Source organism: Oryza brachyantha, chromosome 1 (genome assembly GCF_000231095.2).
Source record: "Oryza brachyantha chromosome 1, ObraRS2, whole genome shotgun sequence".
Lineage (NCBI taxonomy): Eukaryota > Viridiplantae > Streptophyta > Magnoliopsida > Poales > Poaceae > Oryza > Oryza brachyantha.
The window spans coordinates 25,781,091-25,842,038 of record NC_023163.2 but is presented as its reverse complement, the minus strand read 5'-3'; the positions used below and the strand labels follow the sequence as shown (position 1 = coordinate 25,842,038).

Below are 60,948 nucleotides of genomic sequence, written 5' to 3'. Positions count from 1 at the left end.
TTTCGGGTGCCACGGCCCACGAGAAGGTTAGGCAGGAGTCTGCGACTAGGAACATGTAGGCAAAAAAGTAGCAACTCATTTGAGAACTTTCCCCTTTTTAATGCTATAATGGTCATCTTATTTTTAGGGTCAATTAAGTTTCGAAATTTTTTTAATAAAAACATTTGTATCAAATCTTTAGATATCTAAATAGAGCACTAAATATAGATAAAGAACTAAAATGGATAGTTAGGAAGGAAATCGTGAGATGGATCCTTTGAGCCTAATTAGTACATAATTAGCCATAAATGCTACCGTAGCCAATATATGCTAATGGTGGATTAATTAGACTCAAAAGATTTGTCTCGCGGTTTTCAGACGGAGTCTGAAACTTGTTTTGTAATTAGACTAGGTTTAATACTTCAAATGTGTAACCTCATTGTTTTTTCATAGAAAATGACCATTTGGTGACTTTAATGTGTTGGTAGTTTGAGCACTAGAATTATGAAAAATGTTACGCATACGACCTTTTCTTCTGATCTCAATACTATCAAATGTAATGGCGTGGAGGATATGCGAGAAACATGACAACATTTATGAGTTCTAAAGCTAAACATTTTATTATACAATTATCATACAAAAATTGTCGTACGTATAGCAGTGCTATAGAATTACTCTGTACTTCGTACATAACATCTCATTTGTCTTTATAAATTGTTGCAAGGACATTATAGACATTATGCAAGAATGAGGGTATTATGTAATATATTTCATGTGTCGAGCCTAGGCCATGCCGTGCTTAAATCGGGCCTCGGGCCATAGGCCAACTATATATACCTACGTAAGCCTAACATAGTTCATAGATTTATAATATACGGTAGGCTCAATTAAGCTACCATTTATACGCGGTAAAGTCGTGCTTGCTTTCTAGTAGTGCCGAAAACAGACACAGCTGACAAATGCCGCTTCCAGGCTGATGGTCTTTTTCTCTTTTTTGAAGATGACACAGGCTGATCGTTGAAACACAGGTGAAACAGCCACAGGCAACCAGCCATGCAACATGTCCCAGCTTAATTAACCTCACAACGTTTCGCTTTTATCCTTATAAGTCAAAATTTAAAATTTTAATTTTAAATTTGAAGTTGATTCGATGATTTTTCATTGTAGTTTATTTTTCAGTATATTTTTATATTGTTAAGAACATATGTGTATATATATATAATATTTATTTATAAATTTTTTTTCATTTATAAATATGTTGTTTGACTTTTTTTCCATAAAAAACGAAAATGTTGTTATGTAAAACTTTTCTGATAGTGATAGTGTACTCTATTCGTGTGTACTCTACAGTACTCTGCTGAGTCTGCTCGTGGTTAATTAGGCTGGCCATGCAGGGAAAAAAATGCTGCCGGACCGACCAAAATAACTAACCGATAGAAATTGCCATGCGGCCTGGTTCCCTCCTGCTTAATAGTCAGCCAAGATACGGAGTACTATACCTTAATGCACAGGGTATACAGGAGTATATGGTCAAGGAAATGCAGACAAACCAGCCAAAAATCACCAGTTGATTAGTACTACGTTGATCAGACGTTTCATCCACGTAGGAACAAAAACGAAGCCTCATGCACGTACAGTAGACACGCACGATTAGTATCTTTCACCGAGCTCTCTGACAGTCCCAATGATAGTCCGTACGCCGTTCACGCGCCCGTGGGGGGGGAAGGCGTACGTGTACGGTGTATGTACCGCGCGGGCGATCGATCGAGAAACCCGACAAATTAAGAAAACGATCAATCAGGCTAGCTAGAGCCTCTGTATTCACGAGCCACTTGGAGCTTGCAGGGAAGTATCGTAGCTACATTCCCTCCACTACTCGCTGGCCATCCCTCGTCGCCATGCCGTGCCTCGTGCGCATGATTGAGCCGGTAGCGCGCGCGCGTAGCCTGTAATCCTTGTAATGTATCGGTCGATCGTCCGGTCCGACAAGAGGGGCGAAGCCTCGCGCACACGCCTGGCTGTTTGGATGGGTTTTGGGTGGGGGAGAGGAAAAGGACGGCAAGCGAGCCCGGCCGACCCGCCCCACGTTCTCTCGCGCTCTTTCGAGCTGGCACGGAATCTCGTGCCTCTTTTCCATTCCCCCTCGCAATGATCCCGATCCTTCTCTCCTTTCCGGTTCCAGTCGAGCTGCTGCTGCGGCTGCTGCTGCTGCTAGTGCGTGTATGTTGGTTAATGCGCGGTTCCCTTCGCCGCGTCGGGGGGGGGGGGGGGGGGGGGGGGGGGGGGGGGGGAGGGAATTAATTGGAGGCGTAGCCGTTGCTCTCCGTGTTGCGGCTGGCTGCTGCAGTTGTACTGGTCGCAATCACTGCAGCTGTGATGGCGACGAATCGTTCAACCGATCGAGTCGAGCCGAGCATATATACATACGTGCCGATTAATAGTTACTAAAAACTTTCTCGACGAAAATTTTAAGTCTAATTAGTACGTGATTACTCATAAGTGTTACAGTCTACATGTGCTAATGATAGATTAATTAGGTTTAAAAGATCGGTCTCATAATTTTTTAACGGAATTTATAATTTATTCTATAATTAGACTACGTTTAATTCTTAAAATGTTTGTCCCTATATCCTACGCGATGCTTTTGCTGAACAAGCGAAAGGTTGGGGGCGATCGCGCAAGTGCACAACCGACGTATCATTTCGGAATCCGCGTCGCTGCTCGCTTTTCTTCAGCGAGGCGATCGCCGAGTTTGTCATGAACCTATGATACGGCGAGCACATGCGTCGGTTAGGCCGGGTAATGCCCGTGTCGCTCGTCGCGCTCGTGTTAAGGGGCATTTCTACGGCTAAAAATACATCTTGGTCGGTTCGATCGCGAGGAAGTTTGTCTGATGCACCAAATCTGGTGGTTGCATTGCAACTATGCATGCGATTCCTTGTTTCAACTATCCTGCCAATCTGCAATAGGATATCTACTGTTGAATCGTGCGATTCGGTTATATGAATGATACTCTACCACAAATGTTGAGTTGATTAAAAAAACATGTTGCCTGCACAAGTGGTGGTGGCATGTGTGGGCGGTGGTTTGCATCGCCACTGTTCTGGGCTGTCGGACATGGAGGATATCCAATCGAGCAGCAGACTACATAAAAACTGCCACAATTTTTTAGATGGAAAACTCAATTGTAATGTAATTGCGGCTGTACTATAACTATATTATAAACTTGTACATAAGTATTTGAAAATGTTGAAGATCTAGTCCTTTTTCAATATAATTCAATCCAGAAATTAACAAGGAAATACAATATCATGAACAACCTAATTATAATTGATCATTGAGTGCTACTTCTTAACAAGAGCATTTTCCCTATCCTTAAGAAAGGTACCATGAGATACCACTGTTTTCTATGTCAAATTTAATATCTTCTGGTATGTAAAGTACCAAGAGGTAGAAAACAGTGGCACATTCCTAAGTATGATAAATTTGCTCTCTTAACGAAGATAAGATATCTAGAATATACCATGACAAAGTATATTAAATGTTTGTAAGATCGGAATCACGTACCCCAAACCAGATGAGGTTGCTCCGGTGAGGCCATTATTCCCATCTCGCCGCTAGTGCCGTCATGTACTCCAGCTATGTCGTTTGTGCCATCGTTACCATTCATCGCCATCATGGAAGTAGTCGATGTTGACAAGAGCAGTCATACGAAGAACACACTCCTCCAAAACTTAATCACTCGTCTACCCATGCAATACTTGTGATGGGTGTAGTTTCGAAATTCTGCTCGCCTAGAGAACTTATGCACGCCAGTGCTTGGGACCGGAAATGAAACGTATGCAGTACAACGGCAAAAAACCACCTACAGCCTAAAAAGTTCACACCAAAAGGATCTCTCACCAGGTAGTAAATTTGGAAGAGGAAAGTTAATTCAATTAACTTAGTCATAACTTCTCTGCCTCAGGCCTAGCCATGGCCTCAGGCTCGGCCTCGGGCAAGGCCTCGGACGCGACCATGGCCTCGGGCTTGGCAATGCCTACAGCCTTAGGCTCGGGCACTCAAAATCCACCCCGTTTAAGAGCAAGTATAATAGCGTACTATGGACATTCCCAGCCCAATAACTAGGATGGTGTCTATAATATTAATTAAATTACCATCTAGGATAAAAAATGATATGGCAAGTGAATAAATGAGGAAAGAGAATAAAACCATGTCTTGCATGAAATATGGTTTTTACACAACATTCAAGATATCATGTGATATAAGTAGCATTAAATTGAAGTATGAAATAGTGGTGTCTAGTACTAGTTTCTTGATGATGTGGAGTTTATAGAAACTACATCTAGTGTTATGGATTGGAAATGCCCTAAGCCAGCTAAATGTTGACGTAGAGGAGAGAGAGGAGAAGCGGACTATTAACTTATAGACAGCTCAGGCACAATAACCAAGAACTCTATGAGAAAGACATATGAGTCTTACATTAATAATGAAGAGCTAACTACTATATGAGTAGACTGTAGAAAGACTACAGAGAGTCTTATAGCTAGCTTATTGACTATATTATTAGTCTTGCTAGTTGCCTTCTCCGTTGTTTTTTTTTTCATTTCGTATTGTTTAGCACTATTGTAAGCGTTCGGAATTTAATAGATTAAATGAGTCTATCCAAAATAAAAATCTGACAAAAAAACGCCATGCTTGATTTTCCCTCTCCCCATATAATTCTCATATGATGTGATTTGATGAAATAGAAATTGAAAGTTATCGTTATAATTATAGTACAGTTACATTATAATTATACTTGTATTTGAATGTTTTCCAACCATAGAACTTACGATAGTTCCCAATCGAGCAAGGGGTGCATGAACCTTATGGCACGCCATGCGCTTCATGTCCTACCACAATAAGAGCCAGAGCTATCTGATGCTACTTCTGCCATTAGCCCTCACTCTGACCCTCTTTGCATGAACCTGGTCTGACTGAATGCAAGCATGCATGCATCATCTCCACTGATCTCACAAGCCCGGGCCTACGCGTCCATGTCGAGTTATCAGCCATTGATGTTCATATATAGTAGCAGCAATTGGCGTTTTGGGTCTCTTCGTTTTATTTTGCTCCCTCAAATTGAATGGCAGATACACTAACAGCAACATTAAAATGGCAGGGCTTTGGCCCTCTCGAGAAGAAAACAAAACAGTAATCGCTAAATGTATTTCTTAGCAGTCAAGTAGTCGAATAATTAACTAACATCTTGGGTTTGTTCCAAACATCCCTTCTACGACGAACTTGATCAGTAAACTCCGGCAAGGAGGCAATTAATCATGGGCCTACGAAGTTAAGGTTTTGGGTTCAGTGGGTCTCTGGAGTGGCGAGGCAGTGGGTTTGCGAGGTTAAGGAAATACTACTGCTACACAGGCACACAGCTACGGGCCGGTTGGCCTTTACTAATCATTTAATCAGTACAACCAAAGCCCCAGAGGTAGCCCCAAGATAATGGCCGGCATTAAGCAGGGGCTTTGTCCCGCTACCGTGACGTGTTTTGGCCCGTCCCCTCGCATCCATGAGATCTGAACGGGACGAACGGGACTACGCGGACAGGGCGAGGGCGGTGATCCGACGCACTAAGGCACTGGACCGTCATTAACTCCTCCTCGACCGCACTAAACCCCGCTGGGATTCATCGCCCGATCTGATCCACGATCCGGTGAAAGCCGCGGGGACGAAACGCCGGCGCGAATCGAACGATCACGTACAAATTCCCCCCCACACAACTAACTTTGGCGGAGCGCGGTGGTGGCCTGCACAGGCATGGTGGGCGACGATCTATACCCGGTGGGCAGGCGGGGGCGACATGTCCATGTGCGGCTAGCCCCAGCGGCACGTCCATTATTTCGATGCCAATCTTGTAGGAAAGCACCGGGAGGCGGGCGCGGGAGCCCACGGCCGCGCCCCACCTGTCGTGTGCCTGCCCTGCGACTTGGCGAGAGAGAGGAAAGGTAGAGAGGGGCACATCAAAGCTAGCGGAGAGAAGAGTTGCGCGCGCGGCAGCGGGGCTGGTCGCGTGCTGGCTTGGCTCGGTGTTGGGTTGGGAAGCGTGGGGTGCGGGCCGATGCGGCGTCAATTCGTATTGCAGGGGGGTTGGGATAGATCGTCCGTGCGTGGGCGTGCATGCCGTCCTGCGCGGCCGCGCCTCAGGCCAAGGTTGGTGGATTGCACAGTTCCTTGAATAGCCAATGCAGGGCTCCGGGGTAGCACGGTACTATAGCTAGGATGGTCCGTGTCGGGTGTTCCGGCCGTGGTAGATGCGCACCGTGATTTTGCACTTACACGTACGCATAGCATAGCAAAATGTCTAAGTTGATGTTCCAACTGCTAACGTACGAGACGAAATCATAACCTTTTTCTCGCGGCCATGGTTTCAACATATAGTATATTTTACGGAGTAGCACCGTTACCAAAAGAAATCGAACTTTTTTTTCTCAGCCATGGTTTTACCATCCATGTCAAGGTTTCATCCTTTCTGGTGCCATGTCACCGGTGATTTTGTCATATTAGCTCTTATAAACAATGGATATATGTAAATAATAGTAGTCCCTAACTAGGACTATTTAATTAAACTATAGACCGGACCTGAAAAAAGCCCGACCAAAAAATTCAAGTCCAAGCCTAGCTCGAGTTTAATGATGCACGGAAAATAAAGCCTAGTTCTAGCTCATCCCTTGGGTTTTTCATAAATTTAAGTTATTTTTTGAACTTTTGGACATGACTAGGGGCTGCGTTCGGTGGTATGATATGTTATCCGACGCAAAAAAATATAGTATTATATTAGTACATAATAAATTAAATAATTATTAAATAGAAAAATAGAAAAAATGATTTTTAAAGCAACTTTCCTAAAGAAAATTATGGTAAAAAACACGCTGCTTATCAATTCGAAAAACATGCATACGAAAAACGAAAAAATCTAGGCTAGTAGGAGGGTGTTGCCAAAGACGGCCTAGGTTAGAGAGACTAGGCTAGGTTTAACTTGAACATGCATATCCCTGACCTATAGGCTGTAGCCTTCAAAATGTGGCCAAAACAAGGGCATTGCCGGACATCATAAGTTTTATGTTCTTGACCGCTTGTTTGCTCGGCAAATATGGCATTGGGTGTGGTTATTTGGCGCGAGTGCACGCTATAGAACTAACTAGCGAACACTGAAATACTTAAAAGAGCGACATACGTTCATACAGGGCGCACGTGCAACATTTTCTAGATTGGGCGATTTTGATTATGTGTATTATTAATTTCCACGCAGGACGCTCTTTTCTTTTTGGTGTTTGTTAGCCCGTTGAGCCAAATGTATAGCCCATTTTGTGTTTGTCAGCCCATTAATTGGAAAGTCTATTCATCTGTGATAGTGACAAAAATTTGAGTGGGGTACTCATCAAATTTGGAGTTGTAAGTTTCCAATTTAAGATGGATGTTTGGAAATCTGAGTTGAGACTTTTGGAATTTGATTGAAAGTTTTCAATTCATGGTTGAAAGTTCAGAATCTAAATTGATAGTTTCAAATTTAGAGTTGATTTTTTTTTTAGTTTTGAGTTCAAAGATTTAGAGTTTCTCTACAATGTTATTTTGATTCTTCAAATTAGAGTGAAACTTTCCTTTATAAAAAAACTAATGGGATGGCCTGCATAATTACACGGCTAGCACATTACATTATGACGCAAATATCTATATTTTTATACATATGGTGTAGGTACCGTGTGTAACAGACCACATTTGTAATAAGATGGAAAAGAAAATAAATAATGAACAAAATGTGCTCTCTAGTATAATTGCTTGCTTGTTGTAATGTGTGGAGAGATTTTGGGTTTCTTGTTATTATAACCATAGGTCGCGCTCCAATCTTAGACCAATTATGTTCTTGCTCTGCATTCCGAGAAAGTGGCAAAACCAACACCATTAACGAGCCCAGACGATTAATAGTGTTTTTTCTAATATTTTATTTGACCTGATTTCATACGCTTTATATGGTAAGCGGTGTTACATCATCTACGTTAATTTCGGATATACTGTTATATGATTATCTCTTTTCAAAAAAAAATCAGGTTTTTATTACTAGTATAGTATCATGCAGGCTCGCGTTGAGATTCGTGTTTTGCCATCGCCGTTGCTGAACTGATCAATTGATTATCCAAACGGGAGTGCTACCGAAAGTCTGAGATTAAAACACAGAACACGTCGACAGAAACTCACGCTTAAAGTGCAAATCTCATGACGTTTATGGGCCGGAGAGGAGGAGCTCTGCTCCGTCACGGTCTCATCTCATGACGCTATGGGCTCCGTGCCTCCGTGCATCCACCCCGTCCTCCTACCCCCGCGCTAGCTTTGGCGTGCTCCTGCCAGACGACGTGGACGCCGGCGACGACGGGAAGGAGAACGGGCCCAACGCTGCGCCGTGTGGCGTGACACGACGATGTACCTGGGACCGGCTCCAGTGCGAGAACGAGAACGAGGCCGACGCCTCGCGGAGCTGCGACGCGGACGTCCCTCCCGCCGCACCGGCGGAGACAGCGCGGGGAAGTGACGACGGCCACCGGGACGGGACACGGGGAGCGCTCTCCTTCGCCTTCTGCTGCGCGCCTTTGGGCCCGGCGCTCATGGTGGCCGGCCGCAGCACAGCTGGCCGCTTCTTCTTCAAGAGTCGCGGCAGGTACAGGCACAGGGAGGTGCACTTGACGCCATCGCGGGCCTCGCCACCGTTGCCTGCTCTTCGAAGATCAGGCGGCGAGGACGGTGCTCTCCTGGGCTTCTCAGGCGATAGCCGGAGCGACGACATAGGAGAGCAGAGAGCCGCCGTTTGCGGAAGTTATTTGGTCGGGGTTTTGCTATGCCCGGTGAGATCAACCACCACAAGGAAGGCTGGGCTTTTGGTGCAGTGTTTGGGTAGGAAATAATGCTTCTTTTAAAGAAAGTTCTTTAGGTTGTGTGCTGTTTCAAATTTATATATTGAAACATAAAATGGGGTACTGTCTACAACTACAAGTCACCAAATCGAATATAACCATTTTTTTTATTTCCCCCTTGCGTTTTTATCAGTTTTTTTTGTTGATCGGCCGTATTTGACGATTTAATCCTAATCTGCCGTTAGAACATAAACATCCAATATATCCATTCAGGAATAAAAAAGAAAAAGAAAACCATTTGTGTGGCTGTAGCCGCAAAATGATCCTACCACCGAATCAAACAATGAAGCGACGCAAGTAAGTTTTTTTAAGACTATAGTTTCGTTTTCTTATCCGGACATATATACATTCACTTGGTAATCTGTTGTTTATCGCTTCTTCTAGAAGCTATCTAGCAAATCTCGCAGTCCGGTTTATATTGTTCGGTGGAAAATCCATCTTCATTGAGTAAGGGCCGCGTTCGTTTGGAAATGGACTGGGGTAAGTTATATAGCATGGAAAACATAGCACATGGTATTTTAAAGTAACTTTTCTATAAATTTACTTTTGTAAAAAATATACCGTTTAGTATTTCAGTAAGCATGTGCGTAAAAAATAAGATAGCTTGGCAGCCGAACACGGCCTAAGGGCAGCACGGTATAATACCTTTCAAATTATAATTCATTATAACTATAATTTTGAACAGAACTGGTCCGAAGTTTAATTGAGCAAGAAAATAGCACATCGGTTTCATTTTTTTTTGAAAAAACATACAAAACATAGTAATGCTTAGAACACTTATAAAAATAAAAAAAATCATAAAAAATAAATAATAATTAAAAAAATAATGAATAAGACGAATGATTGTGTATATATACATATATATATATATATATATATTATATACATATATATATATATATTATATACATATATATATACATATATTGAGAGAGTCTAGCTACAGTGAGTTGCAACTCACGGGCTGCTTTGTGAGTCGGGGCCTAAAAACATATTAAATCACCTCTAAATTTTGATTTATATGGCTCACTAGATTCTTTGTATCAAAATATTTTAGCACACAATTTTTTTTATTTTTGGAGATTTTTAAGTATTTGTTTGAGATTTTTAAAAGTGATACATAACACATTGATTATTTTATTAATATAGTACAATCAGTTTTAATATATATATATATGTGTATGTATGTATGTATGTATGTATGTATGATCATAACAAAATAAATAATAATTACAAAACAATAATGAATAAGACGAATGATTGTGTATATATATACGTGTGTGTATATATAAGTCTTGCATTGATGGTAAAAACCGAAATGGGTATTCCCTAAGAGCAACTATAATAGCAGGTTACAAGTTTATAGCCGACTCTGGCAGAAGAATCAAAAAATCGTGTGAGAGATAGGTGTATCTTGTATTAATTATAAAGAGCTAATTACTATATATGTAGACTGAGAGAATGCTACAATGACTCTTTTAGCCGATTTGCTGGTTATATTATTAGTCTTGCTCTAATCACATCTCCTCTAACCCATTTGCCAAACAAGACCTACATACTCGAAGTTACTATACTCAAATCACATGCTGCACTAAGGGGTTGTTTGTTTCTCTCCAATTTTTTAAGTTCTTGTCACATCGAATATTTGGACATTAATTAAAAGTATTAAATATAGACTATTAATAAAACTCACCCCATACTCTGAACTATTTTGCGAGACAAATCTATTAAGCCTAATTAGTCCATGATTAGTGAATATGATGCTACAGTAAATATTTGCTGATCGTTGATTAATTATGCTTAAAATTTTATCTCATGAAATAGCCTTTTTATGCAATTAATTTATATTTAATACTCCTAGTTAATGTCTAAACATCTGATGTGACAAGAACGAAAAAAGTCGATCCAAACAGCCTCTAACAGTATTAGGCTGTTAGCCCGTTTGAACCTGTAATGTGTACACATTTCAACTATCAAACGCAGTATAACAAAAGAAAAAATGGAATTCCAATACCAAAGATGAACAACGGTATGAATGTCAAACACATCGTGTGTAGGCAAGCGAGAAACGTGCCTACTTCAACTCAAAACAAGCTATTGACGACACGTGGGCATGGGGTAGGAGACGGGACAACATTCCGTTATGTCCTTGGTGATGACAGGTCCGACAGCTCAGGCGGTGCCGGGAAACTAAAATCAAGCTCCGGCAGCTCGGGCATCACGATCTTCTTCGGGCCGAGGCCGCGTCTGCCGTCGAAGAGGAACGCCGCCGTGACTGGCGACTCCGTGTCGACATTGCTGCTCCTGAGCAGCTCCAGCGGCAGGTCGAAGTACGCGGACGGCTCCTGCTCCTCCTCCTCTTCGCCGCCGGCGCGCTCGAACACGACGCCGGAGGACGACGAGCTGTACTTGAACCTCTCCATGGAGGCCCCCTTAATGGACGCCCCGCTGGGCCGCGTCTCGGCCGTGCTCGCCCGGGCTCCCGGCTCGCTCAGGGTCATGGACTGCTGCTGCTGCATCGGCCGCCTCCTCGTCAGCCCGGGCAGCGGCAGGCAGAGGGCGCCGCACCAGAAGCCGTCGCCGGCGAACCGGTCCTGCCGTGTCCTCCGGTAGTTGATAGACGAGTTGCTCGAGACGTCGGTGACCGACGAGCCAACACGGGATCTCCGGCCAGTGGCATGGGACCTACCGTCTTGGTCATCCTCTTCATCGTCAACCGCTACACCTCCAGCTTCTTCTTCTTTCTTGAAAGACGCATGCTTCTCTCGAAACGAAGAGCCCCCTTCAGAAAAACTCATAGCGTCACCTTACTACAGAGGCGAACTGCACGAGATGGTTCCGCCGCTTGCTGACAACCAAAACTGGATGATGGAATCGGCTACCATGTTATGATGAAGGTCTTCCCTTGTTATGCCGTGCTGTGTCGGTGAACTGATTGACCTTCCGCTTCATCAAATCTTCCTACTTGGACTTTTGCATCCGATGTCCTTTCTCTACACAGCTGTGGTCAGCTGCTGCCTTCATCTCGCAGTTCGTGCTTGCTACTAAGTGGCATACGTGGCAAGATTGTTTAAAAAAAACGAAATGATGACTACACATCAACAAAATGATGTCAACCACTGTCAACAAACTACTGGCATTTTCTAGTTTGACCAAATGTAACAGCTCGAGGGTTGATGCAGGCTATGACACACAAAACAAGGTTGAAATGGGAAGGGAAGGCCAAGATAACCAAAATCGCTCAGCGAAAAATCCAATTTTCAAGGTTTCTCTGTTGGTAATATGCAATTTCATAGCTTTACAATCTTGTCATATCACCACATAAACTATTTTACATCTTCAGTTACTCACAACAATGTCTGCCTCGAATTTACAAAAGGAAATGGCCTCAGGAAGCAAAGATGAGCAGGGTTGCACTACTGTAGAGAATTGTAGAAAAGAATCAGTACAACTGAGATCCCAATAATGACAGGAAAGGCAGTCAATAGATATAGAGCAGAATATCCCTGCAAGAAAATTTAAAAAGTGATTAAAATGGCTAGAAAATAACGTACAACCATACAAGCGATCAGTTCGATTCTATCTAGCCCTGTCCACCTAAAAACAATTTTGTTGGTATATAGAGAACATCTTACCACCGCTGAAGGCACTTCAGCTTCATCATCTCCCTCCTCTTCGTCGTCCAAATCAGCCGCAGAATCCCAGTCAATGTTAAGCCTTTTAGCAGCTGCCTCAGGATCAATGCCTGTATCTGTAGCCTTTGCATAGACAGATTTCCCAGGCTTGCTCTTCTTTTTCGGAGCCTCAATCTGTACATAGAATTATAAAATGAAAATGAATTTAAACACAGGTCGAGTAAACAGGTCTATTATGAAAAGATAACAAAAATGGATGCATAGCATAGCAATGAAGATTGCACAATAGGCCAAACAATTCAAAATGCTGATACACAAGAATGCAATTATGGTGGGTGATAGTGAGTAAAAACATGTACACATTTAGAAGTTGATAAACTGAATTGTCAGCATTACCTCAAGATCCGGCCATTCAGTCATTTCCTTAGCAAGCAACTGAAGAGCAACACGGTTCTCTGGAATCCGCCCTTCATTAACCTATAAACCAGCAAAGCATACTATTAAGAATACCTTTGCGGTGGTCTCTATTATCACCCGTAGATGTAATCTTACCTCTTGGTTTATGAGTTTTATCTACTACCAGTACTTGAGGCAATAGTATAAATAGATACCACCCATTTGATTAGAAACGATGAACGATTCTAGATTGATTTCTACCACCGGTAGAGCAAATTGTAAAACATCTCTATCTACGCCTATAGCAATTAGCCACTTGTTAGGAGCTCCAAAGTTAACCAAAAAGAACTAGCCTTTGATTAAATCACAATGGTAGAGCGTACAATACCATCACTGTTTAATATATTGGTAAAGCACACTTCATTTTTTTATTAATCAAAGCTACTGCGGTTCACATGGATTCTTTGTTTTTTTTACTTTGATTTATATAACAAACTATTTTGGTCAATCATTAGATGCATTATTATTCAACAATTCCGGCCGACTAAGGCTACTAACCACAACGTACAATATTTCAATCTATATATACGAGGCGAAGACCACATCATCATCGTGTATGAAATCGTTTTGTGTATTTTGAAACCACACATAGTTGCACTTCCATATTTCAATTAACCACCGATTGTTCTAACTTTAGTTTTCGAAAAAATTAACTGACCATTGTACTTTGATGGTGAGCACCTGTAACTTGGTGCAATTTGTAGGGGCCAAACTAACAGAAGCATGAAATGAAGTAGGTCATGTAAAGTGGTATTTTGCTTTTGTTACATGTCAGCGATGCATTCCAGCATGTATACTCATTTGATTTAAAAAATTGAGAACGAATAAATTTTAAACTACAATTGGATAACCAGGCTAGTACAAGGTTATCCTGGTTGCTTGTTCTAAAAGCTAGTAAATCATGTCACTACGGAGCCAGTCAGGCAGGGTATTTAACTAGTATATATCAGGGAGACAGCAATTCTTGCATGACATCAGCAAAGGCAGACAAAAGCTGTCAGCTTTAGTACATTATCATCCAGATATCAACAATTGGATAGTACAAACATCTCAAATGCAAAATGGTCAAGTGGATGAAGATGCTAGTTACTAAGAAAAGATTCACAAAAGGAAAGATTCACTTTCGTGGTACCATTCACATAAACCAAGTCTTACTGAAGGGAAATGAAATTGTAGTGTACCTCAACCAAAGCATCAGCCAAATCATCCCTGGTGATTTCATCAGGATCCTCTATGCCGAGTAATCTCTTCCTTTCTACATCTCTAGGGTCCTCAATCATGATAGTTAGCTTAACCTATGATGCAGCAACAAAGCAGAGTAACATTACACCATAGTAACTTTTCATCGGTAATTACTCGACCAAGATTGTCACTGTCCAAACAAAACTGCTTACCTCGCCAAAGGTCATATCCCTGTTCTTCTGAAGAAGCTCAAGCACCTGATGCAGCATCCGAAACAAATACCAATTAAATACGAACTCGTCCTACAAATGCAAACCAATCTAGAGTGAGGTATGAGATGCCACGTACCCTTTTGACCTGGAGGATATTCTCCAAGTCCTCGGGGCTCGCCTCGGCCTGCTCGACGGAAGCCGCGACGTCGTCGTCTGCGTCTCCATCGGAGGAAACCGGCGGTTCAGAATCCCCTTCACCGTCAGGAGCCACAGCTGTGTCTGAAACTCCAGGTTCGTCCTGGCCGAGCGAGGCAGCTACGTGGCGGCAGCGCCGCCGGCAGGACGCCCGTTCGTTGGCTGTCGAAGGGAGGAGGCCGCAGTGGCAGTGGGGCAGAGAGAGGAGAAAGCTAGGTCTCTTAGAGACGGCGAGGAGTGCGGGGGAGGCGAAGCGGCGGCGAGGTGGCGCGAGCGGAGGAGGCGGGGAGGGCGGTGAGAGCAGCGCCATTTGGCTCCCCCCTATCTTGTTGGGTCGGGGCATCTCGGCTCGCGGCCGCACGGTTGCGAGGATGACGACGAGTGCGGCGCGGCGGATCCCTTACAGGCCGGCCCCACGAGGCAGCGAGCGGGCAGTTGCAACTTGCGAATTTTTTTATTTTTTAATATTTCTAATAAATAATCTCTACTATCGAATTCAATGCAGATTATTTTGCCAACAGTGTGCCACGTGTCAATACCTGGCAGCTGGCAGCTGCAACCTGGCTCTCTTCTTTCCATTTCTCTCTCCCTCTCTCTTCTCTTTCTTCTTGTCAGTTCTAGGAGATTTAGAGAGATTGACCGGCCCCACTTGTCAGTCATGGTTAGATATGAATAAGAATTCTGATTAAATAATTATTAATAACAGTATGGTTTCATAGTTATTAGAATTAATTCAAATTTGAATCTTTGAATAAGCACAACTTGTTCATTTTTAATCTAATTCGAATGAAACTTGAACCTAAATTTATCTAAATTCATAACCTTCCCGACAATACTAAATTTATTATTTAATAAATATAATTGTATTTATGAAGTAATTAATATCCGATGGTTAAGCAGTAGTAAACCTAAAAATGTGCTAATAAATAAAATTTCATCATCTCTTTTGTTCAGTGGCCGAATGGGCCGGCTACCCACGATCCAATTGCACAGTCCACCTAACTGGGCTTTGGTGCATGTTTTGTTAATTTATAGTTAGGCCCTTACATTATAAAATATTACTTTATACTCCCTGCCAATATTTAAAATTAAAAGGAACACACAAAGCTCTTCATTTCGATAAAACATAAAATTTACTCAGAATACCTTCAAATATCGAAATAAACAAATTTACAAAAATCATATGCATGCAAAAACAATCAACATAGACATCACATATACTGACAAGAGCAATAAATACATATTTAACTCATTAAATTAGCTTATCTTTAGTTACTCGTGGCAAAACTCTATGGGTTAAAACATGGTAATACTAGACGAATGATGCACCCAATAGATACAACCATACACTCTAAAACACATCAATATTTATAAAAAATAATTAATAACAACATTAATTATAAATTTATGGTTACAATCACTAGAAACTAAACTGGCCCATTTGTAATTAAGCGCGGCAACGCTAAGCGTTCTTTCTAGTTTTATTACTGAGTATCGTAGAAAAAATTTCACCTTAACAACCTTTCACGCAAAGTCACAAAAAACTCTGTGTGATAACATTGTCTTGTCACACTAACATTCATGTTTATGTTTTCACGCAATTGAAAGCAGACTCCATTACATCATTCATATAAAATTTAATGGTGTATATACTTTTTGCTGGACAAGAACAAAAATATATATATAGTTGTTCTGCATCTTAGATGTGTGAGAAGTAACTACACCTGGTAGTAGCGTATAAACTTTATACCTATAAACTTTAAGCATAAAAACTTACATATATCTTGAACATATAAAATCTTCCGTAACAAAATTTAATATATAACAATGTTATATATATATATATAATATTATAGATATAAACTTAATACATATACAATTTTTATATGTATAAATTTATACATGCACACTTTATACATATAAAATAAAAAAATATAAATTTTATACACGTAGAGTAAAAAAAAAGTACATGTTTAGGGTCCGTTCGTGCGCACGTGCGCTAATTAGCCTTTTGTCTGGGAAATTCTCATGGGCCTGATGCATGTATTATCTGATTGTTTGCGCGTGCAACCTGGCCCATCTCGGTCATGGACAGCCCGTTCTGAGCAAATCGGTTGGACGTCTCCGTAGTCTCCGTATTGGTGTTACAAATGCTATTCGGCCCAACTTTAGGCCCTGTGCCGTGGAAGTAGAATATATGGTGCCCCTGTGGGGCGTGGCTTCCCTGTTCCCTATTATCTATTCCCATCAATATTCCCTCACACGTGGAGGGTCTTGGTCCTATCCGATTTTTTTTCTTTCTTTATATATTGCCTCTCCACTGTCTCTCCCTCCCAAACAAAATAAAAAAACAGGAACGACCAGACTCCACCCTCAGCAACTCTGCCATGAATTTTCTTCGCTCTGGCCACTAGAAGGTGACCTCGACAACGCAAAGTTCGATTGGGCTTACTCCAAGCTCAGGTTCTGTGGTTGTGGCGTTGATTTGTGCATACTCTGGTTATGGTTAGAAGTGAAGGAGCTGGATCTGATGGTCAAAAGCTCATCGGTTCGAGCAGTTCAGGTGGCAAGAAGCCTAGGTTCGAGCATATGCATCGTAAAAATCATAAGCATCATCTTTAGTGCAGAACTTCATACCAATCTTTGGTGTCATTTCTTCAACAGAATTTGTCACCTGGAGGGATTCCATTGTGTTAGATTTCTCAATTATTCTGTACAGTATTAAGTAAACTTGATCATATATGATCATGCAGATGTATAACTTACAAAGTATGACTCTATTATTCCTATACTACCAGGAGGATTATTCACGGCGGAGTGATTTGATGATGAATCGACGGCAGCGGCAGGTGACGAGATGCTCGATATCGAGAGGATTGGTGTGCTTTAGCTCATGCTCACTAGAATTTGAGAAAGAAGTTTATTTAGTTTTTTTTATATTACTATCTCCATTCCAAAAGACTTTATTTTAAACCCAACTACGTGAGCCTGAGCCAAAGCACATCAATCCTCTCGATACCGAGCATCTTGTCACCTGCCACTATTGCCGATTCATCGTCAAATCAATCTGCCATAAATAATCCTCCTGGTAGTACAAGAACAACAGAGTTAGGTTATACATCTGTATGATCAAGTTTACTTAATACTGTACGGAATGATTGAGGAATCTAACACAATAAAATCCCTCCAGGTGACAAATTCTGTTAAAGAAATGACACCAAAGATTAGATTGGTATGAAGTTCCGCACTGAAGATGATTTTTATAATGCATATGCTCGAACCTAAGCTTCTTGCCACCTGAACTGCTAGAACCGGTGAACTTTCGGCCATCAGATCCAGCTTCTTCGCTTCTAACCACAACCAGAGTATGCACAAATCAACGCCACAGCCACTGAACCTAAGCTCGGGGTAAGCCCAATCGAGCTTTGTGTTGTCGAGGTCACCTTCTAGTTGTCAGATCGAAGAAAATTCATGGCGGGGCTGCTGAGAGTGGAGTCTAATCATTCATGTTTTTTTTTGTTTGGGAGGGAGAGAGATAGAGGAGAGGCAGCACAGAAAGAAAGAAAAAATTCGGATGGGATCAAGACCCTCCACGTGTGAGGGAGCACTGATGGGAATAGATAATGGGAACAGGGATGCCGCGCCCGATATTATAACACACTTACAAGAGTAGTACTTTATTATATAACATAAGAGAATTTTATCGTACATTTATATTACCACACTTTTCTATATTCTTTGAACTGATGTGCCTGCTCCGTCCTATAATATTGTGATTTTATACGTATATTTATGTAACTAAAATTTTTATATTGGCATGGTGGTAATAGCAGTAACAAAGAAACGATACACCTGTACAGTGGGAGAACCGAGAGGCGGGAACGGCAGGAAGGCCTTGTCCGGTCTTATCGGATGACGCTCTGGGCGGACACACATGATGCCATATCGCACACCGTGCACGCATGTGTGTGGCCGATGACGATGCCGTCCATACCCGTATTTTGCGCAGGCCAAGGCAACCGGCGCCGCGGGTACAGTGGTACAGACTGACGGAGACCAACTGCACGGCCCTCACGTGACCCACCGCGCGCGTCGTGATATCACCTGACCACCTAGGCCGTGTTCGGCCTGAGAAGGGTAAGGTAGGCACCGAAAACGTATTAGTAATAGATTAGTACATAATTAATTAATTATTAATTATTAAAAAATATAAAATAAATAATATGATTTTTTAAAATAACTTTTCTATAATTTTTTAAAAAAATACACCATTTAGCAGTTTAGAAAATATATGCACGGAAAATAAGGAGATAAGTTATGTTTGTTGGGGGGCAAACTAACGGGGCCCTAGCCCACGACCACGAGCCTTGCGCTCTGGTTCTGAGCGCAAGCGCCGCGCCGCTCTTGACTCCTCCCGCCGTCCTCAGCCAGTCCCCCACACCGTTAAAGCCTCTTTGCCATATTCTGTGCCCAGCGGCGCCTGCCAACCTGCGGCCCACCGTGCGGCCGTTTGCACTCGCCATCATCTTTGGTTGTGTGTGTCCGTACAGCAGCAAGAGCGCGCGCCGCGACACGAGGAAATTTTAAGGAAATTAAAAAAATTTATAGAATTTTTAGAGGATTTTGTTCCTATAGAAATTTTTCCTAAAAAACCATTTAAATCAAAGGAATGAACCCTATGAAATTCTATAAAATTCTTATAAAATTTTTTTTCCATATAAGTTTTAGAGAAAATTTAACAAGAGGCAGAACCTCATAAAAATAATCTTTTGAGTCTTTATCTCTACTTAAATTCTTATGGTCCAATCAAACATTTGTTCCTATGTTTTTGCTGTATTTTATAATTCTCTACTTTACACTTACCAGAATCATATATTTTTTCAAAAACCCACCCTTCAGACCTTCAGAGAGACCAGAGCGCAGCCGGGGGAGCGTTTATCTATCCGCGCGCGGAATTGAATCCGAAACCAAGCGGTGCGTCGGTCTCGGTCCGGGGCGAGCCATACTACACTGTCGTGTACGCGGGCTGCACAGATGGGAAGTGTGAAACGACGTGGTACGACGGGTCCCACCCTCGAGAGAGGCCGGAGGCACGGATCCCGTGTCGCTGTGATGGGAGCAGGTCGGACCGTGCCCGCACGTGGTGGCAAATGTAGGGCGCAAACAGGGGCGCGGCCGGCTGGCGGGTTTTGACCGGATCCACGGCCCGCGCCGCTTCGGCCGGCCGGCCCAGATAGTTCGGCAGGTACACGTCGCTTGCAACGTCGTAGCGTCGTGTTCGCCGTCTCCCTTCGCTCGCTCCAGTGTCGTCGACTATGATGTCCGTCGTGCAGCTTGCGTTCCTGCCTGATACGGGCTGACCCAGAACGTTCGGGATGACGTGTTGACTCAATCACAATCACAATAATTACCATAGTAGGCAATAAGTCAGTTATAAACATATTTTAAAAAAAATAAGAGAAAAGAGAGGAGAGATGGGCTACTAATTTATAACCAGTTATGCACGGACTACTAGACAAAATATATCTCACATGTGATACTATGTATTAATATTTTGTAGGTAACTATTGTATAAATTGGCTATTAGATTGACTATATATGAATCGTAGCTAGAAGTTGGCTATACTACTGAACTTGCTCTAAGAACAAGTTCAATACCATAGCCAACTACTAGCTCTAATTCATCTATGGTTAATCTAATAACCAATTTATATAATAATAATCTACAAAGCACTAATATAGGGTCACACATATCATACCCACACTTCGTCTTGGAGCCCGTGCTACAGATGGCTATAATTTAGTAGCTCACTACTATTATCTCTTCTCTCTTATCTTTTTAAAATATATTTATAGCTGGCTTATAGTTTGCTAGTGTACCTACTCTCGGCATCCACCCTTCATCTTACTTCTACTTGTATTATTAACTAAAATATAAATTTTTAACTCTAAATTCAAAGCTTATTTCTTTAGTAACTCATTTTTGATAAATTATTTTTATTTTTAAATTACTTTTTACAAATATGTTATTTATTTTTTTTCTTTCGAAAGCAAAAAATAACCCCATGATTGACATTTATGCTTATTCCCTCTGTTTTATAATGTAAGATATTTGGCTTTTTTCTTGTGATGTTTGATCATTTGTCATATTCAAAAAATTATGAAAATATCATTTATTTTGCTTGTGACTTAATTTATTATTAAAAGAATTTTTAGTACGACTTGTTATTTTCAATATTTATACTAAATTTTTGAATGAGATAAATAAACTTAAAAAAGTCAAACATCTTTGTTATAAAAAGGAGGTATTACTTCCTATACTTTGTATTTGGTCCATATAATATGGATTATGGTTATTATCCACTTCGATCGGAACCTAAACCGATATAAATCCATGTCTTCCAAGATCTTAATTTCTCATTGCATCTATAAAACTATCATCTGCACCACGTGCTCCCTAAATACCATAGTTAGGTTCTCTCCTTCTACAGGAACTTTTTTCAAGTATCAAATATTCCAATTTTCCTTCGAAATTATTCTGTCAAAATGCACACAAAAATTTATCCGACATTGAGTTGTGGTACACCAAAAACTCATAACGCGAGTTCATAAGTTATGCATGGCAAATAATCACTCCCTTCTAAGTTTATCTTTCTACATTAAATTTGAACTAGAAAGTTAAAAGTCATCTTGGAACGAAGAGTAGTACTACAGTTTTATGAGGAAAATGGGAAGAGAAAAATTGTATGGGATAATCAGGTGGAGATGTTGAAATATCTGAATATTGGTAAATAAAAATATTGGTGCTCCTGATCCTCTTCCCATCTTCCCTGCCAACGTAACATAGATGCCTCTGATCCTGAGCGGCTAGATTGGCGATGCTACGGGCTTCCCAGCAGCGTTCATGGAAGCACGGCGACATCATTTCCTCATTGGTGTGGCCGCCTAGAGAGCAACGGTTTCCTCGTTCTCGTGTGGCATGACGATTTACCAGAGCAAACTTTGAGGGGTTGTTTAGTTTGCAAAAAATTTTATAAGAACATCACATTAAAACTTTAAACACACATTTGAAGTATTAAACTTGGTCTAATTATAAAATAAATTTCAGATTTCGGCTGGAAACCGCGAGACGAATCTTTTAAGTCTAATTAATCAGTCATTAGCACATGTTGGTTAATGTAGCACTTATGGTATTCACGTCCTAATTAGACTCAAAAGATTCGTCTCACTATTTTCTCCATAACTATGTAATTAGTTTTAATGTTTATATATATTTAATATTTTATTTAGATGTACAAAGATTCGATGTAATGTTTTTCGAAAAAAATTAGTAACTAAACAGCCCCCGAGTTATCCTGGGTTGGTCTGCTTCTATTCTTTCCATTCTTAAGGAGAAGCAATGCTAAGGCCTTGTTTAGGCCCTGTTTAGTTCAAAAAAACATGGCATCGAATATTTGGATATAGATGAAACTAAAAACTAATCGTATAATTATGTAAGAAATCGTGAGACGAATCTTTTAAGCTTAATTAGACCATGATTAGCCATAAGTGCTACAGTAACCAATATTTGCTAATGATGGATTAATTAGGCTCAAAAGATTTATCTCGCAATTTGTAATTTGTTTTTTATTTGTGTCCAAAAACCTCCCTGACATCTGGACAAACGTCTATCGTGACATTTGTTCCAAAATTTTTTGGAATCTAAACGCACCCTTAGTTTGCAAAAAAAAAATTTTATAAAAACATCACATCAAGTTTTTAGACACAAACTTAAAGTATTAAACATAGTCTAATTATAAAACAAATTTCAGATTTCGCCGAAAATCGCGAGACAAATCTTTTGAGTCTAATTAATCCTCATTAGCACATGTTGTTACCGTAGCACTTATGGCTAATCATGTCTTAATTAGGCTCAAAAGATTCGTCTCACGATTTTTTTATAGCTATGTAATTAGTTTTAATATTCATATATATTTAATGTTTTATTTAGATGTCCAAAGAATCGATTAGAAGTTTTTTAGAAAATGCGTTTGGGAACGACGCGTCGTACAGAGAGAAGGAAGCCGGTAGCGTGTGGGGATCATTGCAGTGGTGAAGGTGGCGATTTGAGTGAGGCGAGAAGAAGATCGACGGATTGCATGCTTAGGTGAAGAACTACGTACGGATCAAGGGAAAATAATGCGGCAGACACGAAGGCAGCGGTAGGCAGCGACGGTTTAAACCAGACTCCCCTCCTAGAACACATGCTTCTTAAACTGATGGCTTTTTTTTGGAAAATTTTCTACAGTAAAGTTATTTTAAAATATTATATTAATCTATTTTTATTTTTCTATTTAATAATTAATTAATCATGTTATAGTCTATTATTATCTCCGTTCCATAATAACTTCATTTTTTGATTTCTGTGTCCAACGATTTGACCATTCGCCTTACTTAAAAAATTCGTAAAAAACTTTAAAAAATTGGTCATGCATAAAATATTATTTATGTTTCACCATCAAGTAACATTAAAATTATTAATCACAAAAATACTTTAAATAAAACGAAGAGTCAAAACATTATATCTAAAGACTGGAAAACGATTTTAATATGGGACAGATGTAGTACTATGTTTTTTTACACTAAATACCTTAGAATATCCCGACAGTACCTTATCACATTCTCCATCTTAAAAATAGAGGATGAATATTAAAATTGAGCTCCACCTAAATATCCATCTCATGCTCTATTTTTTGATTGCATCCATATTAGAAGATTGCATCCATATTAGAAAGAGAGAACTTTATATTTGTATGTTCTCTCCATCCTCCAAAGAGATAGGAAGAAATATTATATATGGATGATCTGCTAGAGTGCAAATAGATATGAAGGATGAAACTGTTTTTAGATGATTATCTAAATAAAGATACGAATGACCAAACTTAGATGAGCAACCGGGATGCTCTTACTCCAAAACTACTTAGGTCTTATTTAGTTCCCAAATTTTTTTTCAAAAACATCACATCGAATTTTTGGACACCTAAATAAAACATTAAACATAGATGAACCAAAAAACAAATTTCACTTTTATGGAAGAAATCTTGGGACGAATCTTTTGAACCTAATTAGCCCATGATTAGTCATAAGTGCTACGATAACCAACGTGTGCTAATGACGGATTAATTAGGCTCAAAAGATTCGTCTCGCGGTTTCTAGGCTAGCCATGAAATTCGTTTTTTTATTTATGTCCAAAAACCCCTTCCGACATCCGATCAAACATTTGACGTGACGCTTCTTCCAAAAAATTTTCTCGGTCTAAACATAACCTTAGCCGAATGCGGCCGAAATGTCAGACAGTAAAGATCACGGGGGAAACACGAAACGGTGAGATCGCTCCCTGAGTGCGTGATCAGATGGATGGTAGTGGTGGGTACATACTTTACTGGAGAACATATTGGTTTTATCAATTGACCATAATGCAAAGGTGAACTCATGCAAAATGTATGTGGAATGTAGAGACTACAGTCATGCAGATATTTGCCAAATGTAGTAGAATCTTCTGTTAACGTGACACCGCCATTTTTTAGTTGGCTATTCTTCAATTTTCCTGTTGGGATAGATTGTACTTGCAGTTCTAAACTTCTAGCGAGGTAATAATCGGCGGTAACTTTGTTAGAGAAAAAATCGGAATGTTGTATTCCATTATATAAAAAACTGACAACAATTTTACTGTAGCATAGATAAAATGGTACTACCGTACTAATGTCTTTCTTTTCTCGGTGGTAGATACATCTCAAATTAATTTTATTTTTTATTCATATCGTATTATCAATCTATACCTTTTTTTTAAGAAACAACTAGTCTAAAGAAAACAACTTTTACGGTAGCGATACATAAATATAAACTACATAATTATTAATATATGACTCATATATTATACACATATAATACGTTGAAAGTTGATGTTTTATCTAGATACAAATATATATATTTCTTATCTCTTTTATTCTCTGCTTTAGTATGTATAAGCATAAATATAATGTATCGATTTTTAAACTCACTTAGAAATAAGGATAGGCCACGCCAATTCCATGTGCGCCGAAGCCATGTCCATACGTAAGTTTACGTATGTTGGGTCATGTTCATGGCTCCTCTCGGTTCCAAAATATGAAATGAGGGACTCTGGTCAGGGCCGCGCCTGCCGCTTCCGCCTCGCGGCTCCGTGGTGGGCCATCGCCATCAGCCGCTGACACCGCTCCGCAAAGGACGCCGATTTTCCAGCAGCTGCATCGACGAATGATCGTCTGCGAGCTAGTAGCTTGCTGAACCACTCGTGGCGTTTCCCGATCTCTTCCTGTGATTAGGCTTAAAGCTGTATTGGCGTATATAGCTCGTCAACCTTCCTTGAGGCGGGCTGCGACGACATGTCAACCGTGAAGCACGGGATCGTCGTCGCCAAGACGCCAAGCCTACAGTAGTGAAGTGAGTCGTCGGCAGTGGTCGATCTGCCTCTTCACGTAAACAGCGACAAGACACGAAGTATGCTTGATTTTATCCGGCTTATCGTCACCTTTTCACTGTCCACGTACTTTTCAAAAATAAAAAAAATTAAAATATTTATAATAAAGTTAACGATATCACATCCCTAATGTTTCATCGGTTATATGATTAAATACCTTTTAGTAAAATTAAAAAATTAACCATTCTTATCTTTTTGTTTTTCTTATACTTGTAAGACAATATTTAAAATTTTAAATTTAGAGTTAGTTTTAGGTTTTTTCTTCAAAGTTTATATCACACTTTTATTTTTGGATCGCTAAAAACATATATATATATATATATATTTTATTTATAAATATCTTTATTTGTAGATATATATTTCTTATTTTTTTAATCAGACCCACGTGTCATCAACGCGTCAACAATCCGGGCCAAGGCTGCACACGACGAGATTTGCGTCCAGTGTCCACCCTTTTTCCCCGACACAACGATGACGTACAGAAAAGACAATCGGGCTGAGGGAGTGTTTAAGTCGGTGAAATAAAAATTTTTGTACGTAATATTAGACGTTTGACCGAATGTCACAAGGGGTTTTTGGCTACGAATGAAAAAACGAATTTCACGGCTGGCCAGTAAACCCCGAGACGAATTTTTTGAGCTTAATTAATCCGTCATTAGCGCATGTGGGTTACTGTAGCACTTATGTCTAATCACATACTAATTAGGCTTAAAAGATTCGTTTCACGATTTCTCACGTAACTGCACAATTAGTTTTTCGTTTTAACTATGTTTAATACTCTATTTAGGTGTCCAAAAATCGATGTGATGTTTTTGGGTGAAAATTTTTGGGAACTATAGCTCTTTCAGTTAAAAAGTTAAATAGTATATTTACAGACAAGAATTAATTAATAAATAAAACTTTTATATATGTATTTTTAGTGATTAAAATTTAAGGATAGAAAATAAATTATGATAAAAAATCTCAAAATCAACTTTATTTAAAGTTAAAAATTCAAATTTAAACTTATAAGCATAAGTAAAATTAAAAGGATGGTGTGAATTTTTTATGTGCAAAATCAGACCAAAATGGTAGCACCTTAAGGTCATCAAAGGCGATAACACAACACAGGGCGGCAGTGGCAATGGTTCCTACCATGAATACAATTAGAGTATCCTAGCAGTATATTTATCGAACCCTTCATCCTAAAAATAGATAATAAGGGATAAAATTTAAGTTCTATCAGAACATTCATCTCATCCTTTATTTTTGGATGTCATCTATATTGAAAGAGAGAAACTTCATATTTGAATATTCTCAATATGATCAAAACATATATGGTAATATCATTTATGAATGATCCGCTGGAGTATAAAGAGAAATAAAGTATAAAACTGTTTTAGATGATTATCCAAATGAAGATACGAATAATTAAATTTAGATGAGCGGCTAGGGATGCTCTTGCCTCCTCACTGGCAGAGAGTCCTCCTCCCCGTCCGTCTAGGCAAATTCTTGCAAAGAAGCAGAGAGAGTTTAGGGCGGCTCGAGCGAACCACTGCACCAGTGCTTTACCAATCCGCATCTATCAATATTCCGGTAAGCAGCACGCTGGTTTGCCGTGCTCTCGTCACACAACCGAAAGAGTTTGTGTACTAATTTGTTCTCTCTAAAATACAAATATTTTTAGATTACTTATAAAGGTATAGGGTTAAGTAGAAAAATATTTTAACACCTCTGACTAAATAAGGGATGTTAGTTGCTGAGAGACAAGACTGGAAACCATAGGTGTAAGGGTAGTTAATTGAAAGATATGTGAATGAGAGATAATTAATAAGATAAGTCTTTTATTAATAGTGATAGAAATTCAACTCCATAACAAAGTTAAAATTGTAGAAATTTCTTTTTATTTTGGAATAAGCACGCTATGGTGTTGTGCCAAACACGTTGTGGTGTGGCTGAACGAAACCAAGCCCGCTACTTCATTTCCTACTCTTGTAGAGCTTTTCGTTTTGCACCCTGTGCACTTGAGTTGAACCGTATGAGTTTGAGTTTGGAGTGTCTTCTGGTTTGTTTCCGATAACAGACAGCGTGACAGTAAGCGAAATTTCTCTCCCACTGCTCAGCACGAAATCATGAATCATGTTCAGTGAAAAGAAAAAAAAAAAAGAAAGGCACTTCAGAATGCCACAGTCCGATGGGCAATTTGGATCGATACAATCTGTAGAAAAATATAATAGCTGGCTAATGACACTTGCATCTGGAAATTAAGATGACATCAAATGTGCACCATCACATTGAGGCAAGATACTCAGGAGAAGATGAGAAGTAATATGCCTTTTTCGACACTAATTAATTAGTCATTAAGCCGCAGTTTTGGGTCACTTTTGTTCACAAGCCAATTCTAATTTCTTTAAATTTTTTTTAGTCAGGAACCTCAATTCGGCCAACTAGAGTAAAGATATTTTCTTGAGAGAACTCAAAATTCTAGTTTATGTTCAACAACGTGGTTCAGTACACATCCATGTTACTATCAATATCAAATACTACCTCTGTTTAATAACGTAAGATGTTTGATTTTTTTACAACGTTTGATCATTCGTCTTATTCAAAAATTTAGTATAAATATAAAAAATAACATGTCGTGCTTAAAGTTCTTTTGATAATAAAGTAAGTCACAAGCAAAATAAATGATATTTCCATAATATTTTGAATAAGACAAATAGTTAAATAAATTATTATGTTTTGCTTATGTTTAATTTATGTGAAGCAATGAGGCCCAACAATTCCTTCACATATCCGCTCATCCAGTCATCTAAATTCAATCACAACCTTCTCTTTTTTTAATATCTTAGAAATATTTTTCATCGTAACAAACTGCTGCAATTAAAAACACTTTAACCTTAATCTCTAGAAGACTTCAAATTTCCGAAAGAGGCTGGGCTTGAAAAAGGTGGCCACACAACGGGCACACAATCCATGAGCGCATGAGAACGCGCCCTTTCTGGTTCGCCGCTCCACGGCCACGCCGTCCGCCGCTGCTCCGCCCAACTGGTACGGGCACTTGCATGCGATGGGCCCCAACCTGTCATCAACGCCCATCGGTGCCCCCTCCGTGCCCGCACGTCTCAGTCAATGCCCCCACTCTCCACCGCACCACGCCTCACCCGTCTACGTCCCCCGTTACGTGCACCACTGCTTTTTCTCCGCCCGCCCCATTTGACGTCGCTCTCTTACCCTTTGCCGTGGGCTCGGTGCCGTCTAGGAGTATTTTGACGGGTAGAGAAACAAATATAAAGATAATGTCATGAGGGTACTACATTATCATGTTATTTTATTACTCTATCGGGTTAAAAAAATCAATTCTTTAATTTTCGTGTCGAATGTTTGGCCATCCGTCTCATTTAAAAATTTTTTAGAAAATTATAAAAAAATTAGTCACATGTAAAATACTATTTATCATTTACCATCTAATAAAAATAAAAATATCAATCGTAAACTTTTTTAATAAGACAAAGAGTCAAAAAATTATAGATAAAAAATAAAAAATTAATTTATTTTGGGACGGAGAGAATACAAGTAAAGCTATCCAGTCAGGAGCAGTAGAATTCAGTATATGTAGTACGTTACTTTCTGGGTTCTGATACGGTAATAAAAGTGAAATCGGATCGCTCAAGATTTTTAAGGAAAAAAGGTTAACAGTAGTACGTCCGAATAAATAATGCATGGCACTGCTAGACGTGAAAGTAATGCAGAGCTAACGCCATGCTCGGTGGAGTAACGCTCCCGTGTACTCGCAGCAGGCGCCGCACTAAAGAATTAGGTGCAACAAGCCGGCGAAAACAAAAAAGCTCCTCGCAAAAATAATGTAGTCCTACCACCAGTACTGCTACTAGTACACGCCAGAACAAACAAGCGAGCGGTAGTAAAAAGGCGGGGAAAGCGGCGAGCTTCCGAAGCCGGGGCGCGCGGCGGCGGGTCCCACGGCGAGGAGAAGCTGCCGCCGCGCGAATCACTGCCTCCAGAAGCCCGCCCTCGCGCGCCGCTGGCCCACGTCTGTCGGCCGAGACCACGCCCGGTCCTCGCGCTGATCGCCATGCGCCCGCCCGAATACGCGCCTCCTGCGGCGCCCACTACGAGCGGGCCACGCCACCCCAACCCGCACGGGCCACAGGCCGATCGGCGCGCGGGGATCCACCCACCGTCCGCGGGGCTGGCCGCCGCGCACACGTGGCCTGGAGACGTCGCCCACACGCACACGTTATTCTCAAGGTCACGAGGAGAACAACAACGCAGCCGCGATTCCCATCGTACGAAATAGATCGACGGTGCGCGCGCAAAGATGCAGCCACCCCACCGCACAAGGCGCTCCCCCATCCACACTTGTCTCCCCTCCCATGCCCACTACTACAGCCACCATTTACGTTGCTTTTCATGGATTAGTAGATCTCCGGCTAACCACCACCGTCTCCCTGCCGTGTCAGTAATGTGAATGATCTGAAAATAATTGCTCGCCGCAATTGGACTGTTAAGGACGGAATTTCTGCAGCACCGCTGTTGTTTTCGACCAGTAACTTGGAAACCCATTACAGTAACTTTATGGCGCGTCTCCACCATGCCAACCGTTAAAAGGTTAAAAAGTAAAGGAGCGTTAAACTGAGCAGTACTCATCCAATGAAATGTGTCATTTGCCTGACCATTTATCGTCATGTCGCGCAGATGGCAACAAAATGAAATCGGCAAAAGAACGCAGCGGCGCCAATAAATGAGAGCGTATGTTTCTCAGCCATTCATCTGACCTTTCGGAGCGAAAGACGAAATAGAAATGTCAAGCAAACTCGGTGGGCACACAGATATTTTAGAGACTTTCTGAATAATTTCTTCATACTAATATAAAGGAATACATATACTCCATGGTTCAGTCCATTTCATCGCCAGCATGATCTGTGATGAACAGATCTCAAGATGGATTTCGCCCTCGGCGGAAAAACTATTTACACAGGCTCTTCCGTCTCTCACAGGCTACTAAACAAAAACGCAAAGGACCAAACAGAGGAGAGAAAATATCCATCAAGGAAGAAAATAAGAGAAACTATAAAAGTCATCAGCTAACCCTCTTGAGACTAGTTCTCTACCGGCGGCGGCCGGTTCAGATCCAGATCGAACGCCGCCGCCGCCTTGGTTGCCGCAACTCCGGATGGTGAGTGTGCAAGATCAACCACCGACGAGGAATCGGAGTCACTTTGCGCAACAGCAGCCACCGTGACCGGAGAAGCGAGCTTCACCATACGGTAGCCTGCCGCGGCAGCAGCCGCCGCCGCAGCCTGTTCGTAAAAGAAATAAGGATGGGGAGCTGCACGCGCAACAGGGTACCCCTTGAACGGGAAGCGCACGCCGGCGCTGGTAACCGCTGTCACGGCAGCCGCACGGTGGAACAAATCCAAGTCCAACGTAGGCGGCAGAGGCATGGCCTGCATAGGCGTCTGAGCGCCGCCACCATTGGTATCAACCGTGCTGTTGCTGCTGGGGCTGCCGCCGCACTCGACCATGGACTGTGAAGCAAACGGAAAGTTGGTTTTGGCCTTGGCGCCCCGGAACTCCCGTGCGGCGGCGTCGTAGGCGCGGGCGGCCTCCTCCGCCGTGTCGTAGGTGCCGAGCCACACCCGGCTCTTCTTGGCCGGGTCACGTATCTCCGCGGCGAAACGCCCCCAGGGGCGCTTGCGGACGCCCCTGTAGTGAGGACCCCCGGCTCCGACTCCTCCGCCGACGCCAAGACCAAGTCCGGTGGGTGGTGCCACAGCCACCTTCTCCGCCGTCGCTACTCTAGGCGCCATGGGTGCGGCAGGTTTACAAGTGGCGGTCGCGTATCTATTGGTAAACCGGGTGTTTTGGGAGGCTGGATGGGTGTGTGTGGCGTCTAGGATAAGGAGAGACAGGGGTGGTCGTATTTATAGGAGGGCGAGGGGTTAAAAAAACGCAGCAGGGAAAAAGGGGAGCGAGTGGTGGAGCGGCGATAGGGAATAAAACTCGGCGCAGTCAGCGAGCGGTTTGACTGTCCTCTCCTTGCCGCCGCCCCTCGTCTTTAGCGAGGCGGCATTAAAATTAGGCGGGCGCTTTTCCGTTTTGGCCACTATAACTGCGCCAATTTTGGAACGTATTGCAAGTGTTAGGTTCAGTTTTGCTTCTCAGTCCCCATGATATGTGCTCTCTTACGTTAAAGGTTTTTTTTTAGCTCTCATGCTTTATGTCCCCAAAAAAAATTGGATGGAGGGAGTTGGATCTATTCACTCACTCTATATGATAAGTTTGTGTTACTAAAAATACTATGTGTACTATCGTTGGAGTACGATATGTGTAAGAAACAAACGGCAGAAGCGCGGAGTCGTCGATGAAACCAGCGCGTGGGCGTGAAACGAAGCAGCGCGTGAGCATGTTAGGCTCCGTTATCGTAAACAGCTCGTACGACGTCATCGTACGTATAGCGCTCCTCTTGTGTTACCATAACATAGGGTTTTCGAATGGATCTTGTTTTATGAAAAATAGTTTTCACTATGCTTGAAATTTTATTACTATGCTTGAAAAATAGTTTGTGATAACATTTTTATTATGCTTGAAATTTTATTTATCTGTAGTGTACAAACACTTAATTTAGTTCTATAAACACGCACCTTTTACGAGCTAAGTAAAAGTCATACCATGAAATTTGAGTTTTCTTTCTTTGCTAAAAACATTTCACAAAATGATTTTCTATTTGCATTACTTTTTAGTACTAGTACACTATCTTTAGAGTACGGAGCCAATGATGTCATCGAGCTCCAATATAACTATTCCAGTGAGCACAGAGACAAAGTTAGTACTTTTTTCAAACTACCACATCCATTCTATGTATGAATTTCTATGTCCAACATTTAGCCGTCTGAAATTATCATTTAGAAAATTATAAAAATAAAAATAGTCACAACGAAAGTAACATTCGTGTTTTATCATCTAATAACCATAGAAATACATATTATAAGCCTGTTTTAAATAAGATGCATGGTTAAACGTTAACCATAAACATTATAAAAATACACTCTTTCTGATACGGAGGTAGTATATAATTACTTAAAATGAACGTATTTAAAACAAAATGACAAACACGATTTGATTCTGGAACGTAGCATGGACTTGCTTTAAACTGGCATTCTTTCTACCGCTGTCAATTACGGTGAAAAGTTTCTAACTAACTCATGTAAAATTCTGCTTTTTCAGGGAGGCCAAGGAAAAAAGAAATTTAGGAATTGAAAACCCCAGGGCAACTACCGCCGGCGCCCGGGGACGGGCGGGGAAAAGCCTCCGAACGCGAGTGCCAGAATGGAAAAAGGCTCCCAGATTAAAAGCGAAGCGTGGGGAGTGGAGGAAGCAAAGCCGCCGCTCGGGACGCGGTCCCACCTGGAGCGGGGGGCGGCACGTAGTGCGAGCACGTCGCGGGCGGTGCGGGCCCCGCAGCGAGGAAGACGACGCATCACGATCCGTGCGTCCCGAGCTGGGGTCAGGCGCGGGCGGGGGGCAGCGTCGGCATCGGCAGCGCACGCAGCAGGCGGCCTGCGCGTAAAGACACGTGGGCCGCGGCGGCCACCACACTCCACGCTGTCGTCGTGTTCCGCGCACGCCTCCCGCGCCAACGGATCGTCAACTTTAGCTAGCCGAGCGGCCCGAGCGGCGCGGGTTGGGTGGGAGAGAGGAGGAACCTTGTCGCGCGGGGAAATTCTGGTGCCGCAAGCAAAGATACGCCGTTCGTAGGCGGACCCGCTCGCCGCTCGCATCGGCATTGGAATATTTGGTTTTCGAAATGGCTTGATGCTTTGCTGCGTTTCCGTGGTGAGAACAAAAGACTACCCGATGCTTTCTGAGAATAGACTAGGGAGTGTTGGCTTTTCTTTTGGCGCCGGTTGTCATCACGACGGATAAAACTCTTTCGACATAGGCATAAACGGTGTGTCATTGTTGGGCACGATAAGATAATATAAGAGCAAGTTTAATAGAAAGTCAACTTACTAGCTATAAGCTTATATTATAGTCAACACATATAATAGATTGACTATAAGGTTGACTATAATTTGTATCTCTTATCTCTTTCTTTTATCTTTGTATTTAATGCATTTTTTTTTGGAGTGGTGTATAGCCGGCTCTTGCATAAGAGCCAACCTCACTTTTTTTTCATTATTTCTTTTCTTCACATCAGCTTATAGCCAACTTATAGTCTACTATTATACTTGCTCTAACAGGACATGTATTAATTTCAAATATACTATATGTCCCAATTTAACTGTATTTATGGATTTTCGTATTCAAAACTTGATTATTTGTCTTATTTAGAAAATTTATAAAAATAAAAAATAGTCACACATAAGATACTATTCGTGTTTTAGTATAATAATGACAAAATACAAATCATAAAAAAAATTTAAATAATATGTATGGTTAAACGTTAAATATAAACAATGCAAAATATACTCTTTCTGAGAGGTGGTCGATCAAGCCATATTTTTTTCTTCCATTTATGCTTATAAGCCAAAATTTAAAATTTTAAACTTAAATTTATAGTTGATTTTAAGGTATTTCACCGAAGTTTATTTTTTAGTTTTGTTTTTTGCATAATAAGAATACTTATATAAAAATTTTATTCATACATTATTTTTCAATTGTAATTATATTCTTTGACTTTTTTCATAAATAACTGTGTGACGGGATGGAAGAGGGATCGAAACCACAGCGGGAGCTTGAGTATCTACGTAACGTACTCACGCAATCGTTGATTCAAATTAAGCACCATAGGCTGTTGTCACATGTTCCGTAGTAGCTTTCCATGTCAGTCTCAAACCTGCCGAACCTGTTCCGGCTATGCGCTTATCCACGTGAGTGCGATCGAGGAGCCACTTTTGGGTTGAGTATGCAAGGAAACTACACATAATCGGGTGAGCACACCCAGGATGTAGAAGATCACCCCCGACGGTGCGCGCTAACGGCGCGGCGGGACGCAGGGAGAGAGTGTGGGGCGCGAAGCCGCGCGCGCGGGCGGTGGGCCTGGCTGGCGGTGGCGGGGCATCCAAATGTCGGCATCGGCCGGCTCCGCGGGCGGGCGGGCGTGCTGCTTGGATTGCGGGGACGTGGTGCACCCACCGCTGCGGACTGCGCCTGCGCCAGTGGGGGCGGGGCGGGGCGGGCTGGTGGCGCTGTGCTCTTTTTATTTCGAGGCGCAGGCGCGTCCAAGTGCCTACAAGACCGACAGTTTAGTACAGCAGCCCCCATGCACCCACCCACGCGCGCGGCGAGGGCATCGGCACGCGCCGGTTTCCCCGCGGATTGCGTGATGCCGCCGCGCGCGCCGCTTCCATCACACGCTTGCGGCAGCGGGGCGCTAGCTGCCGCTTTCGTGATGGGCCGGACGAATGGATTGCTAGACGTACCTACGACGATGTACCAGGAGCCGCTAGCTACCACCCATTATGAGTTGGATGGATAGGACAGCAGGTGGCCCACCCTGCCGACGCATCAGTTCCCGCCGATTCTTTTTCCTCAGCGGCAAAAGCAAACTACCGTCCAGAAGCTGCTACTCTAGTCCTCCGTCTGATCTACTCCCTCCGTAAAAAGGAAAAAAAAAAGCTCAGCCCTGTTTAGTTCCTATTTTTAATAAAAACATAGTATCAAATTTTTAGACATCTAAAACTAACTATATAGTTATGGGTGAATCTTTTAGGTCTAATTAATACATAATTAGTCATAAGTACTACAGTAATCAACATCTGCTAATAACGGATTAATAAGACTCAAAGATTCGTCTCGTGGTTTTTTAGGCGAAATCTAAAATTTATTTTGTACCTAAACTACGTCTAATACTTCAAATGTGAGACCATATATGCCGACGTGACACTTCTCCAAAAAAATTTAGAACTGAACTGGGCCTATGAGAATATGACTCTACTAATACAGATTTTAAATTTGGATATCTCTTCTAATTTAAGTTTTTTAAGGATGGAGGAACTACTAACCCTCTAGTTTTTAATAACTGATTATAGTTAAAATTCTAAAACTTTATTTTTAATAATTTTAATACTTAATGTTAAACATTATAACAACATGTATAAATAAGTCTTAAAAAATACTCCACCTGTTCCAAAATAACACATTTTTCACTTATAACATGTGTACCATTATAAAAGCAAAAACGACAAGAATACAATTTGTTTTAACAAATCTTAATATAATTATTTTTCACTTTATCTATTCTCAATGTATTTACTTATTACTTTTTACAAATCCTAATACAATAATTACTTAAAAATCAATCTATTTTAGAACAATCTAGAATGACCAAAAATAATCTTATCTTGGGCGGGCGGAGCTAGAAAGATAAAAAAGTAGGGCTGCCATCGTTTCGGAGTTGCAGCTGCTTATAAACTAAAATTTAAAATTTTAAACTTAATTTTAGACTTGATTTATGGTTTTTCACCATGTTTTGTTTTTGAGTTGATTTTTAAACTTTTGTTTTTTGAGTTGCTATGTACATGTATATAAAAGTTTTACGAATTATCTTTAGTTTGAAAAACATGTTTCGCCTTTTCTTCTAAAAAGCGGAATGATGGAAGCCTAAGCTTCTTTTGGACGGAGGTAGTACATTACAATAAAAGTAAAAGCTTATTTATTTGTTTTATACTCATTTATTATAACAAGGAATCATAATCAAATATAGTTTTTTGAGATCAATTCATTGTCCAAAACAACATGAATTAGTAAACTGAAGGGAGTATTAATTAAATTCACGACATACTGCCAAACTAGTAGGAGTATTTATTTACTGGTAGTATTTAGGCTTGTTTGAATTGGAGCTAGTTTTTGCCATATCTGAATTTTGGCAATTTTAACCGTGCCACATGGATAGTTGCTTTACTATGATTTTTTGCTCACGCTTTCAAAATCTTTACAAGTCAAACAGCTGTTTATCTTTATTCGTATGTATGTTTGATTTACATTATTTAGCGATTATTGTCATGGATTATTTATTTAATTGGATAAATTATATGAGAAATAATCTTAACAAATATCTCAAAACTAGTGGCCTACGCAAAGGAAGTTTTATGATAATTTTATTGGAAGGTGGAGCAAAAAAATTGTTCCAATACCCTGACAAATAATAGCAATTTCTAGCATTCAAAATTTATCCAGACATAAAGCAAAGTTTCCATCGACATTATCTCCTTAACAAACCACGATCTTCCATCATTTATTTTCTCATTCCCAAAATGGTCAATTTTTACACCATTTCTTTTCCCAAAATAAGTTTATTCTTAACCATCATCGCATTAGAGTTTGTGAAAGTGGAGAATAAATGACATTAAAACTAGAAAAAGTGAGAGATAATTGCATTTGGATTTTGATAAAGCGTTCTAGTTTTTTTCTTTATTGGTACATGTGATATGAGTGAAAATGTAGTTATTTTAGGATAGTTGTAGTAATTTCTTCACCAACCTCCTTATCATAATCAATAAAAAAAATCATCCATTTGATTTCACGTATATTTTTATTAACCATACTGAACCATAAGGCTGTGGGCGAGAAATGGTTGTCACGAGAAAATAGTTGGAAAAATTAAAGTTAAAGATGCGGTGATCAATTGAAGTACGGAGGTAGGTAGAAAATTAGTTGTATTTCAAGACAAATTTAAATAAGAGAGGAGTACCTTATTTTGTATTCAACTCGTTCTAAAATAGAAACATTTACTTGGATTTCAATCTTGTACCACAACATAAATATTTCTAACACTATTTATAATCATACATGTTCCATTAATCACTTTGACTATTCATTCTTTATTTATTAAAGTGTGTCGTAGTTCTTTCTCTCTAACCTTAATCCCAACTCACTCCGTCCCAATTATTTCCACTCATCTCATACATACAAATATAAAATAAAATAAAAAAGAACTATAATAGCCTAAATTTATCAAATCATAGTGCAATTATGCTGCATTTTATCTGCAATAACTTTCAATGCATTTATTCTGTACTTTCACATGTTTTGACGAAAATAAATTTATTTCAGAATAAACAAGATAGATGAAAATGATCATGTTTTGAGACGGTGGTAATACTAAACAATCTATAAATCTTACACTCCATTAAGTAACTTATATATCATTTAAGATAAGATTTGATAAATAAATTTTAAAATTTCCACCAGTAATCTTGTGCTAAAATAAGTTTACAAAACCTAACGACTTTTCATATTATAATAGTAGTTTTTTTGGGATAATCTAGGTATACCATTTGTCTTGTATTTAAATTTTGAAGTAAGTATTTATTAAATTAACGGTGGTTGGAATTTTTGAAATTTGACCAAATATTATTATAAGTGATAAATATATTTGACTGCATGGAGTATGGAACTCTCAATGACTCGGTCGTTTATATTAGGGGATGCCCGGAGTACCGGCCCTTTTTGAAACCAATGAAAACTGTCGTGTTGAATATATTTCGAGAGGAAAATAGTTTTTTACTCATGCATATAAAAGAAATTATTAGTAGAAAATAAACATTACTAAGGAACATTACCCATCTAGCTTGATAATTTTTGTCATTTAAGATAACACTACTGTATCTAGAACTTATCTAGTATGATTTTCTGCTATAATATGTGTAATAAATAAATAAAATATTAGTTTTATTTAAGTCCTTAAATTTTTAGGTTTATTTATGTTGTTCAAGCATCTTTAAACTAAATTGTTTAAAGTTATTGATAATTAAAGTTTTAAATATTTGACTTTAGATTTATTTTAAACAAAAAGTTTATCTAACTAGAGTGAGCAGTAGTATACGGGTTGGCTTGAAAGTGAGTACCACCGGGTTGGCTTGAAAGTCAGTATGTGGGCGGAGCAATTTCGGGCGGCAGCTAGGATGCACCCCACTTTGGAGACGGAATTATTGAGAAAGGAATTTATGGCGCCGAGGTGGAGGTGGACTGGTGTGCCGCGCGTGGGTCGCCACTGTTCCACTTCCACACACTTGGGTTCGGCCCCGGCGCTAATCAAATCCGGATACATTACCGCAACCCAAATCTATAAAGGCGTTAGCCTAGTAGTTATAAAGATCTCAGTGCTGAGTTCTGGATTCATCGATCAGTTAAAGCGAATTTTTCAGGATTTTAACAAATTCATGCTTTTTCTTAAAAAAATCTATTTGCTCAGACACGGGGCGAGGGCCCACCGCTCAGCCGCACGGATGGCGGGTGCGTATCAATCGGGCGTATGCTTTTTTATACGCCGTCGAGAAGGACGGAAGGGGACAGATCGAAAGTGACACGCTGAAAATAATAATAATAATAAAATGAACGGGAAAACGCGAGTGGGGCTGAGAGACCGAGGCCGTCTTCTACGTGCCGCCTCGCTGAATCAGTCGTCGAGCTGTGGGTCCGCATATAAGCCCACGCGAACGGCGCGGCGCCAGGTGGAGATACGGGGCGTGGACGCACGGGATTGCCCGGCGACGCCGGCACTTGTCCCGTTTTGTTTTTGCTCCTTGCCTTTGCATTGCTTTCCTTTGCTTGGTGGCGAATGATGCCAGTGGCGGGCGGGGCGGGCGGCGTGGACCGCGCGGCGCGGGGTGCAGCGGGAGGGAGGGGGCAGGGACGTCGCTGCTCGCGGCGCCTACCGGTTCCAAGTTGTTAGCCTCCCCGCTCCCACCTGACGTCTCGACCTGCCGGTGCGTAAACAACGCGGCTTCGCCTCGCGTGCCGGCCTCGCCGTATCTCCGCTTTGGAATTCCGCGATGGTGGTTAGTTCCCAAAATTTCTCAAAAATAAGTCACGTCGAATTTTTCTTTAAACATTTAAATGAAGCATTTAATATTGATGAAATAAAAATTAATTGTACAGTTACAGAAGAAATCTTGAGACGAGTCTTTTGAGCCTAATTAGTCATAAATGTTACAGTAACCCACATGTACTCATGACAAATTAATTAGGCTTAAAAGACTCGTCTCGCAGTTTCTAGGCAAGCCGTGAAATTCATTTTTTTATTCGTATCAAAAACTCATTCCGATATTCGGTCAAACGTTTGACGTCACACCTAAAAATTTTCTTTTCACAGCTAAGCACCTAGTCTAGCTGGCCTCCATCACTGCCGGCAAACGTAAGCGCCACAAGTCTGAGATACTCCCGCGTCTCCATCTATGGATTTGCACCGCTATCTTTTCCTTATCCTTAGGCTAATAAGTAAAATTTAATTTTAAATTTTAAATTGATTTTAAGATTTATTCATCCTATTTTATTTTTTAGTTTTTAAATTGATAATAATAATAATTTTTATTTATAAATATATTGTTTATTTTTTATACAACAAACGAAAGATGACTCATTGGATTACCCCTCTTGTCGCTCCAGCACCGTTCGATGAGAATTCAGTATAGTACTATTACTATAGTAGATCAAAATGACAAACTGTTTACGATAAATCGTTCGATGAGAAATCAGCACATACTGCTATATTTTATATATAATGAGCAGATCTATCAACTTTAAGGGCATGTTGGACATAACTCTAGCTATGAACTTTAATTGTAGAGTCAAGAGTGCGTCAAACGGTATAGACTATATTTTCTAGATCGGAGTTAACAGATTTACTTAAAAAATGAAATACATGGTTGAAACTAGGTTTTTAGTGCTCCACAGTTTCACTTCATCTCAAAAGACTCACCGTTCTAATCTTATTTAGAAATGCGATTATGAGTTTTTATATAAAAACTTTTAAAAAATTACACCGCCTAGCAATTTGAAAAACATGCGGGTAAAATCCACGTAAAAAAAACTAGGAATAAGCTGTCACTATGTAAACAATGCTATAGATTATAATTTTTTGATTAAATTTTATGCTATTGTTGTTTTTCTGTAACACTTAGTTAAAGATATCGCTTAATGATAATTTTGAAAAAAAATAGTTACAGCTTTCTAAAATTTGTAGGCAAAACTCGTTTACCATGAAAACTGACATATCTTGACCGAAACCACTACTTTGTTCTAATATAAGCCAGTGAATAGTTTCACAATGATTTGAAATTGTCGTCATGATTAATATTATACGGTCTTGTAAATGATTTGTTTAAATGGAAATTGGTTTGAACATATATGCGGATGTGGGTGTGTCTAAGTAATATGGGTTAGGTTGTAATATTTTACCCAAAACGATGAGTTTGGTTATTTATGTGTTACTAGCATATTGTCCTTACGTTATATTTGTTAAAATATATCATTAGTATATAATTAATGTAGAACTAATAAAAGTGATTTGATATATATATATGTCCTAGTAACTTTTTCTTGTAAAAGATGTGGCGGAGTTGGTGATTAAATAGGTGGCATATTCACCTCTCATTACCACCAATACTTCTCTTTAGCAGTATAGATAATTTATGTCAACCTTAATTAATGATAAGAACCATCAAGTACCCGAGCATAATCAAGGATGATATGAAGTTGGGAGTATGGACATGCCCAGTCAATGGCGGAGCTATGATTAGGCTGTTCAGTGAGGACCGATATCCAGAAGAGTTAAAAGCAGGAGGCTGGATGATGATGTTGAACAGCACGGTGAAGAGTGCTGTAGGGAAGGATTTCATAAATCGTATGCGCCAGCTTGTAATGTGCGAATAATTAATGAATATAAAATGAAAAGATGAGGGACTTTACATGGTTGGCACGGTACTTCGAGGTGTTGTAGGCTGTGTAGCATATACTAACTGTCATTAGCTCAACCTAGCAGCAGCCCTTCACTCTGGCTGCCATCTTTGGGATTGAAGATGGCTCGTGGAACTTGGCCTTTGCATGGGCACGCTAAGCCTTGCATGCGAGTGGGCTGCTTCTTGGCTTGGAGCCGGTGGCCCGTGGCCTAGAAAGATATGGTTTTGGTGGGCAGCTGGCTGGCCGGCCCGCTTAGCGCAGTCAGCCAACCAGAAATTTTTTATTATATTTAAGAATTTACTCTTTTATATACTACGTATAAGACATGCACAACACTATCCAGAAGGGTACCTTTTCAAACCACTATCCTAAAGGTGTTTTACGTGATGTGACATACATACTCTTTTATGAGGACGTTTTTTTTAGGCTGAAAGGAGCCACCTACAAAAGCAGAAATGGCATGTAGTTGGTATTTTGCACGAGACCCCTTAATGGTCTTCATAAGTGTTTTTTATATCATATACTCCATCCGTCTCATAATGTAAAATATTTGACTTTTTTAGTTACAATATTTGATCATGAGTAAAAAATAGATATGGCATGGCATGTAACTGACTCCTCTCATCTTCTCTTCTCACCGTCTTTCCTCATTCCTCAGCCTCTCTCTACCCTATCGAAGGGAAGCAGCTGTGGCCTATGGCAGGGGAATTGTGGCCGCTCTCCCTAGGCCCGTCCATTTCTTAATATTTCTTTTGACTAGCCTACCATCCATGTGGACACCACGTCAGTCAAAATCACCCTCAAACACAGGTGAAGGAGTTGTTTTCAACTGGTTTTAAACTCGGTGGCAGCGGTGTATCTGGTTTTTGCAGTTGGGGGATAAGAATCGGGTCTGGGCAATAGTTGAGGCCTTGAGGGAGCTGAAATACACATTTTCCTTTTTGAATCATACTGTAATCGAATATGGGCTGATTTGGACCGAACCAAACACCTGCCAGCAGTTCAGCCGCTCAGGCGTTTTAGCAGGCCTGAATCTCGGCCTATCTTTGCTAATAGAGCACAGCCCGTGGTTGCCAGCATGGATCCCCCACTCGCTACGCAGTTGGGCCGAGTCTACTACTAGTCCCAGAAGAAAGGGCTAGATTAACCAGCAGAAGCAGCTCTGCCTATACATTGCGGGAATCGAGTCTGACCTTGCTGTTCCAAAACCAAGTTTGCTATAGATCCTCGGTTACTCACCCGCACACCAGACAACTTCCTCACCTGGCCGAATAAGATCGCCGTGCGCCGTGCGGTGTGCCACTGCCCGCCGGCCTGGGTGCCAGCAGCACGTATCCAGTACGCCGTTCGTTTCGCTGGTACTCGTCACAACCCAAAGCGCTCGTCAAATCCGGTCGGACCACACGCACGCTAAGCACAACGCGAACGCACCCGGCCTCCTCTCTCGCTTTCTTTTTTCTTTTTCTTTCCTTCCCCTCTGCGGCTCTGCCGCAGTTCCACCCACCTCACGCTCTCTCCTACCTCTCCACGAAACCACCGCGCCCTCCCGGCCGGTCTCCCCAGCACCTCGCGAGGGCAAGACGCCGTTTCCGCCGCCGCTGCCTCACCCTCCCCCGCCGCGAAAGGCCGAGGGGGCGCCGGGACACACGAGGAAATGCCCGCCCAGAAGCGCCCGCTCCAACCGGCTGACTCCGATGATTCCGACGGCTACGTCCCAGTCCGCCGCGCCTCCACCAGCCGCGGCGGGGGTGGGGGCGGAGTCCCGCACGAGGCGGATGGAGAAGCCGCCGCGCGCCAGGCGAAGGAGCCGCCTCGGGAGTCGCGGGACGGAGGTGAGACGGAAGGCGCACCGACAACTATCTCTCTCTCTCTCTGTAGATGCACGAGGACGGCGCATCGCCCTCGATGCAACGGGCTGTGGACGTGTCTGACAGGGCTTTTCTGCGTTTCATGATGGGTTTCGCAGATCCCGACGAGGAAGATGGCGGCGGCAGCGACAGCCAGTCGTCTCTGATCGGTGCCGGCGACAAGGACGAGTAAGCCTTCGTATCTCTCTCCCCTACCTCTCCCGGGTTGCCTCGCGTGGCCGTGGTGGTAATCTGGCCTCGCCGCCGCCTTTTGTGTCGAGCACTACAGAACTAGCCGCTGGCTCCCCGTTCGTTACTTCTGCCGCTCCGCTCTCCGGCGAGGCACGTGGCCAGCTGCCGAGCCGAACCGGTGAGCTCTACTCTATATAGTAACGTGGCGATGCTCGATGATTGTTTCGGCGGATTGTTCGCGTTTTTTGTCATCTTTGCGCTGGGCGAGCTGACCAGCAAGGATTCTGCTAGAAATTAGTCTTACGAGGGTCTGCATGCTTTCGATCGTCATGATGCGCGTGTTTTCTCACGGGGACGGCATACACAGACGGTGCCGAACTGCCGAATGCCAGGGCCAAGATCGAAGCAGCATCGATGAACACTAGTCACGATGTGATGCTGTCATCGCGTAGGAGCTGATTCTGACCTGTCCGGCCATCCAAGTTTCGCTGGTGTTTCTTGTTCATTTTAGATAGGTAGGGAGGCTGCTACAGAATCCAACTACGGAAGAGTTGGATGATCTTCTCGAGTCATGGATTTATAGTAGATCATTAATCTGAGTTCCATGGCTCTCTGTAGAGTAGAAACTTTTACATATTCTTTCGCAGAGCCTAAAGCCTTCCCCTTTCATTCTTTTAGTTATTAATCAATCTTTGTTTCTTCAGCTCTATGCATTAAGATTATATTATAAATAAATTTTCGTTCAGAAAAGTTATAAATAGGATAGCAATTATTACATGCCAGTAAAAACTAAAACACAGTCAGTTTGGCACCCAGCCTGACAGTAGCATAACGATCAGACGAGTATGCAATGCTAAACTGCAGTTTGGACCCTCAAACCTCTTACCTCTATATAATATAACCAACAAAAAGTTCAAAAGTTTCAACGCCATCCGAGGTGAGTACAAGACCTGCCCATTTTGTCGAAAGGATCTACTGGGCTCACAGTTATACATTTAGCAAATATCACGGTCTTTTTATACCTATCAGGCTTGTTTCTTCCAGTCCATACATTTATAACAGTTGTCCTGCATCTTCTGAAACAAAATATAAATACAATCAAACGTTTCTGCATGGCCAAGCTTCTTAAAAAAAGGAAATATTTTATGGTAGTATGAATAGTGACACTTTTTAGTGCACTTCTGATAAAAAAAATTTGACCACACCTCCACCGTTGGATTCTTGGTTGCATATTGTTCACATCAAATGAAACATGGCTGCTTTATTTTACCGCGTAGATTCCTTCCATGGCTTCACTGACTAGTTTTGGTTATCTGGTGCAACTTTGATCAGAATGGAATATTAGTCCTGTAAGATCATGACTCCCTCTAGTAGGTTTGTTTCCTGTGTTACGATCCTACGAGTCCCCTTCCTATGCTTCTGACAAACGCAAGCTACATAAGCTATTAAACTCTGCTGCTATGTTGTCCGCTCCCTCTTGAATCCTTCCTTTCCAATGGTTGTGCTCTACCAGATGAACAGAGATCTCAGATCTGTCGGTTTCTCTTCGTCGACGTGTACCGGAAGATCGTCAGGAGGACATCACCCCGCGACCGCTGCTGTAATAAGCTGCTCCATCCTCCAGGGATACACATGGCCGTAGCCGCAGGCTTCAGACGGTGACTTTATATAGAGGCGCCGGGCACGCGGTGGGCAGTGCAGCTAGTGCTCGACCGAGGAGGTTGGTCGCACAAGGCGCGTCATGATCTACCCTCGGAGCCTTCCACGGCCTTCTCACAATCTCAAAACAAGGAGGCCTCTGCGCTTCACCTCACGCAACTCACGTTCTTTGATCAAAGCCGTACTCAAACGAGCAGGCCTGGGATTAGCCTGTCGCCGCTGGTACGAGCACGGCAGAGAAAGGAAAAGCACGGGAGGCGGCCGGCCTGCATGCCCCGTGCGCCGTCGATTGCCGCGGTGGTGGTGCATACCAGTAGCTCCGCAGCCTCCCACCTGGTCTCACGCGCGATTCCCGAAGGCAATCGGGCCGGAACTACCTAGCCACGCAGGCAAGGCTGCGGGAGCCGGGAGGGATTTATTCACAAAATCACGAGTCACAACCCACCTCAGCCCAGCGCAAACCGAAACAGGTCCCAAGTCTCCCGAGGCACTCGTCTTTATTTTCCTCTCTTTCTCTCCGTCCAGGCGCACGCACCCACCTAGCCACCTCCCTTGCGCTGCCCTCCTCTTCCTTCCTCCCTCCCTCCCTCCCCGACGACCGCCCCCGGCCCATCCGGCCTCGTCGGCTCGTCGCGAGGGTAGATAGCCGCCACCGCCGCCAGATCCTACCGGCAGAAGGCCAGAATGCCCGCGCAGAAGCGACGGCTCTCGTCGTCACCGTCTTCGAGGCCCCGCGACCACGTGGAGACTAACGGGATGGCTGCTTCTTCTTCTTCTTCAAGGGCCGCCGGCGGCAGCGGCAGCGGCGGCGGCGGCGGAGGAGGAGGAAGCGGAGGGGGAGTTTCGCAGGCGCCGAGGGGAGGTGCCGCCGCCAAGCGGACGGCTGACCCGCAGCCTCAGCGCGAAGGCGGTGAGTTTCGTGGCGTCGAGGCCTCCCATCTGTCCCGCGGCCGGCCGCGATATGCATGTTGCGTTCGGTGCCCCCGTGCGAATATGGCTAAGCGGCATGTGTGTTTCGATGGGTTTGGCAGATTCGGACGCGGAGTTCGGCGGCGGCGTGGACGGCGACAGCGAGTCGTCGCAGAGCGACGGCGACATGGACGAGTTAGTCTTCCTTTCTCCCGTCCCTCCTCCGCTCCCTCTCCGACCTCCTCCGGCCTCGTCTGTCTCCTCTGACTGCTAGCTTTCGGCCCCCTCGCGGTGCCGTGACCCCAATACTAGCTCTGGTGGCATGTGCGAGGTGCCGCCATGCCGGCCGGAGCTGGTGGGCTTGGGGAGTCGTCGGTATTGGACATGGTGCTGCTTCGTCGTGTGTTCAGGTCGCCTCTATGCAAGCGATCGCATGCGTTACATGGATGTTAGTTGGTATACTACGGGCTGCCTACGCATACGATCTCGTTGTAGCATTGCACGCCACCCACATGCCGGAGATTGCTAGGAAACGTACTCTGTCTCTGTATCAGCTGTGCAAGGCTGCAAGCTACTACCTGTTTGCATTGTACTCTTGTGCTGGAGCAACCGCTTTCATCTGAATTGCTCTGTTCGACGTGGTTTCATTTGAACATTGATTCATTGAAGCTTGGAAGAGTTCTGTTTAACAGTTGTTTTTCCTTGGATGTATGCTAGTATTTTTCCATTGATTGTGAGTTTTTATAATTTCGCTTACCCAGACAGTTGATTTTGGTTGATATTGCCTTAATCAGGTGTTCTAACTCTGCTTGCTTTGGAGGCTTGAAAGTCGGCTGTAATCATGTTTCTTTTCTATAGGGGCAATGCCCTCTCTCTCTTTCAGAGGGTCGTCTTAAATGTGCATCTATGGATGCACATGAGATTCAAGATTCTAATCAGATTTGATATTAAACCGGATTAGGTTGTGTTACTGGCAAAACGTTACCTCATTACATCATTATAATTTGGACCATGATAGATGATAGTCTAGGCAGTTTTCAGGAAGGACCATCGCTATATGTGAGACCTCCTGGATAGTCTAATGTGCTCAAATATTCAGCTCGACTTACTGGCCTTCAGTTATATCTCGCCTCTTTTCCATCTTTGAGTTGTTTCTTAATGCTATATTGTTTGAAGCTAATGCTGCACTACTTTATTTTTCACTGCACTTGGAGGCATGGTATAAATTTAAGATCAATGTCCAGTGCATACATGCTGAAAAGTAATGTTTCCCACATCCTAAAGCTCATATGAACCTTTTTCTCATGCAGGTTTATTGTAGTGAAATTAGCAGAAATTCGAAAGGAGGTCCAATGCCCTATATGTTTAGGTATGGATTTCCCCCCTCAAATTTCGTAGAGAATTTTATTTTGAAACTGAAGCAAGCGTTCCTAGTGACCTAGTGTTATCTTAATAAGTGAGTAGAAAGCAGTTATGTACATGGATTACAAGATGGAAAGGAGAGAACAAATCTCAGTGCCACACACCTACATTGGTTGGCTAGGTGGATAATTCCAGAGATTTGGATGTAATCTTGATTATTCATATTTCAAGCCTGAAAGTTGAACAATACATGCTAATCCATGCATCCTTACATGTATGTGCACACATGAACCTTTTTGTAGCTACATTATTTAACCTAACATAGAAACCATCTGGAGCACTGTTGTGTAAGATGATTTAAACTAGCGTAGTCAACCCTGTTGTCATTAGTATGTCATTAAATAAACGCACTATTATGTGCATCTTAATTGCCAAATAGATGAATGAATTTAGCATGGCTACCATACTGCTAGATTTTTCAACACTAGAATTTTTCAATTCTGTTTTCTTACTAAAGACATTTGAACTACAGGAACTATAGCCTATATGGTTGAATTTCTAATTCTAATTGCATGCTCAGGAGAATCTGATTCTTTTTTTTTATCATGAACACATGTATTGTTGGTCTGGAAATGTTACTTCCATTGTTGGTTTGGACAGTTACTGCTGACAGTATTATTTCATAGTCACTGTGGCTGCATCTCTACTGATTACAGAATCACTCCATATGTAGTTTCTGTAGCAATTATTATATGGGCTAAATATCCTGTGTTATAACCAATGGTAGTGCTTCTACCCAATTATAAACCATAAGGTGCAGTTTATCACCTCTTCATTTTACAAAACATCGACAGCAAACATATTTTAACAGTATATGTTAAATACTATTTTCATGCATTGGAAGAACTCCAAGTAATAAAATTTCTAAGTTGCAAGTTTGAAATTTTAGATTTAATGGTAATCTACATGTACCATTTTCTGTCAGATGGGACTGCCATAAGAACTGTGATCATTTTACTTTGCAGGGATTATCCGGAAGACAAGAACTGTTATGGAATGTTTGCACCGGTTTTGCAGGGATTGCATAGATAAATCTATGCGGCTAGGGTACGTTGCCATACATCACTTGTGCATAATATCAGTTTAAACGTGGAATTTACAGATAATGGTTTCTAAACAATAGAAGAAAACATTCTTTGTTTGAGAATATGAATAATGCACTTATTTTGCAGAAATAATGAATGCCCAGCTTGCCGCACTCACTGTGCAAGCAGACGTTCTTTGAGGGATGATCCTAATTATGATGCATTGATTGCTGCCTTGTATCCAGATATTGATAAATATGAGGAAGAGGTGATGCCTTGTCACTTTTTTAGTTTTGGTTTTCTTTGGCCTAGGCACTTATAATATTTTTTACGCGCAGGAACTTGCTTTCAGTGAAGAGGAGAGGAGTCGGAACAAAAAGGTGAGCTTATCTCTTTGGTACTATCATAAGACCAGTAACCTGTATCTTACATCTGAAGCAAAATATTGATACAAAATTGAATTGTCTTTTCACCATCTATTTTATCATCATATTTCAAATTATTTTTTCATGGAAGATCCAAGCAACAATCGAGGAAACAATTCGAAGACAGTCAGAAGCAGTTGGTAAAAAGCGTTCGACAGCCAAAGCAACTGCCACAGTTTTTGCAAGGAAGTACAGGAGAAACATGCGAACACGGGGTAGAGCTAAAACTGTTGTTCCTGATATTGCCCCTACTGGATCGGATGACGAAGGTAGAGAAGAAGCAAATGCCATTGATGCCACCAAGGAGTCATCCTCTGCTGATGATCACTGTCCAGATTTAAGGCCAAAAAGGGGTAGGAAAAGGCCTGCATCACGAGCATCTCCTGCCAGAACCATTGGCAGCAGTGACAATGGCTTTGAGGAGACTGATGAATTAATAGGTGGCAAAGAAAGTTTCACCACCTCTCCGCTGCGGGGAGAGATGCTTGCATGGGGTAAAAATGGAGCACGGAGCCAAACAAGACATGGCAGTGTTGGTGGTTCAAATGGCAGGATGGCAAAGAGCGGACGCGTTGCAAAATTGGTGGACCACCTTCGCACTACTGATGACATGGATAAGCAGGTATTGTACTACATTTGCAATGCATTATTAGTTCATTTCTGTATCAATATTTTTTCTAAATATGTTCTCTTATACCTAAAATTGAGAAAATTTCTATGATCTAAACGGTATGCTGTTTGAAAGTTTAAGATACAGCATAAACTGTATGCTGTTTGAAATAAGCTTCAAAAAGGAGGAAAAGAAAGCAATGTTCCATTCTATGTCGTGATAGTGTTCCTGAGCTCTAATGATTAGAAGATGCATTCCTCTGCTATGTTTATTATCTCATGTTTTGGTTGTTCTATCCATGCGACTGACATGTGCATGAATATGCAGTGTCTAAGGCTCTAAGCTAAACTTGTAGGCGGCTGAATTTTTAATGTATTTATCTTGCAGTTCAACTTGCATCTTGTTCTTCTTCCTCTTGACGAGCAAAGTACCCCTAACTTGGAGAAGCCCTATATAAGTTGTCGACCAACCTTGTCCATTCGGCATCTTGTACAGGTTTGTTGCTTGCACCTATAAATATTTTAGTTTGGAAATGTTCTTGGTGGTTGATCTAACTAAAGGCTGTAAATTTTGTTTGTTTTTTTTCAGTTCATTGCTCTTCAGTTGTCTCTGCAAGTTGAAGAACTTGAGCTCTTTATGAGGATGGACCGCTGCATTGGAAGTGTTGCAACGAAGGACAGTATAGGTAATGGCAAAATGCGCATATCTGATGGCCTGGAAAGAATAGGGGAGGATAAACTTCTATTAGAGCTCCACCCTTCTGTTACTTCCCATCACGGTGATCTGGTAAGTCCAAATATCCGCATGAATTTAGCTTCCACATGTTTTTTCTTATCCTTGCACTTCTGATATATCCCATTTTTCCGTTGAACTGTTAGGAATTGCTGTACGCTTTAAAAGCTCAAGGCTAGATCATAATTTCTTGACACCGCTTTCAGCCATTGTTGCTACAGAGGTTCATCTGGCCAATCGGGCTCTCAATCTGGCGAAAGGCTGTATATGTAAAAAGCATTCCAATGGTAGATTATTTTTTCATCATTTTTCATCAAATTTTATTACTTTGTAATATATAGATTTTCATTGTTTTCATGGATTCGTTCGAATTTATTAGCGATGGTTATAAATAGTCTAAGTATATATCCCTACTCTTGTTCGTTGATCGTTATACATTTGTACCAGTGACAGGAGCATGGGAATCGTTCGTTCATAGAGTTATAGCCTCAGTTTGGCATCGGTCACCATTCTCCCTACATTGCCATGCCTCTGCGTTTCTGCTATTTGTTTTGGTCAAATATAATGAACTAGGCTGTACAAATTTACGTCCAGCTGCTCTACTCTCTGTCGGTGTCCTCTTCATTTTTTTAGCATGGGTTCTTCTACCGCATACGGCCATTATAAATCTAGGCATATCTCCTAACTAAACAAACTGAACGAAGCTCTCATATGCTACCGCAGTCCTTACAGTTGAGAAACAATGGTTCGACATCAACATCAGGGTCGATCTTCCTTTTGCACGACTTATATTAGCAACATATTGTTATGTAGTAGAAGAACCACATGCAACAATGGTGCTCTACTTTACACTCGCCATGACTTACAACACGACAACTTTAGACAAGTTTCCGGCACCACATACAAACTTGAAGTACTTAAGTAACCATGTACAATCTAATAGTGCTAAATAGCAGGTGAACACTTCGGGTGAAATTGATTACTCAAACAGCAGAATCTTGCGAAGTGGTTGCACTGTAGCCTCACTCACCGTTGGTTCCGGAGATGGATGACAGGAGGAGGATTAGGGTCGCTCCAGTCCAGGATGCCTGCGTGCGTGAGCAGCGAGCATGTCAGCATGAATGTCGGTGTTGCTCGACGGCGCGAGGAAGAGAATGAACTCCTCCCAGAAGTCGGCCAGCACTTTCCACCGCTGCGTCTCGTCCGTGACCCTTGTGTTCTTGTCCCAAAGTTCTCCCGCAAGATTGGCTCCCATCTCTAAGATCGTCCCATATATACTTGCCCTGCAAGCACGTCATCTTCTCCAGTTCTCCCATCTGCTGCTGATGGTCTTGCAGCCGCCAAGGCGTTCCCGGGCTTCCACGACGACGGCGTCGAAGATGCGTTGTGTGTCGTAGCCATGGCGGGGGCAGCATGTCCGGAACAAAGGCTGCCAGGTAGGCGCAGTAACCCTATAGGCTCTTCGCGACAAGACGGTGATCGCCAGTGACCAACGATGTCCTCTTACACTCGGAGATGTTTGTCAATGCGCCACACCGTGGATTGCAGTTGCCAGGGCGCAAGCCCAAGAGAAGTGACCTCCCAGCTGATTTCTTGCCAATGCTGATTGTCCGTTTGCAAGCCTAACGACGTACACCCTCTATATTTTTTTTAGGTATATTACGCAGTTGACTTTTATATTCACAATCATCATTTATTTTATTAAAAAATTATATAATTACTGATTATTTTGTTATAATATAATTTATTGTTATATGAATTTTAAGTATATCTTATAATTTTGCATATCTGGATATATGTTTTTGAATAAGACAAAAGGTAAAATATAGGTTAACAATTTCACGTAGTTATTAGTTATTTTGTGGTGATTTGTTGTTTCATTAAAGAAACTTTAGGTGACTTGAATTTTGTATATATGCCAAAATAATAAAACAAACGTTAAAAATCAGATAGGTATATGTTTCACGTACCCTATCAAACATTTACAACCTGTAGGGCAGGCCAAAGCAAGGGACGACGGACACTTTACTCTTCTAAAAAATTCCTTCATTTCAAACACCAATGTTCCTAAATTTCGTGTAAATTTCTATGTGTTTACACCCAAGTTCCTACTTTCTCTCTATGTATTTTTACGTTTTCTACTCGTGCTGTCTCAAAATTCAAATTTGCCTTGTACTACTAAACCAATCACAATCTCAATTGATTTAAATTTTTTGGTCTACCACTCTACCTACTCATTTCAACCAATCCGTCACTTGTCATCTCAATCTTAATTTCTCAAAAAGTATATATAAATTATATTCAGAGACAGTTGATATCATGCATTTTGTTTCCCCTGTGTCTCAAACGTAACGCAGATTACAGCCAATGCGGGCCCGCGTGCAGTGACCAGAGGGTGCCTCAGTGCCTGTATCCAAAAGAATATCCTATCGATCTCTCCCCCCTGGTTCCTCCCGAACCCAAGCAGCAACAGCCCACTCCCACCCCCCAGCTCTGATGCTGAGTCCACCGCCGGTGCCACTGTTCCCCCGTGCCTCCCCTCTCCCATCGCCGCCCAGAGCCTCAAACCCTAACGGCACTGACCCCACGACCGCCGCCGCAGGTGCCGGCATGGGCGCGGCCGCTTGGTGGCGGCGCTCGCTGGGGCAGCGGTTCAACCCAGCCGGCGTGGCCGCGGTGGCGGCCGTCGCGGTGTCCGAGCCGCGCCTGGCGCTGCCGCACGTGTCCTTGCAGGATATCCGGTGGCTGGACTGGGGCGAGCTCCGGCGCGCCGGGTTCCGCGGCGTCGTCTTCGACAAGGACAACACCCTCACCGCGCCCTACGCGCCAGGGCTCTGGCCGCCGCTCGCCGCCGCGTTCGACCAGTGCCGCGCGGCCTTCCCGCCAGGCTCCCTTGCGGTGTACAGCAACTCCGCAGGTCTGGGCTTGGTTAAACTGTTGTTAGAAAGTGCTGATTTGGGCGAAATGGAAAATAAATGTGCAGATGGAGTTGATGTGTTTGTTGATTGCCGCAGGGTTGAAACAGTATGATCCAGACGGATTAGAGGCAGCGGTGATCGAGGCTACCATCCAGGGGGTTCATGTTATCAGGCATGGCAAGTGTTCCCTTATTTTTTGACTCTTCAGTAGAAAATGTATATGCTACAATTTAAAAGCTTAGAACCCTTTGAACTCTCCATGCGTTTTGTTCTCGTGTTACTGAGGCTGACATTGGATTGAATGGGAATTATGGAACTGAAACGGGCATTAAGAATATAATTAATTGTTTTGAGCAACTTTGTCACCCGATTCGTTTTTAATGCTTGTTTCAGATTTGTTCGCCTCCAATATTGTTAACTGGTTCCATCCTGTTAAATATGCAAGTTATATATTGCAACTTTGAAGTTAGGCTTCAAATAAGTTCTTGTTCCTATATTATCTTTATTGTCGACTGTTCGAGTGGCTGTAGCTTCTAATCACGGTTTGCACATATAAAAGATAATTGAGATACTCTGTTTATGTATATTCTCTACTGGTTGCAGATATAAAGAAGCCTGGAGGAGAAGCTAAGGAAATAGAGAGTTACTTTGGTTGTTCAGCCTCAAATCTTGTTCTGGTAGGAATGGATATAATCACTTGTGACAACTTACTTCTAATGCACTTTACAACTTTACATTGCTAAGTTTATTCTTTCATGCTTCCAGGTTGGTGATCGATACTTTACTGATGTTGTTTATGGAAACAGGAATGGATTTTTTACTGTACTTACAGAACCATTGAATTTTGCAAATGAATCTTTTATTGTCAGAAAGGTAGGATCTTCAATTATCCTGTGAAACAATCACTGTATTTGCAATGGCTCTCATCTTTTTGCTTATGCTTATGCTTATTAGTCGAAATTTGGATTTTAAAACTTAAATTTGGATTTGATTATGGGTATTTTTTTTATCATAGTTTATTTTTCAGCATTTGCTTTTAGATCACTAGAAACACGTATATGAAAGTTTACCCAAAAAATATTTTTAATTGTTATTAAGCTGTTTGGGGGGTAAATCTGCTTAAATTGCTGGTTTTGTGACTGTTGCTAATTCCTACTTCCTCTGTACCAAAATACGATTATTTTTGTGCCCTCTTGGTTGTTCCAAAGTAAGATCATCTTCAAGCAATCATTGTATTTGAGTTTTGAAAGTATGAAACGAATAAATTGGATCTAGATAAAGTGGATTACAATTGCATTGGGATTTGATAAATTAGAGGGTATTGTAGCCTTTTTGCTTATGTATTGGTATATGTGGGATGAGTAAAAAATGAAGTTATTTTGCGATGGAGGGAGTAGTACATATATTACAATGGCATGCTGATGACAGGAAACCAAGCCTGTGAGCTGTCATGACAATCAAAGAGTAAACTAACGAATCCCTTGTTTTTTTACAACCATGGTCCTGACCACCAGACAGTCTATTCATCAATTTCCTAAATCAAGGTTTTCTGTGCTACATGATCTTACCAAGATACTGTACTATCAAATGCTGGAACAAAATTCAAGTTACTAAGTAAAACCCTCAGTTGATTTTAGACCCTAGGTTTGCCATTATTGTGATGTGTGAGTCTGGATCATTTGAGTCATCGTATGAGCATCTTATGTTTTTCTTCTTGTTCCGCATCGCTCTTATGTATAGATTTCTGAAAGTTCATCCTGACATTTTTTGCTTTACCAGGTTAGGAAATTTGAAACATACATTGTCAATTATTGGTACAGGAAAGGGCACAGACCAATTAAGCACCCGTTGCTCCCTGATGCTAGACAAATTGTAAAGTTTGATCCATACAAAGACCCTATGGCGCCTGGAGCATAGCACAATTATGTTTCTTGCTCCAGTTAACAGTACACTCGGCTAACTAGTTCTGTTCGTTGTATGCTTTTTCTGAATCAGCATGGGCAGATGTTTGTAGTTTATGTTGAACAGATTATAGAGAAGAGTATGTTACGACTAAGCTCGTTTTTGGTCAGGTTGTATGGTTCTTGACTTGTGTAAGACCCTGATGGCTTTTCCTGGGTTCAGATCAAGAGAGTTCATTTCTTCTCTAATTATCTGCTGTGCCTGGACCCCTGGGCATCGACTTCTGATCCCATCTGCTTGATACAAGGTCATAAACTGCTGTTATGAAGACCTGGAAGTAATCTAATTATGTTGTTCGATACACAAATAATTTAGTTCTTTTTTGTGTGCGGATGTCTCTGCTCTGCAATGACTGAAAATGCAAACTATGCGAGAAGTTGCGCACGCGAGATTACAAAAGTGCCAAGGCATGATCTGCTCAGTATCTATACATTCCACATCTCCACTAGGAATGTTTACCATATTAGCATACATCACTCTCCTGACATTTTTCTGAGTACTTCGTTTACATAGCCAAAACCCTGCAGAAGTCTGTGGTTGCAAAGGCGTAATTTGAGGCGTTTATTTCACACTGGTATGCAAAGTCCATGAAAAGCGTCTTCTTCTTTGCCCAGCAGGCGCATCGATTTTCAAAGAGATGACCTTGGTTTAATTGATGAAGACCTTTTACCATACGAGTATACGCCTTGTCCACGCTTCTTTCCAAGTCGACCAGCATCAACATATTGAACAAGAAGAGGGCAAGGGCTGTATTTGCTGTCTCCTAGGCCATTATGAAGTACCCGAAGTACTGAAAGGCATACATCTAAACCAATGAAATCAGCAAGTTGCAAAGGTCCCATTGGATGATTCGTCCCTAGCTTCATCCCGGTATCGATATCCTCTTTAGTCGCTACTCCAGTGTAAAGTGCCCAGAATGCCTCATTGATCATTGGCATGAGGATGCGGTTCACAATGAAACCAGGGTAATCCTGTGAACATATTACAGTCTTCCCAAGTCTGCAAAGTTCAAAATAATAGTTAGGCAATGGCAAGTGTACAAGTAGTTGGCAACGTTATAATGGACATATTTATAACTAGACAATTCTTTTTATGTCATTGGAAATTCACCAGTTTCCTTATATGTCACTTGAAATTGGTTCTTCACTTACATACCATTGTTTCAAATTTGTCCACCCGAAAATTTCATTATCATCAATAAACCATTAAGTCAACGAAAAAAAGATGCATTAGCCCTTATGGAAAAAAATTCATATGTAACGGTCAAATTTTTATTTCTCATAAGTTATATCCAACAACTCTATTAGTAATAAATTGTTCCATGCATACACATATAGCTGCTATATTTTACCAAATTGCTACCTATTATTATATAGCACGATTTATTATTAATAGAGTTGTTGGATATAACCTATGAGAAAAATTTCGACAATCACACATGAATTTTTCCTTAAGATCAAGTGAGTCTTTTTCCATTGACTTAATGGTCAACTAACAATTCATTAATGATAGTGATATAATGGAGTGAACAAATTTAAAACAATGGTATGCAGGGAAAGAGCCAATTTCCAATGGCATATAAGGAAACTGGTATAATTTCAGTTGCACATAAAGAATTCATGCTCACCGATAGTTACTGTCAACGGGTAAGAGAACTAAAAGTTTCAATAGGAACAGAGGCCCTTTAAGCTAGGGCAAACCTACTTCATCTTGATCCAGCTGTTGATTTAACTTGTACTGAACTACTACATGTGTAGCCATGGGCACAATTTTGATACATCACGAATTTGTTTACCACAATAAAAACATGACTTGAAGTGTGGAAGTCTTGACCAGAGAAATGTTGTTTGCAATGCTAATTTAGGACCTAAACTTCACCTGAATTCTAACTGCTGCAATTCCACTGATTTTTCAACAATTCCAAGCACACATAAGGTTGTACTAGCTATGAAGTAGTAGTACCATACTAGTTACAGATTAAGGATGGTTACATTCATTTCAATTTGGAATCTAATTTAAACCCTCCAGAATGTACATAATATTGAAGATAATGTTTCCTGGAATCATGTACATCAGAAAGAGTGTTTTTTATATAATTTATTCTAACAAAAATGTCAGAAATAGTTACTAGACCTAATAGAAGTTGTAAATACAAAGCTTTCAGTTACCTTTCAGAAAAAGATTTGACTGTAGCAAAAACCTCTTCTGATGTGTCAGACCCTCGTATAATTTCAATCAATTTCATTATCGGAGGAGGGTTAAAGAAGTGCACACCTATCACCTGCACCAAGAAAAACTCATTACGACTTATGCTCCCAAACAAAGATCCAAACATTCAAATAGAGAAGTGTAAAGCAGATGATCTGACAATTTTGGAACCAGAAAGAACATGCAAGACAGGGTTATCCACCACATTTGCACTTTTTTCAGGAACATGTTTTGAAATAGCTCTAGTACCATATGCAATAACTTTTCTTCATTTGAAAAAAAGTCATATATCTGTACCTAAGTTCAGAATTCAATACTATCACCGCCATTGGCTATACCACCTTACAAAATTCTGGCAGAAAAATGCAATCCAAAAGTTAACACATTGGCGCGTCACTGACTCGATATGACATTCTAAATCTCAATTCAGGACGTTGCCCCAAGCATAATCTAAATCTCAATTCAGGACGTTGCCCCAAGCATAACCAACACAAGCTAGGCCCTCCTCTTTTAGCTTTTTTAACGGCATATTTGCAAACAAAAAATAAATTTTGAATAAAACTTTTATATACATGTACTTAATGATACGAAAGTAAAGGCTAAAACTAAACTACGATGAAAAAAATCTTAAATCAACTCCAAATTTAAGATTGAAAATTTAAATTTTGGCTTATAAGCATAAGCGAAAAAATAAGGTTGCTAAACAAAAGTAACAAGCAAGCATATGGCTGGAAATTGAGACTATGAAGCAACTAGCAGCATTAAAAGACACTGCTGGGTTTAGAGGCGAGTTGTTGCTAACCTGACAGGGGCGATTTGTGGCTGAAGCCAGTCGGGTTACAGAGATCGAGCTAGTGTTGGAGGCAAGAATAGCAGAAGGTTTTGTGATCTTATCCAGCTCAACAAACAGCTTCTTCTTTATGTCTTCTGATTCCACGATGGCTTCAATCACAAGATCCACATTCCTAAGCTCTTGCACACTGGAGACGCACTTAATCCGCTCGATGGAATGCTCACAGGCGGACTACATCGCCAAGCAAAACTAAAACGGGTGTCCTTTGTGTCTTCTGATAAGCAAAAGGCGGCGATTTTGGGAGGTCAACACGCTCACCTGAGAAAGCTGGCCCTTGGTGGCGAGGCGGCGGAGGGAGGACGAGATGGAGGCGACGGCGCGGGAGAGGGCGGCGGGGTCAGAATCCAGGAGGAGGACGCCGCAGCCGGCGGCGGCGGCGAGCTGGGCGATGCCCGAGCCCATCTGCCCCGCGCCGATCACGGCCACCGCCTTGATCTCTTTCGCCCCGGCTTGCGTCGCCATGGTTTCGTGTCCTAGTCGTTCTTGGGTTTATCCGCGCGTATTGGGGTGCGTAACGTGTTACACTGTCACTCTGCTTTTACAACTGGGGACGCATAAGGCCGGTCTTATGTTTCATGGTACCATACTGTCATATCAGAAGTTTTATGAGATAAATAGAATACTGACACTCATTCGATTTAATTATCTAGTTTATGATTTTGATAACTATATTATAAAGTCTAATACCCCTTAACAGTTAACACTAACTTCAAAATATAAATATTTTTATTATTTAGTTTCTTAATACAATATAAAAGCTCATAGCATGTGCATTATATTATAACCTACGAACACTTTCGAAGAGTGGTCTGATCATATCTTCGTATTACCGAAATCAATCCAAACAGTTCATATAGATGGGTACGTCATCTAATTAGTTGTAAATGTGTGCTGATTTTCATCATTTCATCACATTAGTCGTTTTCAATTAAGGTTGGAAAGAAAATCTAAATTATTAAAAGTTCAAAAGTTAATAATAAATAACTAAAAGATATCTTTTAGTTAACCTTAATATTTATACTAAATAAGGGTGTAAGTGGGCCGACCCGCCAACCCGTTTATATGCCAATTAAGCGGTTAGTTCGTCGGATTACCCACTTCATTGACCTATAAGCGGGTTCATGGGCTGACCTAGTTACACCCCTAATACTAAATATCTAGAAATATTTATATTTTGGGACAAAAGAGTACTACTAGCTCCCTTTCTGAAATTACATGTCCACCTAGAGGTATTTTTGTGTTTCTAAAATTATCATACACCCACGTACTTTCTTCGGTCTTGTTTTCGTATTACCAGCTTCAAAACGTATAAGTGGCAGTAAGAGACTAAAAGTATAAATTATCATTCTCAACGAACGAAAGGGACCGGCTCCATCCTATTATAATTGTACTTATAAATTTCTGTTTCTAACGTTTGATCGTCCGTCTTATTTAAAAAATTAAATAATATTTAAAAAATAGTTACACATAAAGTAATATTTATATTTTATTATCTAATAACAATAAAAACATTAATCATATTTTTAAAAAAAATAAGATGGACAATCAAACGATAAACAATGTAAAAATGCACTTATGATGATATGGATGAAGTAGGTCTCATCCAAAATTAATGACTAATTAACTGTTAGATTAACTATAACAAATAGGTTGTTTGAGGTGGCTTAATGCATGTTGGGTTTTTGGTAATAACTATATAGAATATACTAGATGATACCTACTCATTGCAGCAGGAATTTGTATGAATATAACCTCAACAAATTACTTTCTTTGCATGGTTAGCACGTTAATTACCGTTTATCAGATACAGCTATTATCAAGTGTAGAAACATATATGATTTTTTATTTGGATATAGATATGAAATTGAATTAGATAAATGAAATAGTAACTCCAATAGAAAATTAATAGTAGTAGCAACTAATTAACTATTAGATTACCTATACTAAGTAAGTTGTTAATTTATATGACACATATGGATGGTTGGGATCAAAGCATGAGAGATCCAAATGCTATTATTTGAGGTGACTCAATGCATATTAAGCTTTTGGTGACAGTTATATAGGATATATGAGCTTTCGGTGATAAATGCATGAGTAAAGGGTGGTTAAAAGCATAATATAGAGAAATTTAAATAGTATAGGTGATTAATGAGAAACAATCGAATATAGTTCATTATATTGTTGAATTTCTTATATATCCTACTCTAACTTACAATATTATTTTTGACTCCTATCTTGTAGAAATTAACCCCTCGTCTTTACAATCTTATGCTTATAAACCAAATTTTAATTTTTAACTTTAAATTTAGAGTTGATTTGATATTTTTAACAAAATTTATTTTCTAGCATTGACTTTTAAATCGCTAAGAAAATGTCTATAAATTTTTATTTATAAATTATTTTTTATTTGTGAATAAGTCGTTTGGTTACCCGTAAATTACCACTTAATTAGGAACTATACGAGGCTACACACACACACCTCTACGACGGGAGAAAACCTCAGTAATACATCGGTTCAGCGCGCCGGCAAGCCGATTAACGCATGTTTACCGAAACACAGAAAACAAATGTCTAAAAGAAGCACATAACTCCCACAACTTGGAATAGACCTGGTACATTCACAATAACAAATCTTGACACAGTAATTTTAATAATATTTTAATCACACTTACTCACTTCCTGGCTATCTTTATGATGCTGATTAGGTCGATCGAAATGATATCTGCCAGGCGAATTGCACACACATACAACTCAGTGTACAGACTTACAACAAACCACCACAGTGTACAGACTCTCCAAATCACAACAACACCGCTCGCACCGCATGCAGATCATGGGTTCACCCTCCTTCATCATTATGATAGCTATTGACACGTGAAATAATATAGGAGAGTGAGGGACACGATCATAATGACACGTACGTACACTAGATGATACACACCGTGCAGATCATGCGTGTAGAAAAAGGAGCGGCGTTTACAGGAGAACCGCGGCCGCGGCGATCAGCGAGGAGGTGACGCAGGCCGCCCATGTACCGCCGCTGAGGCCACGCGGGCTGTCGCTGCTGCCTCCTCTTGATCCCCCGCCACCGCTGCTGCGTCCGCCTCCGCCTCCGCCGCGCCGCGCTTCCGTAACGTCCATGAGGCTCGCCGCGCAGAGCAGGACGAGGAGGCAGATCGCGCAGAACGGCAGCAGGCGTCGCCTCATCATCTTCTGACGATCAAATTAACACCAGCACGTACGCACGCGCAGCTTTTTGGCCCGTGCTGCCTGGACTTCGACTCGCTCTCGCGGCTGCCAATTTAACTCGCCGTGTTATGCAGCTGCTGCATCGCGCATGCGTATTTATATATGCACCTCTAGAGTTGACCAGTAGGCCAGGATTTATCTT

The 60,948-nt window shown here is 41.3% G+C and overlaps 6 protein-coding genes across 6 annotated transcripts; 2 read left to right on the top strand and 4 right to left on the bottom strand.

The window, feature by feature from the left end:
* Positions 1–11,053: 11,053 nt before the first annotated feature.
* LOC107303825 lies at positions 11,054–11,819 on the bottom strand (the record flags this gene model as incomplete). The annotated part of the gene is given in 2 exon segments (XM_040528508.1): positions 11,054–11,741; positions 11,743–11,819. Coding segments are annotated over 2 exon segments (744 nt in total), but the record flags the coding sequence as incomplete, so codon positions are not given.
* A 355-nt stretch (positions 11,820–12,174) lies between these two features.
* On the bottom strand, positions 12,175–14,963 carry LOC102709222 (protein CHLOROPLAST ENHANCING STRESS TOLERANCE, chloroplastic). Its single transcript, XM_006644780.3, has 6 exons — positions 14,555–14,963; positions 14,419–14,463; positions 14,206–14,319; positions 12,965–13,045; positions 12,569–12,742; positions 12,175–12,439 (listed from the first exon to the last, which is right to left on the bottom strand). Exons 1-6 carry the CDS (start codon positions 14,954–14,956, stop codon positions 12,350–12,352), a joined length of 906 nt encoding a protein of 301 aa, XP_006644843.2. The 5' UTR covers positions 14,957–14,963; the 3' UTR covers positions 12,175–12,349.
* A 14,947-nt stretch (positions 14,964–29,910) lies between these two features.
* LOC102708940 (ethylene-responsive transcription factor 8) lies at positions 29,911–31,005 on the bottom strand. The gene has a single exon (XM_006644779.3). It carries the CDS (start codon positions 30,919–30,921, stop codon positions 30,211–30,213), a length of 711 nt encoding a protein of 236 aa, XP_006644842.2. The 5' UTR covers positions 30,922–31,005; the 3' UTR covers positions 29,911–30,210.
* Positions 31,006–44,980: 13,975 nt separating this feature from the next.
* Positions 44,981–50,204, top strand: LOC102708662 (putative E3 ubiquitin-protein ligase RING1a). Its single transcript, XM_006644778.3, has 10 exons — positions 44,981–45,403; positions 45,525–45,597; positions 46,713–46,771; positions 47,790–47,871; positions 47,997–48,117; positions 48,188–48,229; positions 48,366–48,896; positions 49,272–49,379; positions 49,473–49,670; positions 49,763–50,204. Exons 1-10 carry the CDS (start codon positions 45,178–45,180, stop codon positions 49,793–49,795), a joined length of 1,473 nt encoding a protein of 490 aa, XP_006644841.2. The 5' UTR covers positions 44,981–45,177; the 3' UTR covers positions 49,796–50,204.
* A 1,850-nt stretch (positions 50,205–52,054) lies between these two features.
* Positions 52,055–54,817, top strand: LOC102714062 (phosphatidylglycerophosphate phosphatase 1, chloroplastic/mitochondrial). Its single transcript, XM_006646342.3, has 5 exons — positions 52,055–52,533; positions 52,631–52,711; positions 53,138–53,211; positions 53,300–53,407; positions 54,314–54,817. Exons 1-5 carry the CDS (start codon positions 52,113–52,115, stop codon positions 54,449–54,451), a joined length of 822 nt encoding a protein of 273 aa, XP_006646405.2. The 5' UTR covers positions 52,055–52,112; the 3' UTR covers positions 54,452–54,817.
* Positions 54,818–54,887: 70 nt separating this feature from the next.
* On the bottom strand, positions 54,888–58,081 carry LOC102708386 (probable 3-hydroxybutyryl-CoA dehydrogenase). Its single transcript, XM_006644777.3, has 4 exons — positions 57,816–58,081; positions 57,507–57,728; positions 56,665–56,777; positions 54,888–55,495 (listed from the first exon to the last, which is right to left on the bottom strand). Exons 1-4 carry the CDS (start codon positions 58,017–58,019, stop codon positions 55,126–55,128), a joined length of 909 nt encoding a protein of 302 aa, XP_006644840.1. The 5' UTR covers positions 58,020–58,081; the 3' UTR covers positions 54,888–55,125.
* Between the last annotated feature and the right edge of the window lie 2,867 nt (positions 58,082–60,948).

What these genes read in the sequence shown, in the direction of transcription:
- LOC102709222 (XM_006644780.3), bottom strand. Translation starts at nt 14,956, where the DNA reads ATGCCCCGACCCAACAAGATAGGGGGGAGCCAAATGGCGCTGCTCTCA. An exon ending in TGGCTGATGCTTTGGTTGAG is followed by an intron (nt 13,046 to 14,205) that starts GTACACTACAAT and finishes GCTGGTTTATAG; the next exon opens with GTTAATGAAGGGCGGATTCC. An exon ending in CTGAATGGCCGGATCTTGAG is followed by an intron (nt 12,743 to 12,964) that starts GTAATGCTGACA and finishes TTCTATGTACAG; the next exon opens with ATTGAGGCTCCGAAAAAGAA.
- LOC102708940 (XM_006644779.3), bottom strand. Translation starts at nt 30,921, where the DNA reads ATGGCGCCTAGAGTAGCGACGGCGGAGAAGGTGGCTGTGGCACCACCC.
- LOC102708662 (XM_006644778.3), top strand. Translation starts at nt 45,178, where the DNA reads ATGCCCGCGCAGAAGCGACGGCTCTCGTCGTCACCGTCTTCGAGGCCC. An exon ending in CCAATGCCCTATATGTTTAG is followed by an intron (nt 46,772 to 47,789) that starts GTATGGATTTCC and finishes TTTACTTTGCAG; the next exon opens with GGATTATCCGGAAGACAAGA. An exon ending in GATAAATCTATGCGGCTAGG is followed by an intron (nt 47,872 to 47,996) that starts GTACGTTGCCAT and finishes CTTATTTTGCAG; the next exon opens with AAATAATGAATGCCCAGCTT.
- LOC102714062 (XM_006646342.3), top strand. Translation starts at nt 52,113, where the DNA reads ATGCTGAGTCCACCGCCGGTGCCACTGTTCCCCCGTGCCTCCCCTCTC. An exon ending in GGTTCATGTTATCAGGCATG is followed by an intron (nt 52,712 to 53,137) that starts GCAAGTGTTCCC and finishes TACTGGTTGCAG; the next exon opens with ATATAAAGAAGCCTGGAGGA. An exon ending in CAGCCTCAAATCTTGTTCTG is followed by an intron (nt 53,212 to 53,299) that starts GTAGGAATGGAT and finishes TCATGCTTCCAG; the next exon opens with GTTGGTGATCGATACTTTAC.
- LOC102708386 (XM_006644777.3), bottom strand. Translation starts at nt 58,019, where the DNA reads ATGGCGACGCAAGCCGGGGCGAAAGAGATCAAGGCGGTGGCCGTGATC. An exon ending in CCAAGGGCCAGCTTTCTCAG is followed by an intron (nt 57,729 to 57,815) that starts GTGAGCGTGTTG and finishes TTGGCGATGTAG; the next exon opens with TCCGCCTGTGAGCATTCCAT. An exon ending in GTCAAATCTTTTTCTGAAAG is followed by an intron (nt 55,496 to 56,664) that starts GTAACTGAAAGC and finishes TGAACTTTGCAG; the next exon opens with ACTTGGGAAGACTGTAATAT.